Genomic DNA, 71,813 nt, shown 5'->3' with positions numbered 1-71,813 from the left:
TGTGATCTGTAATAAGAGTTTTATTTTCCTATGCTGCTTTTAATAATTTTTCTTTGTATTTAATTTTTGTTAGTTTGATTAATATGTGTCTTGGCATGTTTCTCCTTGGGACTCTGTGCTTCCTGGACTTCAATGATTATTTCCTAATGCACTGTGGTGACTTGAATGGGAAGGAAGTCCAAAAGGGAGGGGATAGATGTATATGTACAGCTGATTCATTTTGCTGTACAGTAGAAACTAACACATTGTAAAGAAACTATACTCCAATAAAAATTAATTTAAAAATAATAAAACACTAGGGTGAGAATGTACAGTGATATCAAATAAATTAGTCTATTAGTAAAAAAGTTTGAATTCTGTGATCTTCTTAGTGAATTTGTGACTAAGACATCTACATTTCATTTGCAGTAAATCTATATAATGAGTTTTAACAAAATATAAATTAGCTCAAAAGTACACGAGACAATTACCTTGTTTTCTACTTCCTTTAGTCATGTCCCCACTTGTTTTTCATTTGAACATCCTGCAGAGAGGATGATAAACAGTAAAAGCAGTAAAGGACACAAAATTCAAGGAGTTTAATTTCCAATAAATTAGTATCTCTAGTAAAAGTAACTTGAAATGAATGACAAAAATGAGATATGGGAGCTATTTGTAGATTTATTTCATTCATATCATCTTGTTTTTACTACTTTGGAAAAAAAATTAACAGGTGATCGAAATGGAGTTAGCAAGATTGAGGCCAATTTAATTATTTAGTGTTAATTGAGTGCATAAAATATTTTATCTCCCTTCAGTTTAAACTTGCTAGATCCAATGTTGAAAAAGGTATCTTCTTTCTTCCCTGTTCACTTCTGCAACTGACATCTTGCTTAAAGAACTGCTTACTTGTAAACCAAGGGATCATTTCTTGGTGGGTTGTACATCTATAAAAGATTTGTGAGCTAACATTACTGGATTTATACTTTTAGGAAAGTCACCTGCTTTTTATTGAGCTCCTACATTATACTGAGCTCCAACTCCATATTATTGTAAATAATATGATGCCTGAAATCAAGGATTTTCCAAGGGAGACAGGAAAGAGAAAGATAAAACAGAAAGGCTGTATATGCCAGAGATGGTGCAATACAATTGTCATTTAGTAAAAAAGCTTTTCTTCTCATGTTCTTAAAAAAGGATTTATGTTCTTAAAATTCCCAGAAATGAAATGAGTATAGGAGAGTTAGGTCCCATCTGAGATATTGGCTTAGAGAAAAATAGCTTTACTTATTTCTCTTAGTCCTAGAATTGTGGGACCTTCACCCTCAGCTGGGAGCCAGTCCCAACCAAATTCACCTGGATCTAAACAATCCACTAATGAGCATGAGAATAAATGTTTATTGTTGCATGCCTCTGAGTTTTGCATCATTATTGTGGCAATAACTTCCTGAGACAATTCTTTATAATTTTTCAGAATATCTGAGTCTTCCTCATGGCTCTGGACAGAGGGAGGAAAAAAAGTCAGGAATTTCATTCTCCATTAAAGCATTTCCTTTTGTTCCGAGCAACTATTTTCTTCAAGTAACTTTTTTCTTGTAAGATTTGTTAGCCCAGAGAACTCTGAAACTATACCTCTTATCCTTTTGTGTATTTAGGAATGGAAAACTGATGTCTTGTGGGTTTCCTAAAATAATATATGTTTGCAAGATTTTTGTCACTTGAAAGTGTTAAAGGGTAAATAATCTAAAAGTCTAACAATAAAGGGACTAATCAATTAATTATTATAAATCCATATGATAGACTACTGTCATCAGAGAGTACCTTTTTTATTACGAATGACACATGTAGTGATATGAAAAGTTCTCACAATGTTAATGTTAAGTGAATATAAATTATCTGATAAATAATATACTTTTTATTCATTCAACAAGTGTTTATTAACCACTTGCTTTATGCAATGTGCTCAGTGCTAATCCCAATTTTATTCCACAGCTTTATTGTGATATAATTGACATACAATAAACTGCATGGTTAAAGTGCAGACGGCCTCTAACTTACAATGATTTGGTGTGCAATTTTTCAACACTATGATGGTGCAAAAGCAATATATATCCAGTAGAATCCATATCTTAAATACTTCAAATTTTGAACTTTGATCTTTTCCCAGGCTAGTGACTCGTGGGACAATACTCCCAGCTCCCAGTCAGCCATGTGATCAAAAGTGAAAATGACTGATATAATTACAACCATTCAGTTTTTCACTTTCAGTATAATGTTCAATTAACTTACATTTGATAATCAGCACTTTATTATAAAATAAGTTTTATAATAAGTGTTAGATGATTTTGCCCAACTGAAAGCCAATGTACATGATCTTAGCAGGTTAAAGTAGGCAAGGCTAAGCTATCATGTTTCCTACTTAGGTGTATTAAATGCATTTTCACCTTAAGACATTTTCAATAAACAATGGGTTTATCAGTTTGAAACCCCACCCTAAGTCAAGGATGATCTATGTACTATTTGATTAGCTTTGATATATGCAAAAACATGAAACCATCACCACAATCAAGATAACAAATGTATTAATCACCACTAAAACCTTACTCACACAGTGTACTACTTTACAATCCTGCTTGCTGCCATTGTTCTTAATTTCCTCCTCATTTCCAGACAACCACTTCTCTGCTTTCAGTCACTGTAGAGTAGTTAATATTTCATAGAATTTTGTATGAGTAGAATCATACAATACCATTTTTTTTTGGTATGACTTTTCTTCACTCAACCCAATTATTCTGAGAGTCAGCCATGTTATTATGTGTATCAATAGTACTATCTTTTTTTTTTTTCTTACTGCATAGTATCCATTGTGTGGATATACCATGATTTATTTATCCACTCAGCTGTTGATGGACATTTGGGTTGGTAGGACTTTAGGGCTCATAATACTGATTTTCTAAAATGAAAATGTTGGTTTCAACATGAGTTGTATTCTATTTATAAATTGTGGGTTTTTTTTTTTTTTTTTAATTTGGCTATGCCACATGGCTTGTGGGATCTTAGTCCCCCAACAGGAGACTGAAAGACCACTGCCCCCGGCTGTAAAAGCATGAAGTGCCAACCTCTGGATTGCCAGAAAATTCCCTAAACTGAGTTATTTTTATATAAAGAATAATCATTCTTATTTTTTCTGGAATTAATATTCAGTTAAGCCAAGTTGAAAAGACTAAACACCTCAAGAGGTATATTTACAAACTTAGTTAATACAAATCCTTTAAATATTTTAAATTTCCTTTGTAAATTTAGCATATCTGATTTTTAAGTGCTTCAAATCCATGAAAAGATAAATTTACTGGCCTAACAAGCAAACTCTTCCTAAATAGTTAAAAACAAATGTTTAAAATTTGTGTTTTAGTATGACCAGTTTGATGTCTTCTGTATTTGTTTTTTTTTTTTATTTTAGGGCTGTAGCACTAAGCCTGAGGGATCTTACTTCCCTTAGCAGGGATCAACACAGCCTCACCAGTGGAATCTCAGAGTTCTGACCACTAGACAGCCAGGGAACCCCTCGTACTTTTTATAATGAAATATCTTTGGATATTTATTAGGAAAGAAACATCCAAAATGTTAATTTGGCTGTCTCTGGATTACAAGTGATTTTAGCTTTTCTACCTTATACTTTGCTGTGTTTTCTTCATTTCCTATAATAAATTCATATTATCTTCATAATCACGTCTGGCAACTGTATGCTTCTCGGTTCTTGTCTCGTCACAACAATGATTTGGAGCGATGGACATTAAAGCCCTCAGCGCGTCACAGCTCTCCAGTCTTGAACAAACCCTGTCATAGCTCTTAGACAAATCAGTGTTACAGATCTATTTTATTTAAAAGATAGCAGGAGAAACCATTCTCGAAGAAGAGAAGAGAGTGGAGGAGCGTGCCATTGCGTGGGGTGGGGTGGGGTGGGGTGGGGTGGGTGGCAGAGAGCTCGAGAGAGTGCTTGGCTCCTCCTTTTATATGTTTTCTTCCCCCTGGGCCTGCCCTATGCAAATTGGGCTCAGCAAGGAGTGCTTTTCTACCTGAAGTCCTCATTCCGGTCCTCAGACCTTTCTTTGACCTTCCTTCTATTTTCACGGGCTTTTCTCTTTCTTGTCTTTTAGCCACCACCATTTTGGACTCCTTTTCCCTATTCTAACTACCTAACATTCAGAATAAGCAATGAAAGTTCCTAAAAGCAAAAATCAATGCATAGTATCGCTTTAAAAACCAAAATATATTCTTTCACTGTATCCTCTTTCTCTGGTCTTTCCTTTCTCCTCAGGAAATATGAAGACCTTAGAAAGCAGTAGTAAGAGATGTAGGGAGGTTGGGGGAGGGGCACAGTGGTGGTGGTATCTGCAGGAGGAGAAATACCTGACATGAGGTAATCACTTGATAAAGTAACTGGAGATGCTGGCGAACACCTGATTGTGAATATTGGGTTTGAAGTCAAGCGAGCAATTGATAGTATTTTTTTTTTCTGCATTTGTTTGCAGGACAGCAAGACCCACTTGATGATTATAGTTTGTCAGCATAATGGCATCTGTAAACAGAAACAGTGAAATAATTAAAAAACTTAAAACAGACAAATGTCTCCTGGAGGAGATAAATGAAAGGCGAGAATCCAACTGCCTGGTGGAAAGAAGCAATCAAGTCAGCTTATTGAGAGTTCAAAAGAGGCATTTCCATGGTGCCTACAAGTCCCTTACTCACGACCAGGTCAAAAAACCTGTTCCTGACAGTGACAGGAGCTCCTGGGTCAAACTGAGTCTCTTCGTTCACAAGGAGAAAAGGCACTTTCCACCAAAAAGTAAGATGCTGCGGTAGGATTCCTACCCAGTTGACAGGAGGAACGCATAAGTAGACTTAGGAGTTATTTCTAGGATTGAAAGAGGTTCATACATATTGCTCTGGGATAGTTAAAAGGCAATCTGTTTGAAGTTAAATGCATCAGTAAACTAGGCTAGTTGATGTAAACTAGGCTGGTAAGATCTACTATAGACCAGAGATCCTCGTTTCCTCGTGTTTACAGGATTTGAGGGATCATCTCCTCACCGGCTCATTCAATAGGCTCTAGTTTGGGTCCTGGAATATGCATTCTCAGGCAGGCAGAGGTGACACTGAGCCTGATGGCCTAAGAACCATATTTGGAGAAGGATCCAGAGGCCTCCTTGTCCATCAGTTTCTGTTACGTCTGCAAAAGTGTTATATGCAAAATTGAGATACAGTGGAAATGATTTTGATGACAAATATCAGACAAAAAGACCTGAGACACAATAATAAAATGTGGAGGAAGTTTGGGGTGAGGTGGCGTGTGGTGTTGGTGGTATTATTTTGCGGGAGGAGGAAGAAGAACTGCTGGTAAATACTTTAATTGTTAAATACTTGTTTCTAAGTCAAGACAAGTTTTTTTTTTCCATTTATTTTGAAAAAAATAAAAAGTATAATTTATGTTAAACATAACCAACAAATGATTAAGTTAGGTGACAAACAAAATAATTGCCATATTGGAAATGTAACTTCTTTGATGACAAGGCTATGACTATACACCTGACCCACCGCTTTCATAAGCAGGGCAGAGAGGGTGTTAGAGTGTGGCCTGGAAACCTGAGATTCTCTGTTGTGTTTTAAAGTTGATCTGTAACAGTCATATTTTAACTTTGCTCAAAAAATAACTATTTTACAAGGAGGAAGTATTCCGCTTCCCTGGTAGCTCAGTTGGTAAAGAATCCGCCAGCAACGCAGGAGATCAGGGTTCTATCCCTGGGTCAGGAAGATCCCCTGGAGAAGGAAATGGCAACCCACTCTAGTGTTCTTGCCAGGAAAATCCCGTGGACAGAGGCACTTTGCTAGCTACAGTCCACGGCATCTCAAGAGTCAGACACGACTTAGTGACTGAACCACCACAATTCTAAGAAAACCCACACAGTCTCAACCACAAAAAAGAGTGAAATAATACCATTTGCAGCAACATGGGTGGTCATAGAGATTACTATACTAAGTAAAGTAAGTCAGAAAGAGAAAGACAAATACCATATGCCATCACTTATATGTGAAATCTAAAATAAAACTCAAATGAGCAGAAACAGACTCACAGGTATTTTGAAGCTCTCTCTTTAATTTTTCATTTGGAGATATGTCAGTCAAAAGAGGGAGAGTCTTACTTAACCAGGACTTAAAAATGGAAGACTTGGTATCTTACTCAGTCTGGGCTGCTGTAACAAATACTGTAGACTGAGTGGCTTAAACAACTAACTTTATTCCTCACAGTTCTGGAGGCTGGAAGTCGGAGATCAGGGTGCCAGCATGATTGGGTTCTTGGAGTTCCCTCTTCCTAGTTTTCAGAGAGCTATTTCTTGCCGTACTGTTACACAATGGAAACAGCTGGCTAGTTTTGGGGGCTCTTCCTATAAAGGCACGAATCCCTTTCATGAGGACTCCACTCTCATGACTTAATTACCTCCCAAAGGCCCCACCTCCAAAGACCATTCCGTTGGGATTAGGGTTTCAGCATAAGAATTTGGAGGAGCACAAACATTCAGCCCACTGCACTCGGGTTCACGTTCTGCTTCTGTCATTGAGTAGGCTCATGCTTTTAGTCACTTAGTGTCTCTAAACCTTACTTCTTGTATCTATGAAACAGTACTTCTCTCTGCCTTCAGGGTTATTCTGGAACTATGAAATGTATAATAAGATATGTAATAGATACTTATTCTTTTGTTTTTCAGATAATGCCATATTTGGATAGATGTGTCCATCTACAAAGACACATAGAAACACAATCTCTTTGATCCTTCTTCAATATCTGTCTAAATTATTTACAAATATTAATTATAAGTGAAGCCAAAGAAAACTATTCATTAGATCATCAAGAAACCATTGAGCCACACAAAACGTATTACATCTTCACTGCCTTCCATCATTTAGACTTAAACGTTTTGAAGAGAGGATTTGAGTTATTAAAGATACTTTCAGAGATGGATGACCTAAATGTTCACTTCATAGCAATCTTCTCTTTACTAATTTAAAATGTTCAAATAGTTTATATTCGTTTTTTTAGAGTTACAAGTGTTTTATTAATTCTTAAAAAAAAAGGGTTTTTTTTTTTGTTTTTTTAATTTAGAAGGAAATGGCAACCCACTCCAGTATTCTTGTCTGGGAAATCCCCTGGACAGAGGAGAGCCTGGCAGGTTACAGTCCATGGGACGGAGAAAATGTCGGACACGACTTAGTGACTAAACAACAAACAACATATCTGATTTATAATATTATATAAGTTTCAGATGTACAGCACAGCAACTGAAACATATATGTATAAAATATACATATATATATACACACACACACACACACACACTTTTCTCAGATTCTTTTCCCTTACAGGTTATTATGTAATATTGAGTATAATTCACTGTGTTATACAGAAGGTCCTTGTTGGTTATCTATTTATATTTATACATAGTATAAATAGTAGTGTGTATATGTTAATTCCAGCCCCTAATTTATCCTTCTTCCCACACCCAGAGTTTATACTGTTTTTGTAAATCAGTGGAATGTGTTGACCAACCACACAAATCAAGTTGAAGGCTAAAGTTTCCCAAAGTTTACATTTGCTTCTATTGATTACTTATATTACCTTACTCTGTTAGAGCAATGATTTTCGTAATTTGAATAAGTACATACTTGAGAAGGTAATAGGAGATTCCTATAGAGGCTTTTGTTGTATATCATTGCTGTTGTTCAGTTTCTGCTAAGTCATGTCTGACTCTTCAACCCCATGGACTGCACAACTCCAGGCTTCCCTGTCCTTTACTATCTCCTGGGGTTTGCTCAGATTCATGTCCATTGAGTTGGTGATATTATCCAACCATCTCAGTCGCTGTCAACCCCTTCTACTCCTGCCCTCAATCTTTCCCATCATCAGAATCTTTTCCAGTGAGTCATCTCTTCTCATCAGGTAGCCAAAGTATTGGAGCTTCAGCTTTAGCATCAGTCCTTCCAATGAATATTCAGGGTTGATTTCCTTTAGGTTTGATTCCAAGGGGATTCTAAGAGTCTTCTCCAGCACCACAGTTCAAAAGCTCAATTCTTCGGCACGCAGCCTTCTTTATGGTCCAACTCTCACATCTGTACATGACTCCTGGAAAGCCATAGCTTGGCCTGTTCAGATTTTTGTCAGCAAAATGATGCCTCTGCTTTTTAATATGCTGCCTAGGTTTATCATAGCTTTCCCCCCAAGGAGCAAGTGTCTCTTAATTTCATGGCTGCAAGTCACTGTCCACAGTGATTCTGGAGCCCAAGAAAATAAAATTTGTCACTGCTTCTGCTTTTTCCCCTTCTATTTTTCCATGAAGTGAGGGGACCAGATGCCATGATCTTAGTTTTTTCAATGTTGAGATTTAAGCCAGCTTTTTCATTCTCTTCTTTTGCCCTCATCAAGAGGCTCTTTAGTTTCCTTTCAGTGTCTGCCATTAGAATGGTATATATCTGAGGTTCTTGATATTTCTCCCAGCAATCTTCATTTCATTTTTTAATTCATCCAGCCTAGCATTTCGTATGATGCACTCTGCATATGGGTTAAATAAGGAGGGCAACAATATACACCCTTGTGGTACTCCTTTCCCAATTTTGAACCAGTCAGTTGTTCCTTGTCTGGATTTAACTGCATACAGGTTTCTCAGGAGACAGGTGGTCTGTGTATCATTGCCCATGCCAAGTGGGCATTGCTTGAATCATCTCGTGGTCAAATCCTATTTGGCTAGGGTCGCCTATCTTTTACTGATGCTTGGATAGCAGACTAATTTTCAAATTTTATCCTGGCTTATGTTCCTTATAGTAGTTTGAGTTAATTGCTATTTGATTTCTATTAAGAGCCTATTTCATATGGCAAGCTGAGCACTGCCTGGCCTGGAACACAGCTGTTTCTTGGCATTTGTCTTTATATTAGTGAAATATCCACCTTTTATTTGGCTGCCCTTTGCCTCCATAGGGAGCTCAGATTCATTAGCCAAAGGATTTTATTATTGAAGGGAGATGAACCAGGCAACTGGCCTACAACCCTACCTCAGCTAACACTGCACCAGGGCATAGTATGAATAAGATCCATCAGATCTGAGGGCATGTAAAAAAAGAAAACAGACCCAAACCTAAGCTTTTGCTTTTCAAGAAGGCAAACACCTGGTGTCAGGAGCTGTGAAGGGTTAGCCTGCCACAGTTTCATGGGCATTGACAGAAGACATAAGACTCCTAGTTCTGAGGCAAAGGACTTGTTATCTGGAGCCCAGCAAGTAGCACAAACCTAACATACCTGTTGATTCCTCTTGCCCTCCCCTCCATCTTCCCTTTCCTAAAATCCACAGAACAATATGGAGCTGTTCAGATAGCTGACACGCACAGAAAGGATCTGCCTCACAGCTAAAGACCACTAAGTTCAAGAGAGCCAGTCTTTGCCTGGTGGAAGACATTCTCTTTATTATACTGGACAGGAAATAAACCCTCCCTTTGATTCAGTGGGGATGTGATCTCTGTCTATCAAGACCCATGGTAATACAAACACCCTTGAAGAGATAGTCTGGAACGGTGCCTCTGGCACAAAACTGCGGAAATGTGAGAGACCTGTGTATGGGGAATGATCTCCCAACACCTGGCAGCCCAAGTAAAGGCTAGAAATACAGAGCCAATCTATTTTTGGTTCAACCTAAGATTTTTCCAGTAGTCACGTATGGATGTGAGAGTTGGACCATAAAGAAAACTGAGCACTGAAGAATTGATGCTTTTGAACTGTGGTGCTGGAGAAGACTCTTGAGAGTCCCTTGGACTGCAAGGAGATCAAACTAGTAAATCCTAAACGAAATCAGTCCTGAATATTCATTGGAAGGACTGATGCTGAAGCTGAAACTCCATTACTTTGGCCATCCAATGAGAAGAACTGACTCCTTGGAAAAGACCCTGATTCTGGGAAGGATTGAAGGTGGATGACAGAGGATGAGATGGTTGGATGGCATCACTGACTCGATGGACATGAGTTTGAGCAAACTCCAGGAGATGGTGAAAGACAAGGAAGCCTGGCGTGCTGCAGTCCATTGGATCACAAAGAGTCGGACATGACCAAGTAACTGAACTGAACTGAAGATGAATCATAGGAGATAAACAAATAGTAAATGAGTGTCTGGTTGTGTACAATATACTTAACTTTTCTAACCTCATTTCAGTCCTCACTACCTCCTCTCCAGCTACTTGTGGTTTTCTGCCTTATTCTGTTACCACCCGCCTTCCACACATTCTGTTCCCTTGGCCTCTTTAACTTTACAGTAGTGCCCCCCACCCCAACCCACAGTTTCACTATCCGTAGTTTCAGTTACTTGTGGTCAACCATAACCTGAAAATATTAAACAGAAAATTCCAGAAATAAGCAATTAATAATGCATTTAAAAATGTGCACTGTTCTGAATAGCATGATGAAACCTCATGCTGTCTTGCTCCATCCTGCCTGGACATGAACCATTCATCCCTTTGTCCAGCGTATGCTGCCCAGTGGTCTCTTGGTAGCTGACTTAACTAACAGACCAACTATCTCAGTATCGCAGTGCTTATATTTAAGTAACCCTTATTTAATAATGGCCCCAGAGCACAAGAAGTGCTTCCGTTAAGTGAAAAGGTGAAAGTTCTAGACTTAATAAGGAAAAGAAAAAAATCCTTTGCTGGGGTTGCTAAGATCTACAGTAAGATTGAATCTTCTATCTGTGAAATTGTGAAAAAGGAAAAAAATTGTGCTACCTTTGCTGTCACACCTCAAACTGTGAAAATTACAGCCACAGTATGTGATAAGTTGAAAAAGTATTAAATTTGTACAATAAGACATTTTGAGAGAGTCCACATTCACATAACTTTTATTACAGTATACTGTTATAATTGTTCTATTTTATTATTAGCTATTGTTAATCTCTTACTGTGCCTAATTTATAAATTAAACTTTATCATAGGTATGTACGTGTCAAGGAGGAAGAAAATTTACTCTGCCCTTCTAGGCTTTTCTGGATGGCCTAAGAACTGACATGAGATAGATTAGCAGGAGAAAATCAAATAAAGTTTAATAGCATGTATACATGACCAGGAAACTTCAGTAACTTTCCAGAATGGCTGAAACCCTTACCTTAAATACCATCTTCAGCTAAAGACTAAAGAGGATGTGGGGGGTAGCGGTTTGGGACTTCAACTGGGAGGAAGGCAATTCACATGAAGATGAGAAAAAGTGTCCTCTATCTAAATTCTTTTAGGCAGGTAGGACAAATGGACTTGAGTCCTCTGGAAATTGATTGTTTTCAGTTTGAATTAATCTATGTGTTGCAGGAAGGGGGACCCCTTTCAGGGCTGGAAAAGGGGCTCTTGTCTAACACTCAGAAACGAATTGTCCAAGGAGATACATGTGCTGGCAAAGTAAGAGACGTTATTGGGAAAGGTCACCCGGTGGAAGGCAGGAGGGTGAGGGAACCCAGGAGAACTGCTCTGTAACGTGGCTCACAGTCTCAGGTTTTATGGTGACGGGATGAGTTTCCAGGTTGTCTCTGACCAATCTTTCTGACTCGGAGCTTCCTGGCCGCACATGCATTGCTTGACTGAGATGGATGCCAGCGAGGAGGATTCTAGGAGGTGGAAGGACACATGGCATCTCCTTTGATCTTTCCCGAACTCTCCTGATTGATGGTGACTTGTGGTTCCATGTTCCTTCCTAAGGCCTCCTGTTCTAAAGTCACTCACACGAACGGTCGTATGGTGCCTGGCCAGGGTGGACCGTTTCAGTTAGTGTGTTTCCCCTAACTCGTGTGCCAAAGAGACATTTTGGGGTGGCAAATTTTGCTCCCCTGATATGTATAAGGAAGATTGTATATATAAGGTTCTATGCTATCCTCAGGAGAAGACAATGGCACCCTACTCCAGTACTGTTGCCCGGAAAATCCCATGGACGGAGGAGCCTGGTAGGCTGCAGTCCATGGGGTCGCTAAGAGTCGGACACGACTGAGCGACTTGACTTTCACTTTCCACTTTCATGCACTGGAGAAGGAAATGGCAACCCACTCCAGTGTTCTTGCCTGGAGAATCCCAGGGATGGAGAAGCCTGGTAGGCTGCAGTCCATGGGGTCGCTAAGAGTCGGACACGACTGAGCGACTTCACTTTCACTTTTCACTTTCATGCATTGGAGGAGGAAATGGCAAGCCACTCCAGTGTTCTTGCCTGGAGAATCCCAGGGATGGAGAAGCCTGGTAGGCTGCAGTCCATGGGGTCGCACAGAGTCGGACACGACTGAAGCGACTTAGCAGCAGCAGCAGCATGCTGTCCTCAGTTTTAGTATCCAATGGGGTCTCGTACATTGTCCCTGTAGATAGGGGGGAACTACTGTAGTTAAATACTACCTCCTTCAGGGACTTCCCTGGTGGTCCAGTGACTAAGACTGCACCTCCACTGTGGTGGGCTTTGATCCTTGGTCAAGGAACCAAGTTCTTGCATGCCATGCAGCCAATCAATAAATACCATCTTCCTCGGGACGCCTTCCCTTCCTCACCCATTTTCCTTTGTTAATGAAAAAATGTTTCCTGCCGTAACAATAAACAAAAAATGTTGCAGCCATCAACCTGTCACATTACAGCTGCCCTTCGGTCAACCCTGAGGGAAAACCAGACAAAGACACCTACAACAGAAGAAAATTACAGGCGCAATAGAGATGTAAAACTCCTAAACAAAATACTAGTAAACTGAGTCCAACAATAAAGAAGACCACACACCATGATAAAGTTGGATTAATTCCAGGGTAACAAGAATGTTATAACATATGAAAATCAGTCACTGTGACACACCACATCAATAAAAGAAAAAAACCCACATGAAAAGACAAATGCTACATGATTTCCTTGAACTTGGTTTCAAAAAAAGATACTTTCGTTACTTGTGTTGAAAAACACTGGGGCAATTTTACTGAGTAAAAATAAAACTCATTCGGCTGAGTGACTTGGTAAGAGACTGGCCTGTCACTCTTCCCTGAATCGGCTATTTTAATAGAGTTTGTCAGAATGAAAGTGAGAATATCGCATGAGCGCTTTCAGCTCCAAAGAAGAAGAAAACATCTCCTTGCAGCCAGCAATGGCTTCCTCAGGCAACTGAGAAACTTACAAGACTGGTGTAGGTATATCCTCATATGCTATGTAATGATCCCATAGGAAGCTTACTCATTTAAGTTAAAAAATGTGGGAATTCCCTGGTCATCCACTGGTTAGGACTCGGCCCTCTTACTGCCAAAGGCCTGGGTTCAATCCCCTGACAGAGAACTAAGATACCGCAAGCCAAGCAGTGTGGGGGAAAAAAAAAGGGGAGTGGGGAAACTTCCTCATTCAGGGACTACATATGAGAGCTGGCCACTCAGTGATCCAAGCAACCACAGTGGTTTTAGACTGCCAGAGGGAGGAACTGAGAAACCAGAGTGGAGATGACTCTAGAGCGACACCTAGAGAAGGTAACTTCACAAGCAGTGCATTGGTTCACCTTAAAATCGTCATTAGCAGTTTTAGCTGGGCAAACTGATATCTGAATAGGCAACAAAACTTTCAAAATAACAGAAAAAGGAGTGAAAGGTTGCCAACCTCCAAACTATTAATAATACCCCAGTACAGTTTGTCAACCAAGGTCCGTCTAGTCAAAGCTATGATTTTTCCAGTAGTCACTTATGACTGTGAGAGCTGGGCTATCAAGAAAGCTGAGCACTGAAGAATTGATGCTTTTGAAGAAGATGTTAGAGAAAACTCTTGAGAGTCCCTTGGATGGCAAGGAGATCCAACCAGTCCATCCTAAAGGAAATCAGTCCTGAATATTCATTGGAAGGACTGATGCTGAAGCTGAAACTCTAATACTCTGACCACCTGATGCAAAGAACTGACTCATTTGAAAAGACCCTGATGCTGGGAAAGATTGAAGGCAGGAGGAGAAAGGGACAACAGAGAATGAGATGGTTGGATGGTATCACCGACTCGATGGATATGAGTTTAAGTAAAATCCGGGAGTTGGTGATGGACAGGGAGGCCTGGCATGCTGCAGTCCACGGGATTGCAAAGAGTCGGACAGACTGAGCGACTGAACTGAACTGCTGGTTTATATAGGGTCTTCCCAGAATCTGCCTGCAAATGCAGGAGATCCGGTTCTATCCCTGGGTCAGGAAGATCCTCTGTAGAAGGGAATGGCAGTCCACTCCACTATTCTTGCCTGGAGAATCCCATGGACAAAGGAGCGTGGCAGGCTACAGTCTATGGGATCGCAAAGAGCGGGATACAACTGAACGACTAATACTACTACTACTACGGTTTATATACATACAGAATTTATACTTACAAGTTATTGCTTAATTGAGAATTAAAGGAAATCTCACCCTGAAAATGGACTCTGTCCAAAACTTGTTAGAGAAAGCCAATTGGATAAAACACATTTTCAGAATTTTGACCTTAAAGAAACAAAAGGCCTTCCAGGAGAAACTTGCGTTTCTCTCCCCGATCCTTTGAAATGTAAATTTTTCTGCCTGATTTTAGGCATTTTTATTGCGCTTTGAGAGCTTGATCTCTGCCATTCAGAATATATACATATGATATACATTTGGCAGCCAAACAGCCTGGGATTCTGAGCAGCTGTTTGGTTTGGCTGTGCCAGCAAATTTGTCACAAATGGCCCCCGACCATAAGGGGCTTTGTCATCTCAGCCTTTGTTGCGCCTGTCTGTACAATGTGGTCGCAAAGAGTCAGACACGACTGAGCGACTGAACAGATACAATGAAGGTCTTTACTTAAACTATTTTGACGAGCAAACTTTCTGGCTCTTGTGAAGGCCGCATCCTTTGTACTCTCTTGTGGGGACACATCTTGAATTTTATGGTTTGAGTTGCTAACATACGGCTCGTCAGTGGCCAGACAATGGATCCTTTAAACTGGAGAAACTTCTAAATTGGTAAGTTTTTACAGAACTCTCATTATAAACAGCTGTTTTACTAGTGTCTATGAAAAGACCAAATTTGAAGGTGGATACAAAAAATATATATATAATAATGGCTAACCTTAAGAACCCCTACCTGCCAGTGCAGGAGATGCAAGAAATGTGGGCTTGATCCCTGGGTTGGGAAGAACCCCTGGAGGAGGGAATGGCAACCCACTCCAGTACTCTTGCCTGGAGAATCCCATGTTCAGAGGAGCCTGGTGGACTACAGTCCATGGGGTTGCCACAAACTAACAGACATCATCAGATCTAGACGCTTTGTGATACTTGAAAGAAAGTGCTAAAATTGAAGTCAGGGGATTTTAATTCTAAATGTGTCACATAGTAGCTGCAAGAATTTATACAATTTATTTAAGTTACTTGGACTTCAGAAGTAATCCACAGAAGATTCCTGTACTGCGGATATTGGACTTCTAACACTTACTGTCCTTACATGCTATGCATGGTTCTCTAATACATTAGGTAACTGAACTGGGAAATGAGAAGTAATTTACACCGTTTTTAACACCCAAGGTATAAATACCACTCAGGTTAGTCATGAATTACTTGATCTGAGATGCTCACCAAAGAAGTCATCTTTTTTTTGTTGTTGTCGTTGTTTTTAAAGATATGCTTGTTTTGGAATTAGGCAAAGATAAGGGGGATAAAGGGGCTTCTCAGGTGGCTCAGTGGTAAAGAATCCACCTGTCAGTGCAGGAGACATGGGTTTGACCTCTCAGTCGGGAAAATCCCATGGAGAAGGAAATGGCAACCCACTCCAGTATTCTTGCCTGGGAAATCCCATGGACAGAGGAGCCTGGCAGACTACAGTCCATGGGGTCACAGAAGAGTTGGAGGCAGCTTAGAGACTAAACAACAAGGGGGATAAGGAGTATTAGGATGTTTTTCTTGTGATATTTGAAAAAGAACTGGAATGGAAGTCATTCCATGTTTAAACTTGTAACGTTGATAATCCCTGAATTATCTAGTCTTTTCCCATTCTCTATTTTTGACTGACTTTGTAGTCTTAGCACAAATTTTGTCATAGTTTTAAAAGGACAGTTGAGGGAGTTCCCTGGTGGCCCATGGTTAGGATTCTGGGCTTTCACTGCCTTGGCTCAGGTTCAGTCCCTGATGGCGAACTGAGATCTTGCAAGCCATATGGCATGGTCAAAAATTTAAATAAATAAATAAAATAAAAAAGACAGTTAGATTTGCATATTCATGAAAAGCTAAGCTCTAAAAAGCATAGAACCAGTCGTTACTCAGATTTTGTAAATGAAATGTGAGTTCACAATAAGCTGCTTTGAAGTATTCAATCAAAAGCATGAAAAGGGCAAGAAAGGGCAAAGCAAGAATTAAACTTTGAAGTGTGACTGTAGCTCAACCATGCAAATACAAGACTCTTCTTTATGTTTAGTTTAGAAGAGGGATCTGAGAGAGGGGAAGAAAACATGCAACAGCACAAGTAAAGAGGAGGACTATGACAGACGGGTGAGCAGGAGCGAGACTGAGCTCCAGACAATAATGCGGACTCTTGGTTGCATCAAAATGAAAGAAAAGGACTGATAGTTTCCTGATTTAAAGAAAGATGCTATTCTATCTGTTTCTTACTAGAAGAAAAAAAGATGACAGCTGGAATAAGAAATGTTTCCTCCAGTATGGCAGGTCACCATATATATAGAGGGCAAAAGCTCTTTTTATCTTTCAACTGGGGAACAACTCCTGGATAAAGCAAAGATTTGCCTTTCCAGACCAAGAGAGTTTACTCCTATTTTTCAAAAGATTTAACATTAAAAAATCTTTGAGTAGCACTTAATGCATTTATAGATTAGAGGAGAAAAATAAGCATATTTTTAAAAATTAAGCCACTGAAGAGGTATTTAATATTCAATAGCCATTTCAAAGAGTAGATTGAAAGATAAAATATTGACTTCTCAACTGCCATCGGTTGGACTTACTGCCTCCGTTCCTCTTATTTATTTATTCATTTTCTTCCAGCTTTATTGAGATACCATTGACATACAGCACTAAGTTGAAGGTTACAGCATAATGAGCTACATACATTGTGAAAAGATTATCACAGTAAGTTCAGTGAACATCCATCATCTCATAGACACAAATTAAATAGAAAAACATTTTTTCTTGTGATGAGAACTTTTAGGATTTACTAAAAGACTACCATGTATATAACACACAATGCCGCTGCTGCTGCTAAGTCACTTCAGTCGTGTCCGACTCTGAGCGACCCCAGAGACGGCAGCCCACCAGGCTCCCCCATCCCTGGGATTCTCCAGGCAAGAACACTGGAGTGGGTTTCCATTTCCTTCTCCAGTGTATGAAAGTGAAAAGTGAAAGTGAAGTCGCTCAGTCGTGTCTGACTCTTAGCGACCCCATGGACTGCAGCCTACCAGGCTCCTCCGTCCATGGGATTTTCCAGGAAAGAGTACTGGAGTGGGGTGCCATTGCCTTCTCCAATAACACACAATAGTGTTAATTAAATTTATCATTTGTACCTTACATCCCTAGTATTTAGTGGTCTTACAACTGGAACTTTGTACTTCGGCCTTCCCCCACACCCACCTCTGGGCACAAATACAATCTCTTTTTATGAGTTTGTTTGTTTTTAAAGTATAATTGACCTCCAACACTATGTTGGTTCCTTTTACACACAGTGACGTCTATCCATTCCAAACTGCTCACCATGATGTCTAGTTATGATATGGCACAATACAAAGATATTACATAGTTACTGACTATATTCCCCACACTGTACATCTCATACCCGTGACTCATTTATTTTGCAATTAGAAGTTGTACCTTTCAATATCTCTAATTTATTTTTTTCCTCCCTCAACCCCCTTCCTTCTGGAAACCCCCTGTTTGTTCTCTGTATCTAGAACTGTTTCTGTTTTATTATGTCTGTTAATTTTTTTTTTTTAGATTCCACATAAGAGTGAAATTATGCAGTCTTTCTTCCTTTGTGTCTTGATGACTACCTTTAGTGTTATGTTTGGATTCCTTTCTCTTTTCTTAATATTTTCTTCTTTTTTATTTTACTTATTTTTTATTATCTGTTTTTCTTTCTCTTTTTTGCTGTGTGTCTATTACAGATTTTTGGTTTGTGGTTATGATAAGGTTTATATATAGCAATCTGTCAATGTGATTGTTGTAATTTGTGGATTTCTTAAGTTCAAATTCATTTTTACAACCCAGAATTGTAATGCCACTCCCCCAACGTTTACTGTTTTTGACATCATATTTTATATCTTTTTGTTTTGTGTATCCCTTAACTGTTGTGTTGGAGGAGGCAATGGCAACCCACAACAGTATTCTTGCCTGGAGAATCCCATGGACAGAGGAGCTTGGTGGTCTACAGTCCATGGGTCGCAAAGAGTCGAACACGACTGAGCGACTTCACTTTCACTTCACTAACTGTTGTATATATAGATAATTTTATTACTTCTGTCTTCTAGTCGTCCTTTATACATGGTTGATTTACCACGGTTACTGCATACTTGCCTTTACCAATGAGCTTTTTCCTCTTGTAAATTTCGTGTTCCTAGTTATAGGCCTTTTCTTTTCACTTAGAGAAGTCCCTTTAGCATTTCTTGTAAAGCTGCTTTGGTGTTTCTGAACTCTTTCAGCTTTCACTTGTCTGCAAAATTTTTGATCTATTAAATCTGAATGAAACACTTGCCAGGTAGAGTCTTCTTGGTTATACGATTTTCCCTTTCATTCTTTTGAATATATCATGCCACTCCCTTCTGGCCTCCAGAAGTGTTAGTTACTCAGTCATGTCTGATTCTTCGCAACCCCATGGACTGTAGCCTACCAGGCTCCTCTGTCCGTGGGATTCTCCAGGCGAGAATACTGGAGTGGGTAGCCATTCCCTTCTTGAGGGGATCTTCCCAAACCAGGGATCAAACGTTTCTGGTAAAAAGTCAGCCGGTATCTTTATGGGAATTCCCTTGTATTATGCAACTTGTAGATTTTTCCTTGCTGCTTTTAATATTTTGTTTTTAATTTTTGTCATTTTAATCACAGTGTGTTTTAGTGTGGTCCTGTTTGGGTTGATCTTGTTTGAGACTCTGTGCTTCTTGGACCTGGCTATGTGTTTCTTTTCTCAAGTTAGGCAAGTTTTTAGCTATTATGTCTTCAAATATGACCTTTACTCCCTCTCTTCTCACTCTGGGCCCTGTAATGTGACTGTTAGTACACCTGATGTGGTCCCAGTGGTCTCTTAAACTGTCCTCATTTCTTTTTATTTGTTTTTCTGATCAGTGTCAGGGATTTCCACTGTCTTCTAGCTCACTCATTCATTTCTCCATATCATTTAATCTACTGTTGATTCTTTCTAATGCATTTTCATCTCAGTTATTGTATTCTTCATCTCTGTTTGATTCTTTGTTACATTTTCTAACTCTTTGTTAGAAACCTTGAATCTCTCTTTCTGTTCCTACAATCCTCTCCTGAGTTCTTTGAACATCTTTATGATCATTACCTTGAACTTTTCATCAGGTAGATTGCCCATCTCCACTTCACTTGGCTCTGTCGGGGTTTCATCTTTGGATGAAAGATGAAATATGTTCCATCTCCTTTGGAACATATTCCTCTGTTACCTCCTTTTGCCTAACTCTCTGTTTGTTTTTCTGTGTATTTGGTATATTGGTTACATTTTCTAACTTTGGAAAATTGGCCTTTCATAGCTGCTGCTCAATCCCTTCTGGTCACCAGAGCTATGTGCTCTAGGGGTGCCCCCTATGTGGACTGTGTGCGTCCTTCTGTCCTGGGAAGTTGAGTACTGTGGAAGCTACCGTAAGGTGTGGCTGGCCCCTGGTCTAGTTGGCTGCCAAGCCCTGCCTTGTGTAGCGGCTACTAGGCGTTAGTGAGCAGGACCAGGCCCTGAGGTGCTCGCTGCAGAGTCCTGGGGGATCTCAGGGCTAGCATCGGCCCACTGGTCAGTGAAGCCAGGTTCTGGGATTGCTGGGGGTGGGGCTGGGGTTCCCCAATCTAGTGTCAGCCTGCTGGTGGGTGGGGCTGCTTCCACCCACCCACATGCCTGCTTGTGAGTTCCAGCGTGTTCCAAAGCTGGTGCTGACCTGCTGGTGAGTGGGACTAAATCTTGGAGTGGCTGACTGAGGGGTCCCAAGATGTCTCTGAGCTGGTGTCAGCCTGCAGTGCGTGGGCTGGATCCTGCCATGGCAGGTTATGGGATTGCAGGGGTCCAGGGTCTTGTGTCTGCCTGCTGGTGAGTGAAGCCAGGTCCTGGGTCTGGTGCTGGCCCAGTGCTGAGCGGAGCTGTGTCCCGGGATCTCTGGCTGCAGGGCCCTGGGGGGTCTCATGGTTGGTAAGATGGTTTGCTGATGGACAGGGCTGGGCTTCAGCCCAGGTGATCATGAGGCTGGTGCTTGTCCACCGGTGGATGAGGCTGGTGTTGGTGTCCTGGTGGGCAGGGCTGGGTCCCAGGGTAACTGTGGGTTCCAGGGGTCTTAAGACAGCAGGCCTTCTGGTGGGTGGGGCTCTGTCTCCCCCCAGCTGGTTCTCAGAGCTGAGGTGTCCTGGTACTGGGGCTGACAGGCTGGTAGGCAGGACCAGGTCCTGGTGCTAATAAACTTGAAGGAGGATTCCAAACTGGCACTTGCCAGTACCAGTGACCACCAGGTAGAAGCAGCTCTCTAAAATCTGCTGCTGCAGTTCCTGTGTCCCCAAAATGAGCTCCAGTTGCCTCCTGCCTCTCTGGGAGGCTCTCCAAGGTCAGCAGAGAGGTCTGACCCAGGCTCCCTTCTAATTACTACTTCAGGACACGTAGAAGATGCAAAACCAAAAAAAGTAGTTTGCCGTCAAAAGGTTTACAATCTCTGGAGGTGAAAAACATAAAGTAACCCTAGGAAAAAGGAGTCACGTGTTAAATGTCATCAGGCTGGTTTTCATAGCATTTCATTTTTCTTTTATTATAGTACTATTCACATTGCTTTGCAATTTGTCCACTTGTTGATCTTCTTTATTAAACTGAGAGCTGAAGGCAAGAACTGTACCGTCTTTGTCTCCAGCCTACAGACCTAAGACTAGTGGGCAACCTGTAGGAAGAGCTCAGTTAACTATTTGAACAACAAAAGAAAGAAACTGATGAATAAATGAAGAAAATGGCTACACAGTTTAGAGGGCAAAGATCATGTCTGGCTGGGGTGGCTGTGTAGGCTAAAGTCCTGTAAGTTGGATCTTAGAGGATTTAAAGGTGAGAAGACGTCTGATAAAGGGATTGTGAGCAGATGGCGGTAGGAAACGGGCGAAAGAGATAGAGTTAAAAGAGAACTCAGACATCTAGTTTTAATACAACCTCCCACTAAATGTGGGAATTTCATCTGTCATCATGATGATAAGTGGCTGAATATCTCATAAGAGGTCCTGTTCTGCTTCTTAGATGGTCTAACTTGATTGGGGACCCTCTACCCCCACTCCTCCATAAATGAATTCATTTCAAAATATTGAAGATTATGTAAAAATCACTTCGATTTTTAGGAAGTTGTTTCTCTGGCAGGTACTTTTTCCTGCTTATAAAATTTCCTGCTTATAAAATTTAACAAAATTAAATACTCAGGTTTTGGTATTAATCACAATACCTTGTAAACTACATTTAAGATTTTTTTTAAAAAAATTGTAGTAAAGTACACGTAACAAAATTTACCATCTTAATAATGTTTACCAGTACAATTTATTGGCATTAAGTGCATTCATATTGTTGTGCTACCATCACCACTAGGTACAAGACTCTCTTCTCTCCTGAGATTTTCAAAACTTAAGAATGTAAAATATTACTGTATGCAAAAATGTCGGATACATTTTTAATGAAGCTATTTACATTTTAAACCTGTGACAAAATTCAGACTGGAACTTAAAATCAATTATTAACTAAACTTTGGGGCTTGGTGTTTAATGATGATTGTACAAACCACTGGCTTCCCAAGTCAGAATCTAAGATCAACATAAAAACCATGATCATTTTTCTCTTAAAGAGAGAGAGAATTCAAAATGCAAAGTTCAGTTTTACAAACCCAGAGAAGATAGGACTTTTGACAGGATAAGAAACTAGATACTCTTCTGTCACTGGATAAATCCTGTAAGAAGTCAAAGAGGTGGTAAAGAATCCAACTGTGGCCTGTCCCATGCCATCACAGTAGCACGTATTTCTTATCTGTGGGAGCCACCCTCGCCAGAAGAAACGGTTTCAGTTCATTTGGTGGCTGCTCTTAACGGGCAAAGTAAGAGGCAGCAGTGTTCCCAATCTCCTGCTATGAGTTCATTAACTGAAAAGCAGTGCAAGGTAGAATTTGAACCCAGGGTTTCAGGATCTAAGCACAGTTTTACTTCTGAGAGAAACTTGTCTCTAATTATAATCTCTATCTTGATACTTCTCCAGTGGCTTCTGCAGTTGAGACTTGTCAGGACACTTATTTTTCTCAAACACTGCCCTCTGCAGGTGGTTTTGTTCAGAGGCTATTTGGGGAGCAGCCGCTGAAGCTTGGGAAACAGTTTCAACGCGTTCTGTGTTGTCACTTCTATAACTTCTTCCACTGAGACCCCTTTCACCTGGGCAATATATTCTGCTGAAATGGAAATGTTCCGGGGCTCGTTCCGTACCTGAAACAGAAAAAAGAGACACGGAATCAAACGTGACACTTGACAGAAGCAATCCTTGGAGACTGTGGATAAAAGAGATGAAAATGAGTAGGCTAAAACAACTGATGGGTTCTTTCCTTTTTTTTTTTAAAGGGGGTGGGGAGAAGGCCCTGAACTTCAGCCTGAAAGCTAAGGCTACAACACTGATGGAGTCTATGCTGCTCTTGAAACACAGGGCTCACAAAACCCTAGGGCAGGGAATTAACAACTGAGGTCCCAGAACCTAGCTCATGAAGCAGTCTGCATAGTGGATACTTGGTGACCTGACCGACGCACTAACTGCCCCTTGGTCTGCTCCTCAAGCAAGTGCTTGTAAAGACTGGGCTCTGCTGCGTGGCCACTACACCCCACAGGCTGCAGTGCAGTTTGATTCAAGTAATGCCATCGTGTGTCTGAAGACGAAATAGGTTATGCACCCATATTTTACTGATTCTAAGACGCATTTCTCCCCTATCTTAACGTCTCTGAAACTGATAAATATTTTACTGACATTCAATGGCATGTGAAAGTATAATTGGTAGTGTTTTTTTCCTTAAGGGTCACAAAATAGTGGTACATCTTCAGTCATTTAGATATGATGAAATATATTACTGTTGTTATTATTTACTCAGGATGATAATGTTCAGAGGAATACGACAACTGTTAAGAGCAAAAAAAATAACCTTGAGAATGTAGGCTACTAAGAAAACAATGAAAAATGTGCACCCAGATTTAGGTTCAGGGACATTCGTTATACTGTTAACAACATGGTTTGAACTGTGTGGGTCCACTTATACACAGATTTTTTTCAGTAAAAATTACAGTACCGCACAATCCAAACTTGGGTTGAATCTGTGAATGCAGAACCATGTGAATGAGGGCTGGATCCAGGGATGTAAAACTGAAGACACGGAGGGCAGATAGATGCGGACTTTCCATGGTGTGGCGCAGGGGTGGAGAAGGTGTCAGTACCCCTAACCACTTCGCTATTCAAGAGTTAACTGTACCATGTTGGAAACAAACAACCTACATGGCAATATCCGGTTAAATATACTCATGCGCTACAATTTATACAGTTATTAACCAGGATGAGGAAAAGTGTTTATTTACTGACGAACACATATGTTCACCACATAAAAGCAAGTCATGAGATGATGTGTTAAGGTTAATTCTGTTTTTATGAAAAACATATTATGTGTACATATATGAATATAAAAAAGTGTGGAAGGACATAAGAACCTGCATTTATTTAGTGCTTATCGTAGGCAAGGTTTTGTTCTAAGTTTTTCATGGAATTTCTCATTTAATCCTCAAAATAACTCTAGGAGATAGGTGGTATTATTATTACCATCCTTTTTTACAGATAAGAAGGGATCCTAAACAGCTAGTAAACAGCCCAACTGAGGTTTCAACCTGAGCAATCTGACATCAGAGTATATACTTATAACCAGTATACTATAGTGGTAACCTTTCAGTGGTAGATGGTTCTATTTTCTTATTATTTTCTGTGTTTTCTATTTGTCTAAGATAAACACATTTTACTCAACAAAAAACATATTCCCTTTTAAAATTCATTTATTCAATAAATATTTTTGAGTACCTACTGTGTGCGTGGTATTATGCCAAAAACACAATTTTGATCAAATCATCAAAATACAAATATGAAACTGAATTACAATAGCATTTGAAACTCATTTTTAGGGTAAAAAAGTTAGGTCCTTTTCTCCTATTTCGACTAGTCAGGAAGGCAGTTTTGTACTATTTTATTTTACACTCAAACAAAAAATATCTGCAGTTACGATCCTGTTTTCTCATTCCTTTTCTGTATTTTTATAAGAGCTGATTTATAAAATTATGTAACTAATTGGACATTATTTAGCAATAATCATAATGTAATCACAAATAATCATAGTTTGTTACCAATTTCATCACTACTGTTTCCAAACTCCTGACTCTCAAGCGCCAATCCTCTGAACCTGGGAGGCATGGAGACAGCTCTGATGGGCAGTCAGGGGCACTCAGGAAGTTATTTAGTGCTAAGTGACTGCAACAGGCACTGTATAAGCAAATAAAGCAGATACTGTGTCTTCCCCTCAGGTAAATATAACTTATAATGGTAGCAATATTTATTTATTTATTTAGGCTGTGCTGCGAGGCTTGCGGGATCTTAGTTCCTAGATCAGGAATTGAACCTGGGCCTTGGCAGTGAAAGCACCAAGTCCTAACCACTGGACCACCAGGGAATTCTTAGCAATATTTATGGCCTATAATAACAAAATGTACAGCAGAAATTTCATAAATATATCTATGACTATATCAATACATACATGTACTGCAAGACATTGAGGCTAATTTCAGCATGCTAATTCAAAACAGAAAAATGAACATTTATTGAGCATCTACTATATATCAGACACACAAAGCACTTTCATATACATTACTTCATTTAATCCCCACTGTAATACTTCAAAGTATTTTACTATTATTTTACCCACATTTTACAAATGAGAAATAGTTTCAGAGAGATTAAGAAACTTGACCAAAGTCACACAGCTAGTGGGTACCATCACACACCAGATCTGAATCCAGGTCTTTCTGACTCTAGACACTGGGTTTTTTTTTTTTTTTTAATTGGAGTACAGTTGATTAACAATGTTGTGGTAGTTTCAGGTGTAGACACTAAGCTTTTCTACTATACTGGTCTGGATTTCAATATCACATAAACTAGGTTGTGACCCATAGCAAATCATATTCTTTGGGGCACTACAGCCATATTTGGAAAAGACCTGATGAAATTTAAGTCAATATAATCTTTCAACCTAGCACTAAAGTAAGATTCCATTGTATTTACACTGTAAGGAGAAACACAGCTAAATTGAAAATATTTCAAATGAAAGATACACTAAATAATGTAGAAATAGGAAAATCGTTTACCTGTTTTTCTGGTCCCAGTGCAGGGGAATCCGTTTCTAAACAAATTGAAGTTAAAGGCAACTGTTTCACAAGTTTCTGCTTCTTAGAGAAAAGAGAAAGCTAGTAAGTTTAAAACACGAGAAGTAAAGATTAAATAAGGAGCATTAAACCTACCTGCATTCTACTCGGCAGGAATTTAAAATTCATACCTGAATATTCAACTTATAAATGTCCACTATGTTCTCATCATTCTACACTAACAGATTTAAAAAGAAACATTTTTGGGAATTCTCTGGTCCAGTTAGAACTCTGTGCTTCCACTGCAGGGGGCCCAGGTTTGATCCCCGGATGGAGAACTAAGATCTCACAAGCACTGCAGTGTGGCCAGAAAAAAAAAAACGTTCTTTGCCAAAAATTATCTGAAGCCTCTAGGAACTCAAAAGAGCAGCAACCAAGAGCGAAAAATGAGGTACATCCAGCAAGAAACCAAACATCTGATACCACATGCTCACTGAAAGATCCACAGAGAGATTTCTATCGTTTTCTATTGTTTCTCCACCACTACCATACTCTGGGTTTCTTCCTTGCTCTTCACTTTGAGTCAGTCAAGGTTTTATGTTTATAAATTTAAGTTCATGTGCATATTTTGAATTTTATATTAGGAAACAGATGGTTTTATATTCTGTTTATGATTTTGCCTGGATTATAAAGACTTCAATTAACTCAGTGAGTTTTACACCAAGAGCAATTCTCTTGTTGCCACTGTACTTTTTAAGATAAAAAATGGAAAGGAGATAGATGATGCAGAGTAGAACAATGATAAAATAAATTATTTTAAGAGTAAAATTTCAGGGCTTCCTTGGTGGCTCAGTGGTAAAGAACCACCTGCCAACGCAGAAGACATGGTTCGATCCCTGGTCCGGTAGGATCCCACATGCTGAGGAGCAACTCAGCCCGAGCACTGCAGCTAGGAGCCTGCGCTCCAGGGCCTGGGAACTGCAACCGTTGAGCCTGCACACCCTAAAGCCTGTGCTCCCCAACAAGACAAGCCACCGCGAGGGGAAGCCCACACACTGTAGCAAAGAGAAGTCCCCCGCTCACAACGAGAAAAAAGCCAGCACAGCAACGAGGACCCAGCACAGCCAAAAAAGAAAGAGTAAAATTTCAAAAGCACAGGAATATGTATGCTCATGCACTGCTGGCAGACAAAAATTAAACTGGTATAAACTTCCTCAAAGGAAATGTGATGATTTAACCACATATTTAAAAATACATACCCTTTTTCTTAATGGTTCCATTTATACACAGTAACTGCAAGAGTTATGTGAACAACTGTGATGCACAACGCTATTCACTGAAGTGTTGTTTGTTAACAGTGAAAACTAGACACAACATAACCTTAACTAGATTACGGTGCATCCATATTGTGAAATAGTACGTAATTATTTTAAAGAAGAAATAGGTCTATGTTTATAGATACAAAAAATATCCATGAAACTAACTCAAAACAAAAAGAATATGATATCTTCATATTTTATATGAATCAGATGTTAACAATGATTGTCTCAGTGGTAGGATGGGTTGGGTTGACCGGAAATTTGTCTTTTTCTGAAGTGTCTCAATTTTCTATAATGCACAAATATTATCTTTAAACTTAGAAAGAATAATAGCATTTTAGTTTTGAAAAGGAAATGATACCACTGCTAAAAAGTACTACTAAGAAATTTCTCCATGAATGATAAAAGTAGGAAAAATAAAAATAATCTTGGATCAACTTCAATAAAAATTAAAAAACAAAACTAAAATGCTAAATTGGTAAATAAAATAATAATTTTGGACTACTGCCTCCCCTGAGTCTTAAAAGGCTGGTTTAAGAGTTAAGGAAACGTGAAGATATAGAAGTAATGAACAGCTGTTGGGTTGGAAAACTGGTACAAATCAGTCATATAGGAGACTCACCAAATTTCCAGTTCCCTGAAAGATACATGCAGAGGTCTGACACACATTCCTAAGTTGTTTTTACAGGAAGCAGACCGTCACCAGATGAAAACTGCTGACCTCAAGCATGTAGATCTCAGACCATTTGAAATCAGATTGACTGATGATGCTTAAAACTGTATCCTGATGTCAACCAATTCGAGCACTGAGTACAAGCTGATCACACGCCCTGCAGCCTCCTCCCTCATACAGCCTTTAAAAATGCTTTTCTGAAAGCTATCGGGGAGTTCAGATCTTTTGAGCATGAGCTGCCCAGTTTTTTTGTGTGTGGATCCAATTTATCTATTTTTTTTCTTTGGCTGTTAGTGCTTTTGGTGTCATGGCAAAGAAAACCACTACCTAATCTATGGTCATCAAGATTTGGATCTGTTTTCTTCTAAAAGTTTTGTAATCTCAGCTCTTACATTTAGGTCTCTGATCCATTTATGAGTTACTCTTGATGTAAGTATGAGGTAGGGACCTAAGATTAATTTTTGTAATGAAACCAGAACAGTACACAACAGTACAGTAACGTAAAAAGTACTGAACAGGAAAAGTTCACGAGAGTGAAGTGCAAGTTCATATTTTAAAGTGTTAGGTCACAAAGCATAGAGGAAGTTTAATGAAAGATTTTACCTGCCCGCTTCTTATGATAGAAGGAGGAATTGAGAAGAAGTACCCAGCTTTTACCCCTTCCATGGCTACAGATGGCCGACCATCAAATGCATGCAGCAACACTTTGTCAGCACCTCTCAAAAAGTAAATCAGAGTTCATTTTATTTCCTTAATGAAAGGTTTTCCCACTAATCAAATTGAACAACACAGATTGTAAGTAAATGTTGGTCACTAGAAGGTTCTGAGGTTTCTAAAGGGTAGATAAACGCAGTGTTCAACCAGTAGAATAAAAATAAATTCTTAATCTGCAGAATAAATTATATACAATTGAAACAAATTTTAAACAATTATTTAAACTTCCCATTCCAAACCTTCTTGAAATTTGTGCAGTGTCAAATTATTGTTCCTAACAGGTTTTTAAATGGTCAAACTGTCCTTGAGAAGGATGCTAGTGGAAATGAGGAATTGAATAGTTCACAAATTCAACAGTCAGAGCAGGTTTCCCAAAAACTACTTCCAGTTCTCAAAGCAAGGCTACTCAGCCTCCATAAAAATCATGCTCTCAGTGATCCCAAGGGATTCAGTACTCACCACTGAGAACCACAACGCTTTCAAGTTGTAGGCAATTATGTTTACCTCACTATTTAATATTGTTTTTTCAAATGGCAGGTGTGACATTTAGTGGGTTACAACTGTGAGTTACAGAAACAACTTAGTGGGTCATGACTGGCCAGGGTGTGCCAGTCAATATAATCACACACACGCACACACACAGATGTACTGCTTCTTAAACTTCTGTCAGTTTCTACATGAGTATATACCGAGTTTCAAAATAAATTGCATTTCTTACTGTGGATGGCAACTAAAAAATTTGAAAAATAATCCTATGAGAAGTATTTTTCCTTTAGGAACAACTGGTGAAGATGACAGGGCATTTTATGTATGATGGCCACCATCTGAATAATACCATTTTCTGAAGCAGCAGCTATAAAACAGGCAAAAGAGTAAGCCAATGTGATCACCCTTCTCTGCTTTGTGTTTTCCTCTTTCTCATTAATCAGCTGGTTAAGCTGATGAAAAAATTTGAGCTGCTAATTTTTAAATGAAGGCACTAAAGACTACTTGATCCAATTTAAAAAAAAAACTTATTTATTTTACTTGATCTAATTTTTCATTCGCTTTATCCTGGTCTGATGGACATTACAATCACACTGAAAACCTTATAATTAGTAGGCTCACTTGCAAAACCATCTTAATTGATTTCCATCACTACGCTTGACCCCTTCCCTTCCCTTTAAGAAAACAAATAAGATGTCTTTTTCTATGAGAACATGGACTAGAATTGTCAAAACATTAGGCACATTTTTCTCAGGAACCTACATACCTTGCTCATTTAAGAGGCTGATGGTAGGTCTTCCAGCTGAGCGTGAGTGAACATTTCTGTTTAACAACAAAAAAACCTTCTTTTAAGTATTTACTACGAACATATTATTTTTGATCTATTAAAGTAGTTAAGAGAAAAAGAAAAGTAGAGCTCCATTTCAGGAGAATCATTATTTATCAATAATGTGCTTTAAAACTATTAATATAGAAAGATGATAATTAACCTACAAAGGCAAATTTAGTCTTTTGGCTAATTGGACCTGTCTGATTAGGACTTGTCTTTGCTCTTCCTTCTGTTCATCAGTGCCAGCAAATCTGGGGGAGAAATCCAGTCCAACCTATAACAGAAAAATAAAACAGAATCACGTTTATGGTTTAATGAATCCCAAAAGGCAGATGTTCATCATCTTTGGATGATGATCTTGGACAGCAGTACTGTCCAAGAGAAATATAATGCGAGTCATACACACAAGTCACATACACAACTTTATAGTTTCCAGTAGCCACATTAAAAACACTAACAAGAAACAAGTGAAATTAACTTTAATAATATACTTTAAGTCACTATTCCTAAATCATTATCAATATTATTACAGTCATTCACATTATTATCTTAACACATAATCAATGTAAAATTACTGAGTTATTTTACATTCTTTCTTTGAGGTACTGAGACTTTGAAATCCTCTGTGCATTTTATCCTGATAGCACACATCAGTTTGGGCCAGTCACAGTTCAGTGCTCAACAGCTGCATGTGGTCCCCACGCTGGACAGTAATGATTATAAACGACTGCTTCCCTTGATACTATTTTGGCATGCACTGCTATATGCTATATTCTGAATGTGTTATTCCTATCTTTTATCTTTACAAGTGGAATTACCAAGTGATAAAATGCTTCACAACTTTAAATTATTAAGTTTTTTATTATAAACTAACCTATTAATATTTAAAGTATGCTTGTACATACTATTTCAACTAATCAGAGAGATGGCCTTATTTAAGCAAAAGGAAAAAAATCAAAGTATATTGAAATGTTAATAAAGCAGTCTTCTTCCATTAGCAAGCCCATGGGGAGGCGTTCTATTGTTTTATCCCTAAGTGCTTTTGCTTACTGAGGAAGTACTGATGAGTTATTCAGTTGAGCAGGGTGAACATAATTATCTGCGTTTGTTATAATCACCAACACTGAATTAAGGACTGCTTTCATATATCACATGGAGGTCTGGATTAGAAATCACTCGATCAGCTAGTGGATATTTACCTCTCCAATTGCCAATAACTGATCCTTATAATTCTCGATAATGGGCAAAGCTACATCCAAATCCTGGGATGAAAAAAAAGAGTAAATTCATTCAAACAGAAGGAGAGAGGAATTTCATAGCTTTTGTATCAACACCTATTATATGCCAGGCACTATGCTATGCTGGGTCCTTTACATACAAATCCTTTACCCAGTTGAGGAACTAGGAATGGTAATCCTTCTATAATGGTGAGTAATTCTAGCTGGAAATTTGAGCAGAAATGTCCTATACCCAGTTAGTTATAAGAACATTACTTCTTACGAAGATTCCCACTTCAACACTTCCTTCTGTTTAGGAGGCATTTGGATTTCCTCGAATAGCTGAGCAAGAAAGAACAAAGCCACTCACCTTGGGGAGTCTGGGAGCGCATTATTATATTCTCCTCTTAGGGTACAAACGAATGACTTGTGAATTTTAATAGTGATAATCCCAAACATCTTTTGCACTATTTTCACTGATTTCATCTTTATAGTTCTGCGTACCCTATTTTTGTCCTAAAGTTTCAACAATATAAATACTAAATTTCACGCATATGGCTGTTTGTCAACTACTGAAGTAACTGTGTACTGCTAGTTTCCATATCACTGTTTCCACTGAAAGAGAATTTCCCCTGCAAGGGTTTCCTTGTAAGGTAAGAGAAAAACAAATATATGGAAAACTTGCTTCTACGTATTTTAAATTACTTTGAGGATTTCGGAGTATGTAAATTCAAAGTACTTCTAGTGAGAATAATCAGAAAAAGGAGAATTAAGAAAAGGGAGGTAAAAACGGATGGTCGAGGAACAGGAGAAGATGTTATAATTACGCCTGAAGAGAGAGAAAAGAAGATGGGGGAGGATAAATCCAGGCCTTATAATTCCAGTAGACTCAATGAAGAAGAATTAACATTGTCAAGAGGAGCTAAGAGTACATAACCCTAGTTACCAGAGAAGGTGTCTGACAATAGCTGAGTAGGTCAGTGTCAGGAAAGGATCTTCTGAATCAAATGTTCTAATCTGTGTCTCTGGGACCTCAAAGGACTGCAGAAGTTGGAGAGATTACCCAGCAAACGTAGCACACTTAGAAAACCTTAAGACAAAGAAATTACACATTTGGATGAAGACCAGATATAGGGAAAAAATCTTTCTGGGTATATGTATTATCTATAAAAACAAGGAAAACAAACTTACAATGAGATTATTTCAATTCCCTGTGAAATAATTTGGAAGTTTCTGGCAAGTCAAGGATAGTAAATTGTTAATAGAAATACTACTTCATATCACTAATGTGTATAAATATATGTGGTCTTTATCATTTTAATAGATGTAAAAATACTTCAAAGGACATTCATAGGTCTATTTCTGACTTTAGCTCTATTCCTACTTCCTCCATAAGGTCTTAAGTTCCTTAAGAGCTAGTGGTTCTATTGTGGGGTTTTAAATATTCTATACCTTTATACTCTATGACTGGGAATACTGCAAATAATTATGCACCATTTACAAACGAGGAAACTGAGACCTGGCAAAGTTAAGTGCCATAGATCGCAGAAGGCAGCAGGCCAAGTCTCTCTGACTTCAAAGCTCATGATGTTTCCACTATGCTGTTCAAAAATGAGGTAGAGAGAAGGAAAGGAAGGGCAAAGGGGAGGGAGGAGAGATTTATTCTGACTGATTTAAAATAATTAGAATTTTTTTTAATTAAAGAAAATATTTAGTCTTTAGAACCTTTAGAACAGGGGTCAGGCTTGTAACAGAAATGACTGAAGTGGGTTAAGTAGGGACAGGAGCCAATGTATGGCTCAATGGGTAAAGAATCTGCCCAAAATGCAGGAGATGCAGAAGATGCGGGTCCAATCCCTGGGTGGGGAAGATCCCCTGGAGGAAGGTATGGTAACTCACTCCAGGATTCTTGCTTGGAGAATCCCATGGACAGAGGAGCCTGGTGCGCTATAGTCCATAAGGTCACAAGTAGCTGAACACAATTGAAATGACTTAGCACTCATGCACATATACCTTATAACCCACATTTTCTATAAAATTATATTTAACCTTGTAGCATCATATTTAACACTGTATAAGTTAACTATTTATTTTTGAACTGCTAGGCTGTTCCCTCTTTTTCTCTATTACAAATAATGCTGTAATAAACCTCTTTGTGAAAGAAGATAGAATTTTTTTCTTTTGGATTATTGCTTTAGAATAAAAATCAGAAAGAGGAAGATTACTGAGTCAAAGGGTAATACCATTTTTTATGGCTCCTGTTTTATAAGACTATTACCTTTAATGTGACACTTCTTTGGTCTTCTGGTGAAACTCCTTGAACTGGATGAACACCCAAGCATGGCAGGACAAACCCATTATACCTAAAAATGTAGAATGAATTAAGAAAGCAGGATTATTACACTAGGAGACAATGTTACTCTGAAGAACAAGTAGGAAATAATTTTTTTAAGGCTGTTAATGTAATTTTTTTCCTACTCATTCTCTTTAAAAATGGATGATCTTTGATATTATAAACATGACACCATAAATGCATCCTTTTCTATTTCTTTATGAGAAGTAGCACCTTTGTGAAAGCTGCATAATCTTTTCAAATTCTCCTGAATGTTCAGCAACCACCACAAGAGCCATGACATTGGCCTGAAACAAAAATGAATAGAATTTAGTTATAGCCTCAATATACATCCAATACAACTAAATAAAAATTTAAAGTTTTCTGTGCTTTTAGTTAGCCTTGCTCACTCACACTCCATCAATATAATGGCTATCACTAATTAGCTACTACGTTTTGGACATATATTCAGTGAGTATAAATATTACCCCATTTAATCTGCACACCCTTTTGACATAGGCATTGCTGTAATCCATGGTATGGATCAAGAGACATTTGGATGGAGTCATATAACCTGTCCAAGATCATTAGGCCTGTGTTACTCCAAATACCACACTCCTAATTAAACTGCAATAGTGAAAGATGGCTATATATAAAAATGGCAACCATTTCTATAAGTTTCAAGGAAGACCACAAAATGCTAGTTGTAATGAATTTCATAAATGCTTCCCCAAATTAACAATTTTCCTCCAAACAAACCAAAATGTTTCAGAAAACTTTTATAATTTTCCCAAGATCTTCAGAATAATGCTAATTTAAGAACTAACAGCGGAGAATGCAATGGCACCCCACTCCAGTACTCTTGCCTGGAAAATCCCATGGGCAGAGGAGTCTGGTAGGCTGCGGTCCATGGGTTGTTAAGAGTCGGACACGGCTGAGCAACTTTACTTTCACTTTTCACTTTCATGCATTGGAGAAGGAAATGGCAACCTACTCCAGTACTTTTGCCTGGAGAATCCCAGGGATGGGGGAGCCTGGTTGGCTTCCATCTATGGGATGGCACAGAGTCAGACACGACTGAAACGACTTAGCAGCAGCAGCAGCAGCAAGAACTGACAGACGGACCAACCTGTTCTATACAGCTGGCATGCCTGGTGTCTGTGGGCATGTGTTCTGGATTCAGACTATCTTGTCTGTATCACTTTACTAGTGACACATCTTTGGACAAGTCAATCTAGGCCTTAGCCTCCTCATCTATAAAACAGGTAACGGCTGCCTATAAAATAGTAGCTTCCTTAGAAGGTTGTTGAGAAACATTAAATGAGATAATGTACAGAACGGGTTTAAGTTCATTGTCTGGCACATAGCAAACAATAGATGCTGCTTATTGTTAATGTATGTTTTACTGAAGCAACATCAACATATTATACCAAAATTTCAAACTATCTTAGATAAAAATTAGCAGGAAAATAAAAACAACCAAAAAAGAGCAAATATAGCTATTGGCTTACTTCCTTGGCTTTCTTCAGCACATCATCCAGATCCTAAAATAAACATAAGTAATCATGATCATTTTAGATGGATAAGTAACTATCCTTTGCTTGTGTATACCAATGCAGTTGAGGCACATTAAGACTGACAATGATGGCCAGGAACAGGGTGGTGAGAAGAGCCTAGCTGACGCACCTTCCATTTACTCTCTCAGTAAATTCTGGCTTATGTTCCCACTCTACTGGAACAGAAACTGTTATTGTCAAATATAAAAGACACTTCTCTTTCCCACTCTACCCTTCAGCAGCATTAGAAACTCCTCACTTTTCTACTCTTTCCTTCCCCAAATATTTTCTACTCTTGGCTTCTGCAAATATTTCTCTCTAGCTGTCGGCTACTTATCAAGTCTCCTCGACTGGCTCTTTCTCCTCTGATTTCAGGACCATAGGCTTCTCTTTGTGTACTTCCCGTTAAGTGATCTCATTACTATACTCATTATGCTAGTGAGTCCCCAGTTTTTATCTCCAGCCTGTAATTCTCTTCTGAACCCAAGATTCAAATTTTTAAATGACCATATGACATTTTCACTTGGATGGACATCAGGTTTCAACATGTGCCAAGCATAACTATTTTCTCCCCAACAAATCTGTTCCTTCTGCCTGCCTTCTCCAATGTTTTCCCTCATCTCAGTAAACAGCACCACCATCTCTCTCCAGCATCCTCAAGTTCTTCCTCTCCCTCTCTCTGCACATCCAGTTCCTCTCAGTATGTACTTAAGAATCGATCTCCAAAATATAACTTGAATCCATCTGCTTCTCTCGCTTACAACTCCCCTGCAACCTGGATCATCTTCAGTCTCAATACTGCAAAAGCCTCCAAACCGGTTTTCTAACTTCTAACCCTTGTTCTTCTCTATCCATTTACCACACATCGGCAGAAAGGTTTTTAAATGGATTATCAGATCATGTCTCTCTCCTTCAACCACCCACCCACCCACCCAACCAACAGTTTTACAGGATCCCCATTGTGATTCTGATGGCTCAGACGGTAAAGCGTCTGCCTACAATGTGGGAGACCCGGCTTCAATCCCTGGGTCGGGAATATCTCCTGGAGAAGGAAATGGCAACCCATTCCAGTATTCTTGCCTGGAAAATTCCATGGACAGAGAAGCCTGGTAGGCTACAGTCCATGGGGTCGCAAAGAGTCGGACGCAACTGAGCGACTTCACTTTCACTTGTCACTTTCATTGTGATTCTAATGAAATGTGAATTCGTGCCTCACCTATCCTATGCAAACTTCTTGAGTCCGATTTTATGCTTCTCTTTTTAGCTCATTGGACGCCACCCAGGCTTTAGATATCTTGGCCAAATATTGTCCTGTCGAGGGGCCTGCAACCCGCCTGCTTTCCTCACCACCATGCACCCACCGCTTTGTCCTTCTTCCGCAACTTAAGCGTCACCTCTTGAGAGGTTTACCCCCAAAACAGAACCGCCTCTTCTTTCTCTAATACGAGCCTCTGGTTTCCAATGTAGCAGGTAAAACACGTTGACATTACGCGTGGAACTTCGCCCCAAGGGAGGATAACTCGAAGGGTAAAGGACGGGGCCCGCCCCGCTCGCACGGGCCCGACCTCGCCCTCACGTACGTGGTCAAAGTCCGGGGCGGAGAGATGGCAGTGACAGTCCACCAGCCCTACGCCCACCGCCCCCATCACAGCAGCCACCGAAACCCCTGGACTCGCCGGCGGAGCCACAGCCGGAACGCTAGTGCCGCGGTGGGCTCAGTTTCCGGCCGGACGTGTGCTCCTTCCTCCCGGGAAACCCGCCCTTCCGCCCTCAGAATTCCCGCCCAGAGTTCAAGTTGGAAGTATGGAGCGGGCCCTCAGGTCGGTGGCTCGCTCCCCTTCGGGGGACGTGGGGAGAGTGGCCGGGACAGAAGACAGGGCCTCGGTCCCTGCCACCTACCGAAAAGACTTCCGTGTGCGCTGCACCTCGAAGCGGGCCGTGACGGAAATGCTAGAACTGTGCAGCAGCTTCGTGCAAAAGCTCGGGGACGCGCTGCCTGAGGAGATTCGGGAGCCCGCGCTGCGAGATGCGCAGTGGGTACGGGCCCAGTAGCCATCTCTTGTCTTTTCACCCGCTTTCTCCACACCCCGGTCTTAGTGGGCAGGAGGAGCCCACGGCCGGTTTTGGCAGAGTTTAACGGTGCCCGGGAACGCGAGGGAACGAGATAGATGCTGGAGGCAGCTGGGTGTTGTTAGTTAGGCCAGTGCTGTCCGACCGAAAAATTCAAGGCGAGCCATGTATGTCACTTGAAATTAAAAGGAAGAAAATAGGTGAAATTAATGATATTTATTTAACCGTGTCCAAGATACCATTTTAACTTGTAATAATTAAAAAAAAAAGGAACAGCTAGTTTACATTCTTTGGTTCATACCAAGCTTTTCACATCTGTCTTAAACCTGATGTCCTTTTCCACTAGCTACATTTTAAGGCTTCAACAGCCACAAAGTAGCTAGATTGTCCCCTGTTGGACGGCGTAGACAGAGACTCAGAAAGGAGAATCCGGGAAGTCAGTCACCAGGCTAGCTTTTGGTCTTTTTGCTTGTTCTTAGAATATCTTGTAAAGAGAGCGAAAACATTTTCTCTACGAGTCTAAAGTAGGTAAGGAAGCTTCCCATTATAAACTTCACTAAGATCACACCCACCCTTATAATCAGTTTCCCCTTCCTTTCTCAAGTATTTTGCAAAGCTCTGTAGAAGATGAGTTGTTTTTTTTTGGGGGGGGGTGGCGTGGGGGAAGACACAAATTGAGGGATTTGTGCCAGTCTGAAGAAAGCACACAACCTATTTATATACAGGGGAAAATGTCAAAATGTTTGTAATGCAGTACAGTTTTACTGACCACAATGCAAACGAAATAAAGTTAAGTGGATGAAGAATGTTGGAACACTCCCTGGGTTGTGATTCTCTGTTCCAGTATTATATACACTGACTTTTATATCATTCCCCCCTTGCTAGCAAGGGAAGGATAGAGACATACCTGAGGACGTTTTTAGTAGTAGTTTCACAGGAGAAGACTTGTTTCTTGTGTAATGATCTTAGCATTTACCCCTTTCCAGGAAGTGCTAAGGTACTTAGAACATTAGTTCTCCTTACAGGAAAAGAGGAACTTGCTTAACCGATTATACTTTATTAATGGATGAGAAAGTAAATTAGAAGATAAAAGATGTGAAGACTTAAACTACCAAGGGAATTCACTTGTGTTTTAATTAAGAAAACAGATAAAAGGTGGAGGCTTCAGGAATGTTGACATCTCTATCTAAAACTGCATAATATAGTAACATTTTTTGTGATAGTTTTTTAAAAATTTATTTTATTGAAGTGTAGTTGATTTACAATGTTGTGTTAATTTCTACTGTATAACAAAATGATTCAGTTATACATATGTATACTTTCTTTTCCATTATGGTTTATCACAGAATATTGAATGTAGTTCTCTGTGATGTACATCAGGACTTTGTTGTTCATCCATTTTACACGTAAAAGTTTGCATCTGCTAATCTTAAACTTCTAATCCATCCTTCTCCCACCCACCTCCTGCTTTGTACACACAAGTCTCTTCTCTATGTCTGTGACTTTGTTTCATAGACACGTTCTTCTGTGTCATATTTTAGATTCTGCATATAAATGATATCATATATCTTTGTCTGTCGGACTTTCTTCACTTTAATGTGATAATCTCCAAGTCCATCCATGTGTGGCAAATGGCTTTATTCCATCTTTTTTGCGGTTGAGGAGTATTCCATTGTGTATGTGCCGCGTCTTTATGCTTCATCTGTCGATGGACATTTAGGTTGTTTCCATGTCTTGGCTATTGTAAATAGTGCTGCAGTGAACACTGGGATGCGCATCTTTTTTTTTTTTTCAGTTATTTATTTTTGTATTTGGCTGGATCTTCGTCGCTGCGCGAGGACTTTCTCTACTTGCGGCTAGTGGGGGCTGCTCTTTAGTTGCTATGCTCGGAGCTCTCTTTGTGGTGACTTCCCTTGCTGTGGAGCACTGGCTCTAGGGCATGCGGGCTCCAGTAGTTGTGGTATGTGGGCTCAGTAGTCGAAGTTCCTCGATTTGAGAGCCTAAGCTCAGTAGCTGTGGTGCATGGACTTAGTTGTAGTTGCCTCATGGCATGTGGGATCTTCCCAGACCAGGGATTGAAGTCATGTCCCTTTGCATGGTGGGCAGATTTTTAACCACTGGACCACCAGGGAAGTCCTGCATATCTTCTCAAATTTTATTTAGTACTTTTCTCCAGATAGATATGCCCAGGAGTAGGATGCAGATCATATGGCAACTCTTAATTTTTTGAGGAAATTCCATACTGTTTGCCATAGTGCGTGTATCAGTTTACATTCCCACCAATCATGAAAGAGGGTAGCATTTATAATCTGTAGACTTTTTATTTAAGGCTTTCAAAAATTAATTAGTTAATTTTGGCTGCACTGAGTCTTCATTGCTGTGCTCAGGCTTTCTAGAGGCAGGCGGGTTTCTTGTGGCAGTGGCTTCTCTTGTTGCAGAACACAGACTCGAGGTACACCGGCTTAGTCACCCCACAGCATGTGGAATCTTCCCAGACCAGGAATCAAATCTGTGTCCCCTGAATTGGCAGGCGGATTCTTATCCACTGGACCACTAGGAAAGTCCTGTGTATTTTTTTCTTTTAATATTTTAATTTATTTATAATGGGTGTGGGTAGTGGGCTGGGGACAGAGATTGAAAATAACAATCCAAAAACAACAGAGATAGAGGGTGTGGACAGCGTATTCATTTCCTATTGTTGATGTAACAAGTTACCACACTGAGTGGCTTACAGTGATGCAAAGGTATTATCTGACAGTTGTGGAGGGCAGAAGTCCTGAAGTTGGTGCTGGCAGGGCTGCAGTTCTTCTGGCGGCTCTGGGGTGTATCCCTGCCCTTGCCTTTCCCAGCTCCTGGAGGCTGCACTCATGGCTCCTTCCTTCATCTTCAGAGCTCTGACTTCTGCTCACACATCCCTTCCCTCTGATTTTGACACTCCTGCCCTTTTTTTTTTTTTTTGGTATGGACCCTTGTGATTACATTGGGCCCACCTGAATAATCAAGCACACTCTTCACATCTCATGATCCTTTATTTATCACAACCAGCAAAATCCCCCCTTTTTTCTGTATGAGATGACATATTCACAGGTCCTGGGGACTAGAATGCAGACATCTCTGGGGGCCATTATTCAGCTACCACAATTTTTTTTTTAATTGGAGGATAATTGCCTAACAATGTGGTGTTGGTTTTTGCTGTACAACAACGTGAATCAGCCATAAGTATACATATAGCCCCTCCCTCTCGAATCTCTCTCCCACCCCTCTACCCCACCATACCACACCCCTGCCTTCCCACCCCTCTCGGAAGTCACAGAGCACCAGGCTGAACTCTGTGGGTTATATAGCAGCTTCCAGGGCATGTGAGATCTTCCCAGACTGGGGATTGAACCCACGTTCCCTGCACTGGCCAGGTCGATTCTAAGCCAGCCATCTGCTGTACATGTGGGAGGGTGTGTGTGTCAGTGCTGCTCTCTCAGTTCATCCCACCCTCTCCTTCCCTTGCTGTGTCCACATGTCCATTCTCTACGTGTGTCTCCATTCCTGCCCTGCAGATAGATTCATCAGCACCATTTTTCTAGATTCCATACGAACGTGAAGTCGCTCAGTCATGTCCGACTCTTTGCGACCCCATGGAGTGTAGCCTACCAGGCTCCTCCCTCCATGGGATTCTCCAGGCAAGAGTACTGGAGTGGGTTGCCATTTCCTTCTCCAGGGGATCTTCTGGACCCAGGGATCGAACCCCAGTCTCCCGCATTCCAGGCAGAGTCTTTAACCTCTGAGCCACCAGGGAACGTTCCATATATATGTATTAATATATGATATTTATTTTTCATTTCTGACTCACTTCACTTGTATAACAGGCGCTAGGTTCATCCACCTCAGTTCAGTTGACTCAAATTTGTTTGGTTTTATGGCTGAGTAATATTCCATCGTATATACGTACTGTAACTTCTTTATCCTTTCGTCTGTTGATGGACGCCTAGGTTGTTTCCATGTCCTGTCTATTGTAAATAGTGCTGCAGTGAATACTGAGGTACAAATTATGGTTTACTCAGAGCATGTGCCCAGTCGTGGGGTTGCTGGGTCATACGGTAGTTTTATTCCTAGTTTTTTAAGGAGCCTCCGTATTGTTCTCCACAGTGTCTATATTGCATTCCCACCAACAGTGTAGTACATTCTCTGCAGAATTTATTGTTTTGTAGATTTCTTAATGATGGCCATTCTGACTGGTGTGCGGTGATACCTCACTTTAGTTTTGATTTGCATTTCTCTAATACTTAATAAAGTAACATTTAAAAAAATGGATACAACTGTACAATGAATATTAAAAAGACAATTTGGATAATTCTTGAATACAACTGGATAGAGTAAGGATTTTACTTTATAAAAATCTTTAAAGTATAGAATACATACTCTAACTCATAATTATCAGTCATCATTTGATTTAAGCTTATTTTTTCCTTTCTTAAAAATTTATTTTTAAATTGAAGGATAATTTTAAGCTTATTTTTAATTATATAAAATGTATTCTCTTTATGAAAAATAGCATAAAGCAAAAATCTTTGAATTCCTCTCCACTATCCTTCTTCCTTCTTGGAAATAACTTACTATTTTGGAGGATATAATCCTTCTCTTTTTTGGCTTTAAAGCTATCTCTCTGTTTTAAAAAGTGTTCCTTTTTTTTTTTTTAATACTAATAGTGTCATGCTGATGAATTGTTAACATCCTGCTTTTTGTTTAAAAAACCGAATATGTCTTTATTATTTGTTAATGTTATATAGAGATGTACTTCATTCTTTTAGTATTGTATGATATGGGTATATTGTATATTTAGCCATTCTCCTAATTTTGAATTTAGATATTTTTCCCTCAATATTTCATAATTTCAAACAGAACTGAAATAAGCATGTTCAGTTTATCTTCTTTATGTTTTTGTGAGAATGGTCCTTTAGGTTATATTGATAGACGTGAAATTGTTGGGCTATAAGGAATGTGTGTTTAAAATTTGGATGATACCATCAAATTTCTTTAGTTTTTTACTTTTTAATGTATTACGAACATTTTTAAAGTTACAAAAAATAGCCTAGCACAGTGAACATCCATATGTCCATCACCAAATTTAGCAGTTATCAAAAATATGTTATACTTCTTATTTTAAAGCAAATTGCATCTCTCATGTCATTTTATCATTACATACTTCAAAGTATATCTCAAAAAAAAAAAAAGAGTCCTAGGACTTTCCTGGTGGTTGGTCCAGTGGTTAAGACTCTGCCTTGCAGTGCAAGGGATGTGGGTTCAACCCCCAGTGCGGGAAGAACTCACATGCTGTAGAGTAACTAAGCCCAAGCACTGAAACACTGATCCCAAGTGCCACAACTAGAGAGTGTGTGTAAATCCATTTACTGTAGTGAAAGATCCCCAGTGATGCAATGAAAATCCCGTGTGCTGCAACTAAGACCCAACGCAGTCCCCCCTTCCCCCAAAATACAGTCCGTTGTAAAGTAGAAATTAATTTCACTTTGTTTTAAGCCTGTGTATTTTCCCACTTGTTAACACTGACCCTCATTCAGCAGCAAATGTATTACTTATACCTTGAGATTCATTTGAGCCCAATTTGTTAGCTTGTTTTCCTTTCATTTACTTCCCTGGTGGCTCAGATGGTAAAGCATCTGTCTACAATGCGGGAGACCCGAGTTCGATCCCTGGGTTGGGAAGATCCCCTGGCGAAGGAAGTGGCAATCCACTCCAGTACTACTGCCTGGAAAATCCCATGGACAGAGTAGCCTGGTAGGCTACAGTCCATGGGGTCACAAAGAGTTGGACACGACTGAGCGACTTCACTTTCACTTTCCTTTCATTTAGTAAGTAAATTCTTTTTGTTTGCACCAATATTGTAAAACTTTTCATCACATTTTCTCATTCTCTTAATGGCTGTTGGAACTAAAATGTAGGTAGAATAAGTGATTCAAATGGAATCTCACTTTATTGAAAAGCATAAGCATACTAGTAATCTAGTCGTCTACTTTTTTTATATTCTCTATCACAAATCTGAATTGTCCAAATGTTTGAATTCAGTATTTAAAGTTATTTTCAGTGACTTGATTTTTGTGACTTTATTGCAGACTTTCGAATCGGCTGTGCAAGAGAATGTCAGCATTAATGGGCAAGCATGGCAGGAAGCTTCAGACGATTGCTTTATGGGTATGTGACTTCACTTTGTCCCTCTGTCATTCATTTCTGAGTTATTTTTGTAGCCATTCCATTTTATTTCCTGCCATGTCACATGGAAGATTCCTTCTAGGATCTTAGTTCCCCAACCAGGGATCAAGCCCATGCCCCCTGTAGTGGAAGCTTGAAGTCCTAACCATTGGACTACCAGGGAATTCCTACCTGTTTTCAATGTCACCTCTTTACTGGCAGAGTTCCTTTACTGGAAGAAAAGAGAAAATTAATCTAGAATACTATTAAGGTCATACACTGAGGCAAAAAACATAGTGGTTACCATGATCCTTTATATATGCTATCTGGCATTCCCACAAGACTTTCATCTGATCAGTCTTCAAAAGTACCCTTGTCAGTAGCTTATTGGAAAATACAATACCAGAGAACTATCGTGAGATGAAGAAGCAGGCCCAGAGAATTAAGCATATTCCTATGCTTAATACTTTATAAATCAAATTATATTTTTATAATTGATCCTTTGAGTAGATAGTGAAATACTCTTAGAAATGTGAAGTTAGACTGTGTAAGTACCATATAAAGAATGAGTTTAATATTTGCAGAAACCTCCTTAAAAAGACAGAATATTTTGCTGGTCCAGGCAGACTAGATTGCACCCTACCTAATAAAGGTGACATATTTAAAGAAATTCAAGTTTTAATAGAAAATGGTCAGTGTAGGAAGGAAAAAAATGTAGTAGAAAAAGAATGATCAGCGTGGGAAGAGAGACTGAATTCTCCAGCAATGTCCAGGAAAAGGGCTGTCCTGACAGGAGGACTGTCAGGCGACCTTATTGGTTGCCACAGTGATAGTGCAGCGATCTGACCAGTGTAGACTGATGTCTCTGCTAGCTGTTAAGATTAACCACTTAAACCTTTGAGCTTATTCCAAGCCCTGTCAAGTAATTCTCTATGGCTATATTTTTCTTCTCAGCATTAAGATAATTCTTTGCTCAGAAGACTTTACTCTCTACTCCTTGGCATCATTATAATTACCTCTTCAAAGACACCCAGAGTTCACTTTGTGGTTTACATGTTAAAATGGAAAAAACAACATCAGATTTTTCAACTGTTATCAGAGTGATTGCCAATTAGTGGGGAAAGGCAGCATATCAGAATCACCTAGGAGTATTTTCAAACTAGACAGCCTTTACTGGGTGTTTATGTGACTGTTGTTCTGTGAAGTCAGTTTGGAACTGCTATGTTGTTCGGTCCAGACTGCCTTTAGTGTATGATTCATCAGTTTATAGATCAACATGGGTATTTTCTGACAGGTTGACAGCATGAGTGGATGGCTGAAACCTGGATGTTCTCTGTCCCTTTCCCCCCCTTATAACTCTGAGGGGAAATAGTTGAGAATACTGCAGTTTTACCTTCTTTCATGGGCACTTAATAAATGTCAGACACCATACCAAGTTCCAGGAAATAAATGAAAAGATATGACTCTTAGCATTTAGGAACTCATCATTAAAGGAAGGAAATAGACAAAAACGCATTACTCCTCAGAAAGTGGGAGAAGACATAACAGAGTAGGTTGCTATTAAATGCATTTAATAAATAAAAGTATAGACAGAAAGGAGGTTGGAAGGACGTTTGAAGCAAAGAAAAAAGCATGTCCAAGGCACAAAGTGAAAGTCGCTCAATCATGCCCAACTCTTTGCCACCCCATGGACTATACAGTCCTTGGAATTCTCCAGGCCAGAATACTGGAGTGGGTAGCCTGTCCCTTCTCCAGCGGATCTTCCCAACTCAGGAATCAAACTGGGGTCTCCTGCACTGCAGGTGGAGTCTGCATTGCAGCTGAGCTATCAGGGAAGCCCTAAAGGCACAAAGGAGTGATATGTTTGGAAAATGTCAGAAGTGAATTGAGATAGATGAGGCCAAGTTGGGACCAAATCCCATAAAGCCCAGTAGAGTATGCTGAGGAATATGTACTTTATCCTGTAGATCAGGGGTCCCCAACCTCTGATGATCTGAGGTGGAACTGATGTAATAATAATGTAAGTAAAGTGCACAGTATATGTAATGCCCCTAAACCACCTCCCCATAGTCCCCTCTTACCTTAAGGGGATGTATCCAGATTGTCCAGTTGATGCCTAAAATCTCAGATAGTACCAAACCCTGTGTATACTATTTAAAAAAAAATTGTATTGAAGTATGGTTTACAATGTTGCTCTTCTTCTGTACAGCAAAGTGACTCAATAATATACATGTATTATATTCTTTTCCATTATAGTTTGTCACAGAATATTGAGTACAGTTCCCAGTGCTAGTAGGCCTTTGTTGTTTATCCATCCTATATATAATTATGATAAAGTTTAGTTTAGAAATTAAGCTTAATGAGATTAACAACAATAACTAATAATAAAATAGAACGATTATAATAATATTCTGTAATGAAAGTTATGTGAATGTGGTCTCTTTCCCTCACTCTCAGAATATCTTACTGTATAAATTTAATGCCTTTTCTGTCTGAACTAAAGACTTACCATGCACTGTGGCTGTAACCTTTGCAGTTTGAGGAATGACAACAAAGCTAACACAAATTTCTTTTTTCTTCTTCACAATTTCATGGATAGAAGATTTATTCTTATCGTAGATCTTAGCAATCTCAGCCTACAATATTTTTCCTTATTAAGTTGCAGACTTCTGCCTTTTCACTTAATGGAAGCACCTTACAGCTTCTCTTTGCTGTATTTTATTTTTTTAAAAATTCATTTATCGTTTTTGGCTGTGTTGGGTCTCTGATGCTCCACGGGTTTTTCTCTGTTAATGGATGTGGCGAGCAGGGGCTGCTCTCTAGTTGTGGTGTGTGGGCTTCTCCTTGAGGTGGCTTCCCTTGTTGCAGAGCATGGGCTCAGGGCTCAGGCTTCAGTAGCTGCGGCTCGTGGGCTCTAGAGCACAGGCTCAATTAGCTGTGGGCTTAGTTGCTCCGCAGCATGTGGGATCTTCCCAGACAAGGGATCAAATCTGTGTCACCTGCATTGGCCGGCAGATTCTTTACCACTGAGCCACCAGGGAAGCCCTTCTTTGCCCTGTTTAAATTGCCAGCATCACAACTCTTGTGCTTTGGGGCCATTATTAAGTAAAATAGGGTTGGTTGAACACAGACACAGAGATACTGCAACAGTGGATCTGATAATCAGGGTGGCTGCCAAATGACTGATGGGCAGGATAAACTGGACAAAGGGATGGTTCATGTCTTGGGTGGGATGGAGCAGGACAGCCTGAGATTTCATCATGCTACTCAGAATGGCACACAATTTAATACTTAGGAATTGTTTATTTCTGAAATTTTTCATTTAATATTTTCAGACTGTGGTTGACCATGGGTAACTGAAACTGCAGAAAGTGAAACCACAGATAAGGGTGCACTACTGTAACAAGAAAAAGTGTGTGTTTTAGAATCTAACTGCTGACTGTGTCCGGGACAGATTGGAGAAGGGAGAAATTCAAGGGAGAACCTCTCAGACCTTAGGAAGTTATTGCAGTAACACAGCCAAAGACGGTGAAGACCACCCTAAGAAAGAGAAAAGAAAGATGGGTTCGAGAGATGTTCAGAAGATAGAATTAATAGGGTTTGTATTTGATCTAATACATAGAATCAATTAGTAAGTTTCACAAGGGCAGAGGCTTTTGTGTTTTGTTCACTGAGATTATTGTGCATATGAGTGAACAAATGAAAGAATGAATATACAAGTGAGACCAACTTTCTCCTTGCCCCTCTACTCTGAGAGGGCTATCCCCCGTGCCCGAATGAAGATCAAAGATCACACATGCTGCAGCTGTGCCCTGGTGTAGCCAAATAAATAAATATATTTTTTAAAAAAGAATTAAAAAGTAAGTTCCTTGAGAGCAGGGAATATATATATTTTTCTCATCACTATATTTTCAGTACTTGGCTTGGCACATAGTATATGGTTGGCCAAAGGTTCCTTTGGTTTTTTAAGTAAAAAATAAGACAGTCTTTCATTTTCATCAAGAACTTCACTGAACAACATATTCATTGTTTTGTTCCACTACCTTCTGCCATTTTTCAGGCAACTTCATAATTCCATCTTCCCAAAACTTTTTATCTTTTTAAGCAAAGAACTGTTCAGGTTCCTTTTACAGTCTTCCAGGAAACAGAAATTTTTTCCATTAAGAGAATTTTGTAAAGACTGAAATGGGCACTTGAAGGTGCAGTGTCTGGTGAATATAGTGAATGAAATCAGGACTTCCCAGCCAGGCTGTAATGGTTTTTGTCGGGTCATCAAAGAAGCATGTGGTCTTGGGTTATCTTGATGGAAGATGATGTGTTTTCTGTTGACTGATTCCAGACACTTTTCACCTATTGCTTGGAAGCAGCACTTGTTGGAATGAATTGCTTGGTTTTCTGGAAGGAGCTCATAATAGAGGACTCCCTTTGAGTCCCACTATATATACAACATAACCTTTGGATGAAGACCAACCTTTGGTGTGATTTGTGGTGGTTCATTTCACTTGCCTCATAATCTCTTCTGTTCCACACTATTGTACAATATCCACTTTTCATCTCCTGTCACATTTGCTTTAAAACAGGACATTTTTCATTATGTTTCATTAGAGAATCACATATGGAAATATGCTCAAGAAGGTTTTTTTCGCTTAACTTATGCGAAACCTAAACATCAAGTGATGAACATAACCAGGCTGTGCAAATGATTTTCAGTGCTAGATTTGGATATTTTGAGTATGTTGACTATCTTCTGCATGGTGTAATGTTGACTGTTCTCGATTAATGTCTCAATTTGATCGCTCATAACTTCAGTTGGTCTACCTACCCATGGAGCATTGTCCCTTTAGAAAACTCCAGCATGAAACTTCACAAACTACTTTTGACATGTTCAGTTGGTCACAGCATCTTCTCTATACACTGCACAAAATTTTCTTTTGTGTTTCAGGTGTATTTTTATGTTTCTTGAAATAATAAAGCATAATATGCTGAAAATGTTGCTTTCTTCTAATATGATCAATATTAAAATGGCTACTCAAAAATTCACCAATTGATAAGCTTTTTTTTAAAATACACCCTGATATGACAGCTGTCACAGTACACTCTTAACAAAATTGTTAATGAAATTTAAGACAATTAAGCACTACTAGAGCTAGTTACGGGAAAAAACAAACAAACCTTTTGGCCAACCCAGTACGTATTTGTTTAGTCGCTAAGTCGTATCCAACTTTTTATGACCCTATAAACTGTAGCCGGAGAAGGCAGTGGCACCCCACTCCAGTACTATTGCCTGGAAAATCCCATGGATGGAGGAGCCTGGTAGGCTGCAGTCCATAGGGTTGCTAAGAGTTGGGCACGACTGAGCAACTTTACTTTCACTTTTCACTTTCATGCATTGGAGAAGGAAATGGCAACCTGCTCCAGTGTTCTCGCCTGGAGAATCCCAGGGACAGAGGAGCCTAGTGGGCTGCCGTCTATGGGGTCGCACAGAGTCGGACACGACTGAAGTGACTTAGCAGCAGCAGCAGCAGCATAGACTGTAGCCTGCCAGGTTCCTCTGTCCATGGGATTTCCCAGGCAAGAATACTGGAGTGGGTTGCCATTTCCTTCTCCAGGGGATCTTCCTGACCCAGGGATTGAACCCACGTCTCCTGCATTGAGGTGAATTCCTTACCCCTGAGCCAATGGGGATGCCAGAGTAATGACAGATTCTTCCCTGCTTAAATTTATGTCAGCAAATTTGGAAAACTCAGCAGTGGCCACAGCACTGGAAAAGATCAGTTTTCATTCCAATCCCAAAGAAAGGCAGTGCCAAAGAATGCTCAAACTACTGCACAATTGCATGCATCTCACACACTAGCAAAGTAATGCTCAAAATTCTCCAAACCAGGCTTCAGCAGTACATGAACCATGAACTTCCAGATGTTCAAGCTGGATTCAGAAACACAGAGGAACCAGAGATCAAATTGCCAACATCTGTTGGATCATCGAAAAAGCAAGAGAGTTCCAGAAAAAACATCTATTTCTGCTTTGTTGACTATACCAAAGCCTTTGACTCTGGGGATCACAACAAACTGAAAAATTCTTCAAGAGATGGGAATACCAGACCACCTGACCTGACTCTTGAGAAACCTGTATGCAGGTCAGGAAGCAACAGTTAGAACTGGACAGCAACAGTCTGGTTCCAAATCAGGAAAGGAGTATGTCAAGGCTGTATATTGTCACCCTGCATATTTAACTTACATGCAGAGTACATCATAAGAAATGCTGGGCTGGAAGAAGCACAAGCTGGAATCAAGATTGCCAGGAGAAATATCAATAACCTCAGATATGCAGGTGACACCACCCTTATGGCAGAAAGTGAAGAAGAACTAAAGAGCCTCTTGATGAAAGTGAAAGAGGAGAGTGAAAAAGTTGGTTAAAACTCAATATTCAGAAAACTAAGATCACGGCATCCGATCCCATCACTTTATGGCAAATAGATGGGGAAACAATGGAAACAGTGTCAGACTTTATTTTTGGGGGCTCCAAAATCACTGCAGATGGTGACTGCAGCCATGAAATTAAAAGACACTTGCTCCTTGGAAGAAAAGTTATGACCAACCTAGACAGAATATTAAAAAGCAGAGACATTACTTTGCCCACAAAGGTCTGTCTAGTCAAGGCTATGGTTTTTCCAGTAGTCATGTATGGATGTGAGAGGTGGACTATAAAGAAAGCTGAGTGCTGAAGAATTGATGCTTTTGAACTGTGGTGTTGGAGAAGACTCAAGAGTCCCTTGGACTGCAAGGAGATCCAACCAGTCCATCCTAAAGGAAATCAGTCTTGAATATTCATTGGAAGGACTGATGGTGAAGCTGAAACTCAATACTTTGGCCACCTGATGCAAAGAACTGACTCTTTGGGAAAGAACTTGATGTGCTGAGAAAGACTGAAGGCAGGAGGAGAAGGGGATGACAGAGGATGAGATAGTTGGATGGCATCACCGACTCGATGGACGTGAGTCTGAGTAAACTCTGGGAGTTGGTGATGGACAGGGAGGCCTGACGTGCTGCGGTCCATGGGGTCACAAAGAGTTGGACACTGAACTAAATTTATACATTTCAGTTTTTAGCTTTATCATTAGGTGGCGCTAAGAAACCATTTTCTCTACACAGAAGATTTACCTGGGAGACTTGTTTTTGATAGCTGATTGTGAAATAGTAACAATATTCCTTTCAGGCTAGTGATTGAACTTTTAAAATAATGAATTAAAATATAGGGAAGGCTGCTCATTTAAATGAATATTCAAAGTAATAATGACTATATCTCATAATGCTCTCAGAAGAAGTAATTTAGTTGGACTTAGTGAATATTTTTTTGATGAATGAAAGGTCATACGTGACCTCATTAATCTTTACATGATATGTACGTTTATGCTGATGTATGTCAGCAGTGTCTCAAAATGTTCCCCAGTATGTATTTAACATGTTTCAGACGTCTCCATAATGAAGCTCTCTACTCAGTAAGATAAATAGATCTATTTCTGCCATAGACTTTGACATAGCAGAACACACAGGATGCAAAATCAGTTAAGCCGAGGACATAGCTTTTTAGTATTTTTGACTATTTAATGTTTGCTACTTTAAAAAAATAATTTCCAGGGACTTCCCTGGTGGTCCAGTGATAAGAATGCGGCTTGCAATGCAGGGGACCAGGGTTCCTTCCCTGGTCAGAAACTTAGATCCCACATGCCCTGGGGTAACTAAGCCACAACTGGAGAGCCCCCATGCCATCCAATACAGCCAAATAAATAAGTAAAAATAGAAAATAATTTTCAAAATAAGGTTAATGTGTTCCCTGCATTCATTTCATCTGAGGTGCTTAATTTCTGGGCCTCATTCCAGAGACCTCTGTTGAGAATCAAAATTTCTCCCCTTCTTACAAAAGAATGTGTACTATATGACTTCACTTATATAAAATTCTAGGAAATGAAAACTAGAATATAGTGATGAAAATTTGGTGAGTGGTTGCCTGGGATAGAGAGCAGTTTGGAAGGAGCTGGAGGGGGACATTACAGGGGAACATAAGGAAACTTTTAGGGTGAGGATTATATTCATTATCTTGACTGTGGTGGTGGTTTCAAGGGTATACACATGTCAGAACTTACCAAATTGTGTATTTTAAATATGTGCAGTTCACTGTATGACAGTTTTACCTCAGTATAGCTGTTTTTTAGTTCTGACAAGTTCTCCAGGTGATTATTCATTCTCTAGGAGTTTGAGAATCAGTACAGTTGACTTTTGAACAACATAGATTTGAACTACAAGGATCCACTTATATAGGAATTTTTTTTCACCATATATATACTACAGTACTACATGATTTGTAGTTGGTTGAATACACAGATGTGGAAACTATAAAGTTATGTTTGGATTTTTGATGGTGTGAAGGGTTGGTGCCCATAACTCCCACATTGTTCAAGGGTCTACTGTATTTTAAAACACAGGAAAGCAGCTGATAAGATAGCTTTAGCCAAATCAAAGAAATACTAAAATCAAATGTTAAATGCTTTCAGTGTGGTTCTTTCATTATATTATCATCCTTCTTTCCTTATACTTTATCCTGCAGCCATTTAGAACTTTTTCCTAAAGACTCTTGATCTTGCTGATGCTGTTTTCTCTGCTTCATGTGCTTCTCCATATTATTTTTCCCTACCTTTTTTTAATGCAATTTATTTACACTTATATCAGTATTTCAAGATCCAATTCAAATGTTACTTTCTCTTTAAAGTCTCAGATTCCCAAGGCATAGTACTGTTCAGGTTGTCCTTTGTCCTGCTAGCATTTTGTTCACACCTCCACTGCTTTTGTGAAGTTGTTTTGCAGTTATCCGTAGTTTCTTCCAGTGAACCATGTGCTTTTAGAGAACAGGGGTTGTGTTATATTCATCTTTGTATTTCTCTCTCTTTTTTTTTAAAGTTATTTTTCTGTCTTGTCATTAAAATTTTCTATTACAGGGTTAGTTTTACGTCATTTGTTATTTGATACAGATTTTAAACTAGTATTTATCTTTAATTTCATATTTACTAAGCTTGACATTATAAACTGATAAGGCTTCCAGGTACAACTATACTTTTCATTTCTAATCAGTAGTTCTTCAGAATATATTATTACTATATTGGTTGGAACTGACACATGTAATATTGTTAGATAGTCTCTTATTTAATATGACTTCATGAAAATTTATTTAACATAATCATAACATTATTAATTTGTCTTAGTTTTTTGCCATAATAGAAAACTCTACATTTTTTTCTTTTTATATTTGCACAGATACTGCATGCTTTAAATTATTCTGTAGATTTTCGCCCACATATATTTTTGTGTGTCTTCTTTAGGCATTAGATTGTTGGATTTCGTCTTAATGCCAGTCAGTATGCTATGCTTTATATTAGAGATTAGTTCATTTGCTTTATACACTTTATTTGATAACTTTTCTTCTAATTCCTTTGTCCTGTAAGTTTTTCCTCATTTTGTCTTTTTTTTTTTTAATCATCTTTGTATTTCTCTGATTTGGGCTTGGATTCCCACAGGGGCTCAATAAATAATTGACTTTTAAATGAATAGATGAATCAGTCACCAAAGTGAGGCATCCATTAACTTGCCATTTTTGTTTTCCTTAAATTTTGTGTTTTCTAAATTTTGTTTATTTATGTTACATTTTCATATAGAATATAAACTGTGTTTTAAGGAATTTTTTATATTATTTTTTCACTTGAAATAGATTCTGATATCAAAGTCCTTGAAGACCAGTTTGATGAAATCATAGTTGATTTAGCCACAAAACGTAAGCAGTATCCCAGAAAGATCCTTGAATATGTCATCAAAATCATAAAGGCACAACAAGAGATTCTGGTAAGATGATTTACCTTTAAAATAATAAATTTTATGTAATGTCTGTTTTACTACAGTAAAAAAGTTAAAGTATAAGATCAAGTGGAGATAAATGATATTTCGGTTTCTTTGTTTTTCATGCCTGAATTACTACTGCTTGTCTATTATAAAACTTCCCCTTTCTAAGTCACTCTAGGTTTTCAATACTGTTGATAATAAAGTAGGATTTGAAGATGGAAGACTGACAATAACTTAATTCTGAGTCCAGGAAGGAGAAAGAAATTTATTTTTTAAGCCTCTTCTATTTGTGATTTGTATTTGGCACATTATTTGTATATAGTTACGTATTTTGGGAGACTCTTGTCTTTGCTATGTATTTTGGGGATGAAGATTGAGACTACCTGTTTATAATGCCAAAATTTGCTTTATGAATTGTGTGTAATTTCTTTTGCTCCAAAAATTATGACGAGGCAGAAGGAGGTTTGCTGGAATGGCATTGCCTATGGAGTGAGACATAAATGTGGCTTTCAGTTTTGCTTAACGGTTTGTCCTTACTTTTTGAAATTAGCATACTCACATATAAATTTTCCAGTTGCTTAGTTTTCAGGAATTGCTTCAGAGAGTGAAGCAGGTGCTTTATCTAAAATATTTTACTTATCATTCTATGAGAAAAAATAGTTATAAGCAAAATTTTTCTTATTTCTTCCATAGAAATGTCAGTTCTCCAAGAAATACCCCACTCCTATCTCCCTCATCTACTTTTAAAGTTTCCTCAGGAAAAACATTCAAAATGTATTTATTTTCCAGTATCTTTCTCCCTATTACTACCCTTCCTCCCTGCTCCCACCCTCTCCATCAAAAAACCTGTAGTCAGTATTACATAAAAGAAAGTTTGCTGACCTAGATGGGGTGTTGCTGTGGAAGTTTAAAAATTGATGCAAAAATGAATGGGGTGAGGATACTAAAGACAGCTTTAAAACAAACAAACAAAAAACTTTTTTGGCTCCTGCTGCTTTGGGCATGAGAAAGGACATTTTCCACTTCCTTTTTGCCTGAATTATGGATCCTGTTCTTAGAGTTCTGCTACTGCAGTCCCAGTGTATCACAGGTAGGCATTAGTATGCTGACACTTTTAAAAACAGATTTCTGTGTGAATATGAGTTCAAGTTCTAACCACTTGTCTTAAAATGAACTTTTGAAAAACAGTCCGTTAATAGTTTGAAAACTACCTTATAGTTTAAGATTCTGTCACTATGCCTTTAATTTGCTTGTATGCTTCTTTATGTTGCTGCTTCTTAGTGTATGCAGTAGGTGGCAGTACTCTAAAAGGTATAAATCAGGCTTAATTTGATCTGTTCTTTTCTCCTCCCTTCCCTACAGGATCTAATTTGGACGTTTGTTTTGTTTTGGGTTTTTTTTGGCAAAAGAATGATACTGCTAACTAATATTTATTTATATTAGCCAAATAAAATGTTTCTGTAAGTCACCTAGTTGTTAATTTAAATCTGTTTTATTTTATGTTTAGAAGCAGTACCACCCTGTTGTACATCTGTTGGACCTAAAATATGACCCTGATCCAGGTGAGCCAGTATTCATTTGTGGTAAAAATGAAGCATGAGCTTGTAACTTTAGGAGTTCCTGATACTCCTTTAAAGGATTTAGCATCAGGGGTATCTTCCCTTTGATGCTCTCACTCCCAGTCAGGTCTTTTTCTCACTTAGGTTTATGAGAACTAGCTCTAAACCTACCATCTCAGAATTTCCAGGGTCAGGACCCAGGAATCTGGACTTCCGTTAAGCAGTCTCCTAACCTAGAGTATTACACCTTCTCCATCTACCTTCTCCTATAATACCCTCCCATCTTTAATACTATTATATTATCCATTCTTTGCATTACAGCCAAAGTGACTATTAAAGCACTCATAGTATCTTTTCTTCTTGTGATAACCATCATTGGTTTTTCATCATTTACAGAATAAAATCCAATAAAAATATAATATTGAACTTAAGAGATATGTACACTTGTTACACCTTTGAATTCAGTTCTGTTTTCCACTTAAGTGCATCTTGTAAAACACAAAGAAATAAAAAGAATATAAACTTTGTAAATCCAGCAACAGAACTAACATTGCTAAAAATGTGGATCATGCATATTTTTAAATAACTCTATTCTTACCTTGAAAAATGTGTAACAATTTTCCTAAGAGACATTTTGGAATTTGCCTTTGGCTCTCTAAAGTACCAATTTTGAAGTCTTTGTAAAACAGTTAAGATCTTGATTTATTTGTATGGGATTTCTATACTTATGGCTTTGAATACCTCACCCTTGTTGAATTCTGATTTACCTTCTAACATGTCCCCTGCCCTTTCAAAGTGTCCCAAGCCAATGGGATAAACTGAGAGGGGGAAGCAAATGCAGGCTGAAGTTGGCTAAAATTATCACAGTCACTGCGTTTGACAATAAACATTAACCTAGTAACACTTACTTTGTTATCGGTTTGGTTTGGTTCAGTTCATTCACTCAGTTGTGTCTGAATCTTTGCGACCCCATGGACTGCAGCATGCCAGGCTTCCCTGTCCATTACCAATTCCCAGAGCTTGCTTAAACTTATGTCCATCGAGTCAGTGATGCCATCCAACCATCTCATCCTCTGTCGTCCCCATCTCCTCCTGCCTTCAGTCTTTCCCAGCATCAGGGTCTTTTCCAATGAGTCAGTTCTTCGCATCAGGTGGCCAGAGTTTTGGAGCTTCAGCTTCAGCATCAGTCCGTCCAGTGAATATTCAGGACTGATTTCCTTTAGGATGGACTGGTTGGATCTCCTTGCAGTCCAAGGGATTCTCAAGAATCTTCTCCAGTACCACAGTTCAAGAGCATCAATTCTTCAGTGCTCAGCTTTCTTTATGGTCCATATCTCACATGCAGTCATAACTACTGGAAAAACCATAGCTTTGACTAGATGGACCTTTGTCGGTAAAGTAATGTCTCTGCTTTTTAATATTATGTCTAGGTTGGCCATAACTTTCCTTCTAAGGAGCAAGCATCTTTTAATTTCATGGCTGCAGTCACCATCTGCAGTGATTTTGGAGCCCCTCAAAATAAAGTCTCTCACTGTTTCCACTGTTTCCCCATCTATCTGCCAAGAAGTGATAGGACCAGATGCCATGATCTTAGTTTTCTGAATGTTGAGCTCTAAGCCAACTTTTTCACCTCTTTCACTTTCATCAAGAGGCTCTTTAGTGCTTCACTTTCTGCCATAATAGTGGTATCATCTGCATATTTGAGGTTATTGATATTTCTCCTGGCAATCTTGATTCCAGCTTGTGCTTTATCCAGCCCAGCATTTCTCATGATGTATTCTGCATATAAGTTACATAAGCAGGGTGACAATATACAGCCTTGATGTACTCCTTTTCCTATTAGGAACCAGTCTGTTGTTCCATGTCCAATTCTAACTGTTGCTTCCTGACCTGCATACAGGTTCCTTAAGAGGCAGGTCAGGTGGTCTGGTATTCCCATCTCTTTCAGAAATTTCCACAGTTTATTGTGATCCACACAGTCAAAGGCTTTGGCATAGTCAATAAAGCAGAAATAGATGTTTTTCTGCAACTCTCTTGCTTTTTCAATGATCCAGAGGATGTTTGCAATTTGATCTCTGGTTCCTCTGCCTTTTCTAAATATCTGATGTCACACACCTTCAAATAGACAATTACTGTAACTGCTTGATATGTCTAATCTTAGATCTTTATCAGTACATTTGTATGTGGGCAGATAGACATAGGGAGTTTTGAGTTGTTAATGTATATACAATATATTTTATTCTTTTTTTTTTTTTTCATTCAACTATGTAACATATGGTTCATCTCTGTGCTTCTTACTGGTAATTTTTTTATGCTTTTGTACACATGCACACAATTTTATTTAAATAGAGTATACACTTTTTTTTTTTTTGGTTTTGGATAGGGAGGATTTTTTAATTTGTTTTGCTTGCTTCCTCTTCTCATCTTCCACTCACAACTCCATGTATAATTTGTCTGAGGACTCTCATCTTCTAGAAAATCTTTAACTTAATCTTTCAACTTTGCTTATCATTTCTTCTGTTTTTGTACTATTCTTGTTTTGTACTATTCTTGTTATAATGTCTGTTATGATTTCCTTTACTATTGCATGCATGCTAAGTTGCTTCAGTTGTTTCTGACTTTTTGTGACTCTCTGGACTGTAGCTCACCAGGCCCCTCTGTCCATGAAATTCTCCAGGCAAGAATACTGGAGTGGGTTGTCATGCTCTCCTCCAGGAGATCTTCTTGACCCTGGGATTGGAACCATGTCTCTTAAGTTTCCTGCATTGGCAGGTGGGTTCTTTACTAGTAGCACCTGGGAAGCCTTTCTTTAGCTATTGGAGGATCTTAAACCTTTAGGCAATGCCAAAGAATGCTCAAACTACCGCACAACTGCACTCATCTCACATGCTAGTAAAGTAATGCTCAAAATTCTCCAAGCCAGGCTTCAGCAATATGTGAACTGTGAACTTCCAGATGTTCAAGCTGGTTTTAGAAAAGGCAGAGGAACCAGAGATCAAATTGCCAACATCCATTGGATCATAGAAAAAGCAAGAGAGTTCCAGAAAAACATCTATTTCTGCCTTATTGACTATGCTAAAGCCTTTGACTGTGTGGATGATAACAAACTGTGGAAAATTCTGAAAGAAATGGGAATACCAGAGCACCTGACCTGCCTCTTGAGAAACCTATATGCAGGTCAGGAAGCAACAGTTAGAACTGGACATGGAACAACAGACTGGTTCCAAACAGGAAAAGGAGTACATCAAGGCTGTATATTGTCACCCTGCTTATGTAACTTATATGCAGAATACATCATGAGAAACACTGGGCTGGAAGAAGCACAAGCTGGAATCAAGATTGCTGGGAGAAATATCAATAACCTCAGATATGCAGATGACACCACCCTTATGGCAGAAAGTGAAAGGGAACTAAAGAGCCTCTTGATGAAAGTGAAAGAAGAAAGTGAAAAAGTTGGCTTAAAGCTCAACATTCAGAAAACGAAGATCATGGCATCTGGTCCCATCACTTCATGGCAAATAGATGGGGAAACAGTGTCAGACTTTTTTTGTTGGGGGGCTCCAAAATCACTGCAGATGGTGATTGCAGCCATGAAATTAAAAGATGCTTACTCCTTGGAAGGAAAGTTATGACCAACCTGGATAGCATATTCAAAAGCAGAGATACTACTTTGCCAGCAAAGGTCCATCTAGTCAAGGCTGTGGTTTTCCAGTGGTCATGTATGGATGTGAGAGTTGGACTGTGAAAAATGCTGAGTGCCGAAGAATTGATGCTTTTGAACTGTGGTGTTGGAGAAGACTCTTGAGAGTCCTTTGGACAGCAAGGAGATCCAACCAGTCCATCCTAAAGGAGTCCAGTCCTGGGTGTTCATTGGAAGAACTGATGCTGAGGCTGAAACTCCAATACTTTGGCCACCTCATGTGAAGAGTTGACTCATTGGAAAAGACCCTGATGCTGGGAGGGATTGGGGGCAGGAGGAAAAGGGGACGACAGAGGATGAGATGGCTGGATGGCATCACCGACTCGATGCACATGAGTTTGAGTGAACTCCAGGAGTTGGTGATGGACAGGGAGGCCTGGCGTGCTGCAATTCATGGGGTCACAAAGAACTGGACGTGACTGAACTGAACTGAAACCTTAAAATCATTTTCAGATTGCTCTATTTTTATTTTATCTGCAGCAAATTCCTCTCCTTGACATTGGTTATATTGGCTGTCTTTCATGGCTGTGATTTCTTCATATATTTAAGAATTTTGCTTAGCAAGTGTTTCCTGACCAAGTTTTTCATGTGCTTACTTTCTTATTGCTGCTTTCCCCTCTTCCTGTCTAGTAGTTTTGTGGTTGCCTTCTGTCTGGCCCTTGAACAGTCCCAGGCAAGAACCACATCTTAAATTGACACTGGGAGGGCCCCTGTTCCACTGTAATATTGGTGATAGTGGATCTAGTCACTAAGTCAGCAGGCAGCTTAATATAGGCCCTGGCTTTGAGGCATTTTCTCCCATCATCTAGTGTAGCTTTAAGTATGCTGCAGCTCAGTAGCTCAGTTTGGTTTTTTTTCCCCCAGCCTCATTTTCAGGGTAGGAAAACTCCATTTGAACCCTTGGTTTCATGTATGAGGCCAGCTCTCCCCATTCCCTGCCCCTCTGGTGCATGTTGATACCTTTTTATCTTGTGGGGAGCAAATTCCTGGTTACTTACTGCCTATCTTCCGTCTGCCCTCCATTGGATCTGTAACTTTAGCCTGACTTAACAGCTTTTCTCCTCTACTTTTTTCTGGTTCATAGAAATTTACTTTGTACATGCTTTGAATTTGTCTTTAAAATTTTTCTATATTTATCCAGTGGTACTTTGGACAAAAGTGGGGAGTTTATGAACTTCCAAGACCAGCTTGACTAGAAATTTAGGATACTCTTAAAAACACAAATCAACTTTCATTCCTCTCTGCTTAAAATCCTAAAGTCTTCCAATTTTAAAGAATAATAGACTTCGACCTTCTCACCATTCCTTTATGTGACCTGGCCCTTCCAGATTCATTTCAAAAGCTTTCCTTTTTGTTCTGGCCCTCTGTAGACCCTCTCTTTCAGCAAAGTGGTTCAGCTATGTGTGTGGGTATTTGTTTTTTAGTTTCTTTTCCATTGTAGGTTATTACAAGATATTGAGTAGAGTTCCCTATGCTATTAATATATAGTAAGGAGGTCCTTGTTGGTTATCCATTTTATATACAGTAGTGTGTATATTTTAATCTCAGACTCCTGATTTACCCCTCTTACACTTGGGTAACCATAAATTTGTTTCCTATGGCTGTGAGTCTGTTTCTCTTTTGTCAGTAAGTTCATTTATATCATTTTTTAAGACTCCGCATATAAGCAATACTGTGCGATACTTGTCTCTGTCTGACTTCACTTAGTATGATAATCTCTAGGTCCATCAGTGTTGCTGCAAGTGGCATCTCGTTCTTTGTTGTGGTGAGAAGTGTCCCATTGTGTGTATGTACCACATCATCTTTGTTGACTCATTTGTCAGTAAACACCTAGTTTGTTTCCATGTCTTGACTGGCTATTGTAAATAGTCCTGCTGTGAACATAGTGTTGGCTATATGTCTTTTCGAATTACAGTTTTCTCCAGATAAATGCCCAGGAGTGGAATTGCTGAGAGATCTGTTTTTAGTTTTTAAAAGAATTGCTGTGAAAGTTGCTCAGTCGTGTCCAACTCTTTACAACCCCATGAGTATACAGTCCATGGAATTCTCCAGGCCAGAATAATGGAGTGGGTAGCCTTTCCCTTCTCCAGGGGATCTTCCCAACCCAGGGATCGAACCCAGGTCTCCCTCATTGCAGGTGTATTCATTGCAACCTGAGCCACAAGGGAAGCCTAAGAATACTGGAGTGGGTATCCTATCCCTTCTCCAGGGGATCTTCCTGACCCAGGAATTGAACCAGAGTCTCCTGCACTGCAGGCGGATTCTTTACCAACTGAGCTATCAGGGAATCCCCAAGGAACTGCCATACCATTCTCCATAGTGGGTGCACCAATTTACATTTCCATTAGTAGTGTAGAAGGATTCCCTTTTCTCCTCCCCTTCTCCAGGGTTTATCATTTGTAGCCTTTTTGATGATGGCCATTCTGACTGGTATGAGGTAATACCTTATAGTAGTTTTGATTTGCATTTCTTGAATAATTAGCAGTGTTAAGCATCTTTTCATGTGCCTGGTGGCCTTCTGTATGTCTTCTTTGGAGGAATATCTATTTAGGTATTCTGCCCATTTATTTATTTATTGAGCTATATGAGCTGATGGTGTATTTTGGAAATTAATCCTGTCAGTCACATAGTTTGCAAGTATTTTTTCCTCAGGTTGTCTTTTTGTTTTGCTGATGGTCTCCTTTGCTGTGCAAAAGCTTTTAAGTTTAATTACGTCCCATTTATTGATTTTTGTTTTTGTTTCCATCACTCTAGGAGACAAATCCAAAAAAAATACTGCTGTGGTTTGTGTCAGAGTGTTCTGCCTGTTTTTCTCTGGGAGTTTCATAGTATCCAGTCTTACATTTAGATTTTTAATCCATTTTAGCAAAGTTTGCTTTTGTATATGGTGTTAGAGAATGTTCTAATTTAATTCTTTTACATGTAGAGCTGTCCAGTTTTCCCAGCACTACTTGTTGAAGAGACTGTCTTTTATTTAGTGTGTATTTTTTTGCCTCCTTTGTCATAGATAAAATGATCCTAAGTGTATGAGTTTACTTCCCCCAGTCACTTCTAAGGTTGACATCTTCTCAGTTTTTCTCATTTAAATGCTACCTCCACAGAGAGATCTTTCCTACTCACCCTGGTAAAAGTAATCTCTCCCCAGTTCTCTGTCATAATACTTGTTTATTTCCATAATATCATTTGTTATGACATGTACTTGTTTGTTTCTTTATGGTTTCTCACAAAACTGAAAGCTTCATGAGTTTTTTACTTTGCATTTTTGTTTGCATTATATGAAACCAGCATATAGCATCATGCTCAGTAAATACTTACCTCATGACTATTATTCACCCATGCATTCAGCATATTTATTGAATGTCTACGGTATGCCAGAACTGTTCTCACTGTGGAGGATGTAATGGTGAACGATACAGACAGGGTCCTTGCTCTGTGGAGCTTACGTTCTAGTGGGAGAAGGAAAGTAGCAACAAATAGAAAAATAAATAACATCAGTGCTAGGGTGATGTGTTTAGGTGATGGGAAACACTTTTCTGAGGAAGTAACAAGAAGGAATTTATCTTGTGACAATCAAGAGGAAGAACTTTTCAGTTAGAAGAGCTAGAACAAGGTTCCTAAGAATGAGCTTGAATATTCATAGAACAAGAGACTACTGAGCTGTAGTGGAAGGAATAGAGGGGAAGAGCATTACAGGAGAAGGTTAGAGTCTTGACTGAGACCAGATAACACAAGCTAAGAGTTTGAAAATATGTGGTACCTTAAGACAGATGCAGTTCTTGAGTACTGAAGGAGCTGGTGAGGTGCAGGTGTGAGTAGATGCCAAGGATCCTAGCACGTGTGTTAAACAGATGAGTTAAAATTATGGCAAAGTGTTATCTTCCGGAAAGTCATAAATCACTGCTTAGTTTTTGGTTTCCTTTTCACCAGGGATGCTACTTTTTAACTCATGGTTCTTATTCATGCCTTTAGTTACCCTTTTTAGAAACTAGTATAAGCCAAACATCCTATATTATGCATGCTTGCTCATACATGTTCATAAAATACAGTGGAAATGGAAAGGAAACACTCAGTTAATGCTTTTTTTTTTCTTGCTGAATTTCTGAATTTGTGCAGGCTTTTGGAATTTCATGTTTCCTAGTTTAGTCAGTGCAATGACCTAAAAGCAAAACAAGGTTGATTACTCAATCTTTCATTTCCACTTTTTCATTTCCCTGTGTTTTAGAAAGCAAGTGACTAGGGAAGGCAGTGTACTCAAGGGTGCCTAACTTCCACATTTTTAAGAGCAAACTTTTATATATATATCTTTGCAGCAGTCTTCTAATTAACTACCTACCAATAGGATGAGTTTTCATTTGTCATTTATAACCTTTTGTGATCCTATTCGTGAAACTAATCATTCTTTCCATATCATCAACTTTAAAAAAAAGTTATTTGAAATTAATTGACGAGGCTCCCTTTTTATTATTTCCTGTCCTTCACTAAACATGTAGTGATGACAAAGATCTATTTTAAGCTTCTCTGTAGTAGACTTTATGATAGTTCTTTTGCTGACCCTACAGGCAAAGGACTTAGAGACAGTTCCTCTTTTTTCCTAATAATGACAGCTTGCTTAAGCCATTGTTAGAATATTTACAGGTAGTCACCCACTTACAAATGGTTACATTTCAGACATTTATACTTAATCTGAACTTTGAAATTTGAACTGTATTTCTCCCCTGAAAAAATGTGCAAATGGTATTATAAATAAATAACTTTCTGGCTACCCTTTAAAGACCTATGTAAACCTACATGTGCTTGGTCACTCAGCTGTGTCCGACTCTTTGCGACCCTATGGACTCTAGCCCACCAGGGCCCTCTGTCCATGGGATTCTCCAGGCAAGAATACTGGAGTGGGTTGCCATGCCCTCCTCTGAGGAATCTTCCCAACCCAGGGATTGAACCCGTGTCTCCTGCATTGCAGAATTCTTTACCGCTAAGCCACCAGGGAAGCCCCATGTAACATAGTGTAGCTGAAATACTACACATTTATGATGAAAAATATTAGGAGAATCACACTTCAGATGCACATTAGTTCTACTGCGTGACATTTACATAGAATTTGGAGGTAATCATTTGGGTTCAGTGATACCTTTGTTTGTGGTGAGACAATGAATAATGGTGCCATGAAGGTGTTCCCATTAGGTGATGGAGAGAGCCGTTGAGAATGCTTCTGCAGGAAGCCCATCCATCTCCTGCATGGCAGGGACCCGGCATCTGGACGTGAGACATTCCTAAGTCCGATGTTTGTTTATCAGGAGTACCTGTAAGCTCTTACTAGTTACACAAGTGGAGCATCCATTTAAAATAATCTTAAGTGAGGAATTGAAAAGTTTGTGTATTTTGAATTCCTGAGTAGATGTTAATGTTGGTGAATGCTTTTCTGATACATTTACAGATGACGTATTTCATTTTTAGTGATCATATTTTTGTGTTTATTTTTCCCCCCTCTTTGGGTTTTTTTAAATATTTGTGTGTTTAGTTTTATTCCTAAAATTATTGATGCTCCTTAGTTTTCAAAGAAGGAATTTCATTTACTTAACTAAAAACAAAACAGTACTTAAATGTTAATAGTTGAAACAAATTTAACTCTAGACTTTTTAAAATTCTTTGCTAGGCATAATTTATTTTCATTTTTATCTTAAGAGATTTTTATTGTAGCAGAATTTTTGACCGTTTGTTAACTTATATTCATATGAGTATAGTATAATTCCTGGCAAAGTGGTAGTTTGGAAAGTTACGTATAGAATATAGAAGAGTGTGTGCTGTGAGTTTCTAACTCTATTTAGTGTTTATTCAGTTATTCATTTAGTTCATATACATTTCTCAGCTCTCACAGCTTCTTTTTTCCCATCTGAAAAAAAAAGAGGCTGATGAAACCTGCTTCCATCACAGAGTTGCTAAAGTTAATACATAGGGCTGATTGGCATTGTATGACAGCCCATAATACTACAGAAATGCACTATCAGAAGATCACGTGTAGGGAAAACTTCCTTTCCTTTTGTTTCTTTTACCTGAACTCTCATTTTCATAGCCAAGTTTGTCAAAAGAATAATCTACACCCATTAGCTTCACTTTCATTTTTGTCAAAAATCATCAGTAGTATTAAGCATTGATATTGTTATGACTATGTAAATGTTCTTCAGTATGAGTCAGGTAATCAGACAATGAGTGTATTTTCTTTCTTGAACATCTTATTACCCCCCACTTTGGAATGCTTTATTTTTCTGTTTGCTTTGTTTGCTGATGTGTCTTTCACTGATTCTTTCCCAAACACTTCAATAGAACAGTAAAATTCCTCTCAATATAGTAAACACTTGCATCAAATCCACTTTTAAAACCCTTTCCTTTTTTCTTGGAGGTTTTCCTCTGGGAGCCTTTTGTCTTCCTGTTCGAATCTGGACTGCTTGCTATTTAGACCTGCTGAAGAGCTTTCATTCCATCAGTTTCTTTCCTCGTCATCCTGGGAATTTCCTTTACTTCTGTTTTGGATCATGTTTCCTGGTTCCTGTGTTTTCTTCTTTCTTGATTTATTCTCTTGTTTTGGTATAGCACATCCTCTACCACCCACCTCCTATTTCCACTCACCCCCAGCCACCCAGTATGAAATCTTCTTAGTCTATAACATCTATGTTATAACATAGCTCTTATAACATCTATGAAGTTTTTACTTGCCTTTCAATTCCCTTGTTGGATTGACCTCACCTTTGTGCCTCCATGGCAAACTTTGTCATAGCCTTCATCCATCATACTTTTCAAGCACCTACTCTACAAGTCAGGCACTGTGTTCAGCAGGAGGGAGTCCAAGACTAAGAGAATAAGGTTCTTGTTCCCAAGAAAATTCTGAAAAATAGGAACACTATGGTTCTCACTGCGGGGGCCGTACTGCCCCCTAGCCGTCCTTTGAAAAATAGGGGGAAATTTTTACTTATAGCACTATTGGGAGGGCATAGCTGGTGTTTTATAGTCAGGGGCCGAGAATACTAAACGTAGTTAAGTCCAGCACCAAACATTCATGTATGAAAATCTGTTTGTAGTTATCCAAGCCTGGGACCTAACTCCATTTTACATGCAATCCCAAACTACTTGGCACTTTTTACATTGTTATTGCTTGTGCAACAGATGGAAAACAGCTATTGTCCATCAGCGTGTGTTTGCAGAAGAAAATTTTTTGTCAAGTTGCATGTGTTACTACGTGCTGAGTGATTGAACTGAATACAACTTTTCTAGAGTAAATGTTGAGAAAGAGATTTTGTTCAATATTATGTGTATGTTTGTATATATTGAGCTATAATATACAGTGCACAGCTTGATGAACTTGTACACATATATACATATTAAAGTATGTAACTGCTGCTTGGATCTAGATACTGTCTGCAGAGTTGGGAAACATAGGATAAACCTGTGTTTATGGTTTTTTAAATATATTTATTTTTTAAAATTTATTCATTTTTTAATTGAAGGATAATTGCTTACAGAATTTTGTCATTTTCTGTCAAACCTCAACCTGAATCAGCCATCAGTATATATATATATCCCCTCCCTCTTGAACCTCCCTCCCATCTCCCTCCCCATTCCACCCCTCTAGGTTGATACAGAGCCCCCGTTTGAGTTTCCTGAGACATACAGCAAATTCCCACTATCTATTTACATATGGTTATGTAAGTTTCCATGTTACTTTCTCTATACCTCTTACCCTTTCCTCCCCTCTCCCCATGTACATAGGTCTATTCTCTGTCTGTTTCTCCACTGCTGCCCTGCAGATAAATTCTTCAGTAGTATCATTTTTCTAGATTCCATATGTATACATTAATATGCGATATTTATCTTTCTCTTTCTGACTTATTCACTCTGTATAATAGGCTCTAGGTTCATCCATCTCATTAGAATTGACTCTAATGTGTTCTTTTTTATGGCTGAGTAATATTCCATTGTGTATATGTACCACAACTTCTTTAACATAGGATAAACCTATTTTTAAATAGTACCTTTTCAAATAATGTGCCCATTATGTTTTCATATGTACAGTAAATATAGTCACACTGTCCAAAAATCTGGAAACATCAGGAAAATATCCTATTTATTTCATTTTTTACATTTTAACAGTTAGATCCATTGCTTTAAATTTTACTTGAAAAGGTAACTTGAAGTTAAAAAAGAAGATATTGACTATATTATTTGCAAATGTAACTAACACATATTTATTCTGCTTCCCAATTTTACAGACACTCTGTACCCCAAAAAGTTTCCTTATATTCCTTACTGGTCAATATTCTGCTGCTCTCAGAGGTAGCCACCATTCTGACTTAATCATCATATTTCTTCAAATATTCTTTCTATCTCTGTTAATTTACATATGCAGGAAAGGTAAATTGAACTAAAAAGTCATTGCAACTAGAGTTGCATTTTATCAATCTGATTATGAAATGTTTTAGATCCACTTACAACTTTCATACTCCCTTTTTTCAAAAGATGAATTACTTAGAAATTTTCAACAACAGTTTTACTTGCAAAGGATTTTGGTACAGTGTGTAGAACAAAGCTAATGGGAAATATGTAATGGAAGATTTGTCTTTTTAATAGGACCAAATGTTACTAAATTAACAGAAGCACACAAAATGTAGGAATCTCATTTTTATTAATAAAAATTATTTTTAAATACTTCCTATTATTGCCACACTGTATATTAAAAACTTTTTTACAGTGATAAGAAATTATGTGAATATTAAATTTTTAATTAGATTGCTTGTCTTTATTCTTACTCCCTGGTGGCTCAGGCAGTAAAGCGTTCTGTCTACAATGTGGGAGACCTGGGTTTGATCCGTAGGTCGAGAAGATTCCCTGGAGAAGGAAATGGCAACCCTCTCCAGTACTCTTGCCTAGAAAATCATATGGACGGAGGAGCCTGGTGCAGGCTACTGTCCATGGGGTCACAAAGAGTCGGACACGACTGAGAGACTTCACTGATTCTTACTCTGAATCTATCCACAAAGGTCAACCACATATCTTCTGTCTGTTGAGTCACTGAGTCGTGTCTGACTTTTTGCAACCCCATGGACTGTAGCTTGCCAGGCTCCTCTGTCCATGGGATTCTTTGGCAAGAATACTGGAGTTGGTTACCATTGTCTCCTCCAGGGGATCTTCCTGACCCAGGAATTGAACCCACGTCTCTTGCATCTGCAGTTGGATTCTTTACCACTGTGCCACCTGGGAAACGCCGTTTTCTCCATAGTTCTCATATTTCTGTTTTTGTCTTATCCATTCTATGTTCCCCATCGCCTTTCAACAGTATGACTGTATGATCTCTGAATTCTTTTTAAGTGGATGTAATTACTGAACTACTGAATCTAATCTGAATTATGGTGGAATTTCAAAGTGGGAGATAATATTTTCTATTGAATTTAATCCCTACACTTTCCAATGTTTTAATGTAGGGAATTATTTTGATGTAACACTTTTAATAAGGCCATCTCATTTGTAGATACATTGTGCTTCCTAATATTCACCATTTCAACATCCTGTACTTTGTATTGGTATATTATCCACACTCTTTTAAGATTATTTCCTCCCTTCTTATCATATTCAAATAAATAGAGTATGTTATTTCACTGATCTTCTGTTTTCTATATAGAATAACCTCTGATTTTCTTGTTAAATAAAGGTGAAGAGTCCTCACAGATTATTGTCCAGATATCACCTGCTTGTCTTTTATGACTTGGTATTAGATTAAAAAGCCTAAAATATTGTTTGGTGGTTTCTTTGCAGCCCCTCGGTTGGAAAACTTGAGATGCAGAGGAGGAGCCGTAGCTAAGGAGATCAGTGAAGCCATGAAGGTAACTACCTACTAAATTATAAGTGAATAACATGTGTAGCTAGGTATTTGCTTTTAGCATTCATATGTGTCTTAGTCTGTTGTAATAGGAATTCTCAGTAGTCTTTTAAATAGATCTTTAATGAAGTTATTAAATGACTGTAACATTCAGAATAATTACCATTTTTTAGGTACCTACCGTGTGCCAGTGTTATACCTGGCTTCTTTAAAGGTTGGGCTTCCCTGGTGACCCAAATGATAAAGAATCTGCCTGCAACGCAGGAGACCTGGGTTCCATCCCTGCATCGGGAAGATCCCCTGGAGAAGGGAATGGCTAGCTACTGCAGTATTTTTGCTTGGAGAATTCCATGGACGGAGGAGCCTGGCAGGCTGTAGTCCATGGGGTTGTAAAGAGTCGGACACGACTGAACGATTAACACTTTAACTTAACTTTCTTTAAAGGTTGGCTATATTTTTTGAGTTCTGAGAGTTAGGAATCCATCAAACAATTTTGGATAATAACACTAACATTTAGTCAGCATTTGTGAATTAGGCCCCGTCTGTTTCACCTATATTGTGTCACCTCATTTTATCCTTACTCTATCCCTCTGAGAGAAGTACTGCTACTTCCTTGTTTTACGGATAAGGAAACTAGAGGGGCTAAGTAGATTGCCCAAACAGATAATTGTGCCAGGATTTAAACCCTGGATGTTTAGCTCCAGACCATGTACTCTTAACCACTGTATTATACTGTATTGATGCAAATAATCAGTAAATAATATATAATAAGAATAGCAGAAGAGGTTTATTAGAGTCAAACCAAGGGCTATAGCCCAGGAAAGAGCTTCTCAGTAGCTTTGATGGGACTGCTCCAAAGGGGTAGGGGAGGAGCCAGTCTATATGAATTTTTTGGCTGGGGAAAAAAATGTTGTCAAGATTGCGACTTGGTAAAAAATTACTGCTAAGCGCGAAGAACAGATGTCTCAAGTTAATGATTTTAGTGTTTTTTTCTGTGTATGGGAAGGTGCAGGAATCTGGGGTCATTGAAATATGTCCTTAAATGTGCATCTTAACTATCTGGGAGCCTGTGTATCCAAAGCACAGAATGCTTCATCTTGGCTTTCCCTTCCTGAGTTCCCCTCGGGGCTCGCTGTCTTGGGTGACTGCAGTGGGTCGTGCCTTCGCCCTTTGTGTAACTGGGTGATGAGCACATTCTTTTCTTTCATGGTGAAAGCAGAGGTACGGGTATGCTTGACAGGCCGTAAGACAGGCTGTTGGAGTTAGCACACGGTTCAAACTAGATCATGTATAAACCAGAGTGACTTCCGCACACCTCAGTATGTGAAAGTTTCTTCCATCAACTGCATATCCAACTTGGAGTTTTAATATTATAATAATAAAAGTGTCTATGTTCTTGACATGTATTCTGCCCAAACAAAAACATTTGGATTTCTAGTACATGAAAATTATTTTTAAACTCCTTCAAGATCTCCTCTGTTTCTATAACCTTCTTTTGTGATGTGTATTGATCCCATGATTTTCTGGTACTCACACTTCTCTCCCAGCATGCTCTTAATCAGACATTGGCAAACTGGGGTGGGCCAGGCTAAAACCTGGCCTGCCACCTGTTTTTGTAAATAAAATTGTTTTGGAACGGAGCCGTGTACTTTCGTCTGCTTATTGTCTATGGTCTCTTTGGGGCTTCCCAGGTGGCATGGTGGTAAAGAATCTGCCTGCCAATGCAGGAGACATGGGTTCAATCCCTGGTTCTGAAGATCCCTAGAGTAGGAAATGGCAACTCATTCCAGTATTTTTGGCTAGAAAATTCCATGGACAGAGGAACCTGGTGGGCTTCAGTCCAAGGGGTGGCAAAGAGTGGGATGTGACTGAGCATGTATGCATGTGTGGCCTCTTAACACTAGAACAGGAGAGTTGAATAATTGTGACAAATGTAAAGGCCCTCACAGCCTAAAATGTTTATTCTATGGGCCTTTATAGGAAAAATGTGCTGATCCCTCCTCTAAGATTTCTAAAATTGTACTATCCTAAAATACAGAATTCCAGACATTAGATTTTTTAACTCTGAAATTCTGTTACCTCCTCTGTGGGTGTGTGGGTGGGTGGGTGGGTGGGTGTGTGTGTGTGTGTGTGTGTGTTTTAATCTTTTCACCTTGCTGTGAGGCATATGGGATCTTAGTTCCCCTACTAGGGATTGAACCTGCACCTCCTGCATTGGAAGGACAAACTCTTAACCACTGAACTGCCAGGGAAGTCCCTGTTACCTCCTGTTTTACTAGAGTTTTATTTTACTACCAGGCATTATAAAATAGGAATAGAATACATCTTTTTAGCTTTAGCTTTTTGTTAAAATTCCTCGGCTAAAATTGGTATTTTAAAGTAATATCGATTATCTGTGACTTAAAAAATAAGGTTTTAGAAAAAGGCTTGACCTGAACAGTTTAAAGACTTGAGTATTGTACTTATCTCTGTGTGTTTGTGTTTCAGCCTGAGATTAATGTTAAGTATTACTGTTGTTTGTTTTTTAAGTCCTTACCTGCATTAATTGAACAAGGAGATGGATTTTCCCAAGTGTTAAAGATGCAGCCTATTATCCAGCTCCAGAGAGTCCACCAGGAAGTCTTTTCCAGTTGCTGTAGGAAACCAGATGTTAAACCCGAGAGCTTTATAGCACAAATAGAAACCACACCAGCAGAGACTTCTACTAGGACAGCTACTGACTTGGTACTGAGAAGAAAGCGAACTAAAGACTGCCCCCAGAGAAAATGGTATCCGTTGCGGCGAAAGAGAATTAATCTTGATACATAAGCCCTTTTTATTCATCTTAAGAGGTGAAGTAAGGCACTGTCAACATTTAGATTACAGCCTAATGCCTGGACAGGACTTTGTTTAAACAGCAGATAACTAGTGATTCCTTAATACAAATATAGTAACGCTATATTGGGGTGTGATACAATATTTTCATCTGTAGTCCATGAAAAGCATATTGTTTGAATATTGGCATAAAGCCTGTCAATAGTCATTAAGAGTGCAAACTTTTACTGTCCTTAAATACCATCAGCACTTGGCTGCCTTACAGCTTTTGTGGAATTTCAGAAGTAACATATTCCACTGCATTTCCCAGATATACGTCTTTGTTTAAAAAAGAGCTGTAACAGTTATCTTTATTTAAGGGCTGAAAGTCATCATCATTTCTGCACAGTAGCAGATACAGTTGTTTTCTTGGGTTCCTTCCCCCAAGGCAGTTTGATTTATCAAATTAACATGCAGATGACAAGACTGGCTTTGACTTTGTTACACTAAGTTCCACTAATTTGAATTTGTGGGATTAATTTTAGAATTTTTTTGGTTTTGTTTTGTAAGACAAAGAAGATGATTATTTGTGTAAGAATTTCTCTTAGAAATAAAACTTGCCATGTAGCTGGCGTTTCTTACCCACACTTTTGCTTTCATAGATTAACTTTTAAACATAAGTTGACTTGGAACTAATAATTTCTTTTCAGGATTTCTCATTATTTTTTGTAGATGAATCCAGTTCAAAAATATATATCAGATTAATACATTAAACAAACGTCACTGTGGAAGAAATACAGATGCAATCATATTGAACTATTTTACATTTGAGAATGTTTACATATCAAGTATATAATGATTGGTAGAAAGAAGTCTGAGAAAGCAGTATTGCCTATACTTCTAAACATTTAAGTAGAGTTTCTCTAGCTCTTATTGTTTCACTTATTCACATTAATACAATGTAGCCAGGGCCATCTAGTTTGCCAGCTGTTTTCTTACAAACGAT

General features: G+C 38.9%; 2 protein-coding genes, 1 long non-coding RNA gene and 1 other non-coding gene across 13 annotated transcripts in view; 2 read left to right on the top strand and 2 right to left on the bottom strand.

The window, feature by feature from the left end:
- Positions 1–10,964, top strand: part of SPATA45 (spermatogenesis associated 45) — a 38,916-nt gene extending 27,952 nt beyond the window's left edge. Inside the window, exons 2-3 of the long non-coding RNA XR_011467211.1 lie at positions 4,512–4,825; positions 6,744–10,964. This is a non-coding gene — a long non-coding RNA (spermatogenesis associated 45). The remainder of the gene's footprint in view (positions 1–4,511; positions 4,826–6,743) is intronic.
- A 10,003-nt stretch (positions 10,965–20,967) lies between these two features.
- TATDN3 (TatD DNase domain containing 3) lies at positions 20,968–36,465 on the bottom strand. 9 transcript variants are annotated; one of them, XM_070384758.1, is made up of 11 exons: positions 36,316–36,465; positions 34,691–34,723; positions 33,414–33,487; positions 33,126–33,210; positions 30,830–30,892; positions 29,795–29,904; positions 29,568–29,623; positions 28,205–28,317; positions 27,743–27,745; positions 25,613–25,711; positions 20,968–22,660 (listed from the first exon to the last, which is right to left on the bottom strand). In XM_070384758.1, exons 1-11 carry the CDS (start codon positions 36,379–36,381, stop codon positions 22,517–22,519), a joined length of 846 nt encoding a protein of 281 aa, XP_070240859.1. In that variant the 5' UTR covers positions 36,382–36,465; the 3' UTR covers positions 20,968–22,516. The 9 variants fall into 9 exon arrangements, with proteins under 9 accessions (XP_070240859.1, XP_070240851.1, XP_070240855.1 ...); XM_070384750.1 differs by lacking the exon at positions 27,743–27,745 and having other exon boundaries at positions 25,613–25,693; positions 36,316–36,463; XM_070384754.1 differs by lacking the exon at positions 27,743–27,745 and having other exon boundaries at positions 25,613–25,693; positions 36,097–36,455.
- Positions 24,850–24,921, bottom strand: TRNAE-UUC (transfer RNA glutamic acid (anticodon UUC)). Its single transcript has one exon. It is a non-coding gene; the product is annotated as a tRNA-Glu (tRNA).
- Positions 36,466–36,496: 31 nt separating the features above from the next.
- NSL1 (NSL1 component of MIS12 kinetochore complex) lies at positions 36,497–70,827 on the top strand. Of its 2 annotated transcripts, none has more exons than XM_070384749.1 (6): positions 36,497–36,772; positions 42,928–43,006; positions 52,763–52,893; positions 54,398–54,452; positions 67,951–68,018; positions 68,188–69,977. In XM_070384749.1, exons 1-6 carry the CDS (start codon positions 36,539–36,541, stop codon positions 68,224–68,226), a joined length of 606 nt encoding a protein of 201 aa, XP_070240850.1. In that variant the 5' UTR covers positions 36,497–36,538; the 3' UTR covers positions 68,227–69,977. The 2 variants fall into 2 exon arrangements, with proteins under 2 accessions (XP_070240850.1, XP_005888613.1); XM_005888551.2 differs by lacking the exon at positions 68,188–69,977 and adding an exon at positions 70,544–70,827 and having other exon boundaries at positions 36,498–36,772.
- The last annotated feature ends 986 nt before the right edge of the window (positions 70,828–71,813 follow it).

The sequence above is a fragment of the Bos mutus genome, chromosome 16 (assembly GCF_027580195.1).
Source record: "Bos mutus isolate GX-2022 chromosome 16, NWIPB_WYAK_1.1, whole genome shotgun sequence".
Lineage (NCBI taxonomy): Eukaryota > Metazoa > Chordata > Mammalia > Artiodactyla > Bovidae > Bos > Bos mutus.
The sequence above is the reverse complement of the archived record's forward strand: the minus strand, read 5'-3'. Positions and strand labels throughout refer to the sequence as shown.

Bases quoted from the DNA above. Each gene is read 5' to 3' on its own strand.
- NSL1 (XM_005888551.2), top strand. From the start codon at position 36,539: ATGGAGCGGGCCCTCAGGTCGGTGGCTCGCTCCCCTTCGGGGGACGTG. The intron at 43,007-52,762 runs GTATGTGACTTC...CACTTGAAATAG, and splicing joins TTCAGACGATTGCTTTATGG to ATTCTGATATCAAAGTCCTT. The intron at 68,019-70,543 runs GTAACTACCTAC...TTGTTTTTTAAG, and splicing joins AGATCAGTGAAGCCATGAAG to TCCTTACCTGCATTAATTGA.
- TATDN3 (XM_070384758.1), bottom strand. From the start codon at position 36,381: ATGGGGGCGGTGGGCGTAGGGCTGGTGGACTGTCACTGCCATCTCTCC. The intron at 34,724-36,315 runs GTACGTGAGGGC...TGTTTATTTTAG, and splicing joins CCGCCCCGGACTTTGACCAC to GATCTGGATGATGTGCTGAA. The intron at 29,905-30,829 runs GTAAATATCCAC...TTTCTGTTATAG, and splicing joins AGTTATTGGCAATTGGAGAG to GTTGGACTGGATTTCTCCCC.